The following is a 72,089-nucleotide window of genomic DNA, read 5'->3' on the forward strand; positions in this document are numbered from 1 at the left end:
CAGAACACAAGGAGGCAAAGTACATAGGTGATCCTTCACAATAGTATGATTGTGAGGATCACAAGGAGGGAATGTAGCCATGCTGGCCACGCAAAATGGACACTGAGCCAAACTAAAATGGAAGGCTGCTGAGAAACAGACCGTTCAGCCAGAACAGCAGTCTGCAAAGAGCAGTTTGCATTCTGCAGCAGCAGAAACCAGTTTGGGCTCAGGTGAAGAGACCTTAGCTAGGTGCAAATGGCAAAACGCTTTGCATGCTAATGAGGCCATCAGACTTGAACACCCACACAATAGATACATTTGGTTCTGAATGGACACATTCCAATCAAGACCCAGACATCGAGGCACCAGAAACCTCCGAACAAAAGGACATAAGAAACGCCCCCTCCATCACGGAGACCCCCTCGCATTGGGGAATTAATCCAGTATCGATAAGAAATTGATCCAATAGGTAGAGCCCGCCCGAGAAGAGGGAAGGACAACGGAACCCCTATAAAAGATAGGGACCTCGTGTTGTCCGGTCTGTTAAACCTGTGCTCCGGCCCCGACTGACACCTGGTATCCTGACTCCAGCCGTTGAGCACCAGCCGCCGAAACCGTAAGTTCAACGCTCGCTACGCGATCCAAGCCCGCTAGACTCCCAAGTGCCAGAACGCTTGCTGAAGGCTGCAGACAAAACCAGGACGAAGGCCTCGTTCTCTGACCTTGCCTGTTCCTGTTAGATAAGTATTCTGTTTGCTTATGTTTAGTTGTAGCTTAGTCTCTTAGTGTGTGTGCATGAGTATTTATTATTAACTGTATAATAAATATTGATCGTTTGAACTTGACTAATCGGTGTATCGTCTTTATTACTTTGAATTTGACCTTGGAATACTTGTGACGTTGCCTATACGGCAGCTGGCGACTCCAGAGCTTAAATAATTACATAGAACAGAGCCTAGCAGTGTTAAGCACACGTCGAACTCGGAGGCGTGTTAATACACTCCAATAAACGCGTTTTACGCCCATAGTAAAACGTGCAACACCGGTTAATCCCAGCTCGCTGCCACCTCCGAAACCTCCCATGCAGCCCCCCCTAGTGCAAACCAGTGATTGCCACAAATAGGTGTCCATACCGACGCCCCCTTCACTCCCATGTGCTTCTGCCACAGTCCCCACACCCTCAAGGCCACCACTACCACCAGGCTTGTGGAGTACTGAGCCAGCGCGAACAGCAGAGGTGCCATTGCCAGTGCCCTAAATTTGTGCCCCTACGCGAGGCCACCTCCACCCGCTCCCACAACGACCCCTCCTTCACTACCCACTTCCTGACCTTTGCTATGTTCGCCATCCAGTAGTAGTTCCAAAAATTTGATGTGGGCCAGCAGCCCCCTCCCCTCGACCCCATTCCAGCAGCACCTTCTTTACCCGCAGGGTCTTACCCGCCCACGCAACCCAGAGATGACCGCATTCACCCCTTAGGAATAAAAATAGGCAGGCACTGAAATAAGAACAAAAATTTCAGTAGAACTGTCATCTTTACCATCTGCACCCTCTCCGCCATTGACAACGAGAGCATATCGCACCTTCTGAAGTGTCCTTCATTTGCTCCACTAACCGAACCAAATTCATCTTAGTGTAGCTGCCCCCACTCCGTGCCACCTGGATTCCCAAGTACCAAAAGCTCCCTCCCATACCTTAAATGGCATCTCCTCCAATCTCCTCTCTTGCCCTCTCGCCTGAATCGCAAAGACCTCACTTTTGCACATATTCAATTTGTACCGTACCCCGAAAACTATCCGAATTCCCCTAGGATCTCCATAATCTCTCCAATCCCTCCCAGCGGGTCAGAAATATACAAGAGTAGGCAGTCCGTATATAGTCAGACCCTGTGCTGCACTCCTCCCCCGTACTATCCGCTGCCAGTCCTTTGAGGATCTCAGCACCATCGCCAGTGGAAAAGCAAACAGCAGTGGGGAGAGTGGATATTCCTGCCTCGTCCCCCGGTGCAGCCTAAAATAATCCAAGCTCACTCGGTTCATCAGCACGCTCGTCACCGATGACTGGTACAGTGACCGGACTCAGTCCACAAACCTTGCCCAAACTGCCCCAGGACCTCCCGCAAATACTTCCATTCCACCCGATCAAAGGCCTTCTCCGCATCCATGGCGACCACCAGCTCCAACTCCCTTCCCTTGGAGGACATCATAATCACATTTAGCAGCCTTCTAATGTTCGCCGCTAAATGCCGCCCCTTCACAAACCCCGCCTGGTCCTCTCCTATCACCTCTGGCATGCAATTCTCTATTCCCGAGATCAAGATCTTGGCCAACAGCTTAGTGTCTACATTTGGAAGGGAGATTGCCTTGTACGACCTGCATTGTTCCGGTTCCTTATCCCGCTTCAGGATGAAAGAAATCGAAGCCTGTGACATTGTCGGGGGCGTATCCCACGCTCCCTAGCCTCATTAAACGCCCTTACCAGTAGGGCCCCCAGCACTCCTGAAAACCTTTTTATAAAACTCCATTGGCTACCCATCTGGCCCCGGGGCCTTGCCCAACTACATTGCCTCCAGCCCCTCCACCACTTCAAACAGCCCAATTGGGGCCCCGCGGCCCTCCACCAGCTCTTCCTCCACCCTCGGAAGCTCAAGTGCCTCCATAAACTGCCTCATCCCCTCCACCCCGGCTGTGGGTTCCGACTCGTATAACCTGTTGGAAAAATCCCTAAACACCCTGTTCACCCCCACTGGGTCCAAGATCGTATTCCCCGCTCTGTCTTTCATTTTCCCAATCTCCCTCGCCGCCTCCCGTTTTCTTAGCTGGTGTGCTAGCATCCTGCTAGCCTTCTCCCCATATTCATACACCGCGCCTCTCGCCTTTCTCAACTGTCCCACCGCCTTCCCAGTAGCTAACAACCCAAACTCCATCTGCAGCTTCTGCCGCTCCATCAACAACCCCGCCTCTGGGGCCCCGCATACCTCCTGCCTACCTGGAGAATCTCCCTCACTAATCTATCCATCTTCCTTCTCCCTGTGTGCCCGTATCGAGATAAACTTCCCTCTCACCACTGCCTTCAGTGCCTCCCATACTGTAGCTGCCAAGACCTCCCCCATATTGTTTATCTCCACATACCTCCGAATGGCCTCCCTCACCCGTGCGCATACCTCCTCCTCCGCTAAAAGCCCTCCATCTAACCTCCAGTGCGGGCATTGGCCTCCTTCCTTACTCACCCGTAAGTCCACCGAGTGCGGGGCATGATCCAACACTACTGTCAGCGAGTACTTAACATCCAGCACCCCTGGAAACAACGATCTATCCATAAAGAAAAAGTCAATTTGGGAGTACACTTTGTGTACATGGGAAAAGAAAGAGTACTCTTTCGCTCTCGGCCACCCAAACCTCCACCGATCTACCTCCCCATCTGTTCCATAAACCCCTTTAGTTCCTTCGCAGCCGCAACACCCTCCCTGTCCTCAAGCCCGACCGATCCAGGTTGGGTCCATAACCGTATTAAAGTCCCCCCCAGTCCCATAATCAGCCGATACGAGTCCAGATATACTTCCCACTTTGAACGTCACCCGCTTATTAATCAGAATTGCCACTCCCCTTGTTTTGGAATTTAGCCCCAAATGGAATACCTGCCCTATCCACCCCTTCCTCAGCCTAGTCTGATCCACCACCCTCAAGTGTGTCTCCTGTAGCATTGCCATGTCCGCCTTTAACCTTTTTGAACACACGGGCCTGCTTGACTGGTCCATTCAGCCCTCTCACATACCATGTGATCAGCCTGATCGGAGGGACCCCGCCCTCCTCCCTGCCGATCAACCATAGCCCTTCCTGGGCCAGCCTTCAGCCTGCACCTCCTCAGGCCCGCCCCGGTGCCCACCCTCATCGACCCTCACCATGTCACCCTTCAACAACAAATTCCGTTGCCTCGTCTGACGGCCCAAAGTAGAGATCCCGGCCTTCTCCATTACACACAAACAGGCTGGGTATAACATGCTGAACGTCACCTCCTTCTTAAAGAGGGCCATCTTCACCTTGTTGAAGCTTGCCCTCCTTTTGGCCAGCTCTGCACCCAGATCCTGATAGTCACGCAGCTTGCTGCCTTCCCAAGTACAGCGTCTCCTCTGCCTGGCCCATATCAAAATCCGTTCCTTTTCCAGGAACAGGTGCAGTTGCACCACCATCACCCTTGGCAGCTTGTTTCCTTGTGACTTTCTCATAAGGGTCGAGGAAAGGCTCCTCCCCCACCGCCTCTTCCACCTTCTGGATCGCTTGGCCCTGGGCTTCTAACCTCATCTCCATGGGGTCGATCCCCTCCTTTATCAGATCCACCACCCTGGCCAGGTCCTCCAAGTTCTCCTTCCTCTGCTGGGCAAACTTCTCGTGGAGGAAACTCACTAGCTGATCCATCGACCACTGGGCCGGCAAGCGCGGACCCTGACCCTCCGCCATCTTCCCGTGTTGCATGCTCCACACCAGCTTTCAACAATTGTTCCCTCCTTTTTCGACCACTTCTGGTTGACAGATCCATACACCGGTGGGATACTCTCTTCTTCCACCCTTCCTGCATCTCTTACAATCACTCAGCTCCGCCGTTAGCTAGGGAAAAGTCCAAAAGGTCCACCATGAATGGGAGCCAACAAATGTGCGACCTCTCACACAATGGCCGCCACTGGAAGTCACACTGCAGTGTATCTTGGAGATTGTAGACACTGCTTACACTGTGAGATGGAGGGAATGAATGTTTAAGGTGATGGATGGGGTGCGAATCAAACCAGCTTCCGTTGTCTTGGATGGTGTCAAACTTCGAGTGTTGTTGGAACTATACAAGTGGGCAGTATTCCATCATAGTTCTGACCTGTCCCTTATGGTTAGTGAACAAGCTTTGGGGAGTCAGAAAGTGATTTACTTGCTGCCGAATTCCCAGCTTCTGATCTGATCTTGCAACCACAGTATTTTTTTATTGGATTTTTAAAAATATTTTTATTGGTGTTACAATTATTCATTATAACATTTGCCAGGGCTATCACACAACAATAGAGAGCGGGGGGGGGGGGGGGGGGGGGGGGGTGATGGATACAAAAATAAAGGAAAGAATAGAAGACAGACAAACAGGTATACATCGAAAATTAATATATGTACAGGTATGGGACTCCTATTTATGGGCTCCCAGTGATCGGTTGCCACAACTGTACTGTTTTAATTATGTACATGCTGCCTCCTGGCATTAGAACATACTCTGGGGGAGGGGGGGGGGGGGTGGTGTTATTGTGTGTGAGCTGGTCGGAAGAGGGCCACAGCTTTCTGGATGTTTGGCAAAAGGTCCATTTTTTCATCTGCTTTGGACAGGAATCAACAATGACCTGAAGCTCAATTGCCGAGTGAGCGAACACAAATGTCACCTGCATACTGGAGCTCAATGACTGGCATTGGAGCTATTTTGGTTTTGGATTGAAGGTGATGTGGGCTGAACAGTTTCAAACACACAGAAGACCTAAGAGCAGGAGTAGGCCACTTAGCCCTTTGAGCCTGCTCCACCATTCAATAAGGTTGTAGCTGATCTGGTTGGGGTCTCAACTCCATTTTCCTCTCTGGCGATGTGGAGCAATATTGCAGCGAGGAAGATGGAGAAAAGGGTTAGTGCAATCAGACAGCCTTGTTTGACCCTAGTCTTTTCTGAGAAAGTGTCTATGGTGGTTCTGTTGGTGAGGATCATGGCTTGCATGTCATCGTAGAGAAGGTGGAAAATAGCAATAAATTTGAGGGCAATCAAATGAAAGGATACACCATAAGCCTATAGACAGAGTCAAAGCCGTTAGTGAGGTTGGGAAAGGTCACGTGCAGCGACTTTTTGGGATTTGCAGCGCAATGTCGATAGTGGATGTGATGTTTCTTGATGTGCAAACGCCATACTGATTCTGGAAGGTTCTCTTCGACCACTGAGCGGAGGCAACTGAGGAGGAACCTTACATGATCTTCCTTGTGGCAGACAGCAGGGAGACTCCGCTGTAGTGACCACAATCAGACTTCCCTTCCTTCTTGAATATAGCCATGATCAGTGGTGTCCTCAATATCCCTCAGCCTGCACTCCTTTTCCCAGCATTTTTTCTTTATTTTCTCATGGGATGTTGGTAAGGCCAGCATTTGTTGCCCAACCCCAAATTATCTTTAAACTGAGTGGCATGCTGGGCCATTTCAGTTAAGAATCAACCAAATAGTTGCGGGTCTGGAGCCACACATAGGCCAGATCAGGTAAGGATGCCAGATTTTCTTCCCTAACAGACATTAGCGAACCTGATGGATTTTTACAATAATCACCGACAATTTCATGGTCACAGATACTGAGACTAACTTTCAATTCCGGATTTATTAATTGAATTTAAATCCCACCAGCTGCCATGGTGGGCTTTAGCCTGGGTTTCTGGATTACTAGCCCAGTAACATTTTATGCCACATCTCCTCACCAGATGAAAGATATGAGCTAGTGCAGCCAAGCCAGCAGCGTATCTCTGCTGTGCTGCTGAATATCGTTGGGATTCCATCTGCTCCAGAGGCTTTGTTGTTTTTGAGCTGTTGAATGGCTTTCCCAACTTCACTCCAGGGTGCCGCCGTGACTGAATTCAATGCGATATTGAGGAATAGAGCTGATGCTTAAATTGGAAAAAAAACATCTAGAATGAGAAGTTCTTCAGTGAGTACTGACTGCTTCCCTGTCCCTAATGAACTCCCCTCCATGTTTGGTTCTTAGCGGGATCAGCCCTGGAGTGCTTGGTCCATAGATTGTCCAGATGGTGCTGAAGAAACCGTGCATGTTGTTTGTGTGGGTGAGTTTCTAGATCGTGCACACTCTTTCTACATACCATTTGTTCTTTATATCACAGGTTATATGTTGTAACATTGCCTTCAGATGCCTGTATGACTGCTACTTTTTTCTTGAAGAGTGGTGAAGTTTCCAGTCTGTGAAAGCTTTCTGTTTGCACTTGATTAGGTCCTGTGTCTCTTGATCATTTTCATCAAGCCAGTCACTATGTTTCCTGGTAGAGAGACCAAGGAGATTGGCACAGCTGTTTGGTATGGTGGACTTTGGGGTTGTTCTGCCACAATAGGCATTCCACAGCTCCTAGTGGCTGGAGGTTGCAAGGTTTAGTGAGATACTGACCGATATGGCTACGTTGGTATGATCTTTGAGGCCTTTGAAGTTAATTTTCTTGTGGCATTGCTTCTGTTGCCTCCGTGATTTGGGGTCCTGGCTGATGGAGATGGTAGATGGGATAAGGCAATACTCCATCCACCAGTCATCAATACCTGCCATGGCACAGGAGATGTGATGTGGCCATTTCTGCAATCCCTTACTCAAACAATGATTAGTTACGCAAGTGTTAGTGTTTGGACAATGGGTGTTGTCATGAGGTCTGGTGCTTGTCTATCTGACAGAACAGGGTGTTGGTTTTGCTCTAGATATTTCATCAGGGGAGGACATCTTTGGAATTTGCTTTCTCTACTCCTCCTGCCAATCATACTCTTCCAGAGATTTTTGTCCTTCATGACTCTGAAATCTACAAAGATGATCTGTTTGTTGCCTGCTGGGACTCAAGATAGAGATTGCTCAAGATTGGTGGAGAACCCCTCTTTGATCTCATCTGTTACCTCAGATAGAGAAGCATATGTACTGATAACTCTGGTGTGCTGATTCTTCATGAAAGTGAGCTGGTAGTCACAGAGCATTTGTTTATCCCACACAGGGAGTCAACTGAGGTGCTAGATGGCAAAGCCCACCCCATGAGGTGTCATTCGTCTTCTAAAAGACTCTTCTGGAGAAAGGTGTAACCACCACCTTGCTGCTTCAGTTGACCTTGTCTTGCATATTGTCTCTTACTCAGGGTGGCAATGTCAAGGTGCCTGCGATATTGTCCATGTCTTGCTGCATTAGGACATGGACTGCTTCTTATGTGAGGACTAGTGAATGATACTGAACACTGTGCAATCATCAACGAACATCCCCATTTCTGACCTTATGATGGAAGAAAGATAATTGACGAAGCAGCTGAAGATGGTTGGGCCTTGGACAGGACCCTGAGGAACTCCTGCAGTGATGTCCTGGAGATGAGATGATTGGCCTACAACCACCACAACTATCTTCCTTTGTGCCAGGTGTGACTCCAACCAGCAGAGGGGTTTCTCCGATTCCAGTTTTTCTATTGCTCTTTGATGTCATATGGGGTCAAAAGCTGCCTTGATGTCAAGTGCAGTAACTTTCATCTCTGTTCAGCTCTTTTGTGCATGTTTGAGCCAAGACTAGTTCTCCACAGCCCACAACATGCCTCTGGCCCAGGTTACTGGTCTCCTGTCTCTGCTCCACACTACCACTCAGTTCATGCACTACCTTCCGTTCTCCACCAGCTGAAACTTCTTTTTTCACTCTTTCACAGTATGTTGGCACCATGGCTAGGCCAGCATTTGTTTGCCATCTCCAATTATTTTTGAGAAGGTGTCAGCAAGTCTCTTTCACCTATGTGCTGGGAAAGATTATCAGTAATAAAACATTGCACAAGAGAAGATTTAAAACATTAAATTTAATGTTCAAAGTAAAAGTTATGAATATATCCATTAATATTCAGGACTGTTGAAATGACAAAGACATTATTACATTTCATTACATGTGATCAGAGTGGTATTCAGCAATGATGGTGGAGGTATTTAGATTTTGGTCATCACCACAATGGATCGTAAATTCAGAATGTCGAAATTCAATGGCAAATGTCCCTATGAACAATAGGAAGATCATGATCAACGCCCATTGGGTTCTTGCTCCATGTAAAAGTTTATTATGAGCAGCCAGAAAAAGATCTATTTACAATTTAGTTAAGGAATTCAACAAATAATTTTCAAGCATTACCTTTAGCGTAAATTTAAATTAAAAACTGACACACCAATAGTGTTAATTTGTGAACGTGTAACATCACAAAATATAAGAGGACAGTAAGAAGTCTTACAACACCAGGTTAAGTCCAACATGTTTGTTTCAAACACTAGCTTTCGGAGCACTGCTCCTTCCTCAGGTGAATGAAGAGGTATTTTCCAGAAACATATATGTAGACAAATTCAAAGATGCAAGACAATGCTTAGAATGCGAGCATTTGCAGGTAATTGAATCTTTACAGATCCAGAGATAGGGGTAACCCCAGGTTAAAGAGGTGTGAATTGTCTCAAGCCAGGACAGTTGGTAGGATTTTGCAAGCCCAGGCCAGATGGTGGGGGATGAATGTAATGCGACATGAATCCCAGGTCCCGGTTGAGGCCGTACTCATGTGTGCGGAACTTGGCAATTCTGCGTTGTCGCGCGTCCTGAAGGCCGCCTTGGAAAACGCTTACCCGGAGATCAGAGGCTGAATGCCCTTGATTGCTGAAGTGTTCCCCAACTGGAAGGGAACATTCCTGCCTGGTGATTGTCGCGCGATATCCGTTCATTCATTGTCGCAGCGTCTGCATGGTCTCGCCAATGTACCACGCTTCGGGACATCCTCTCCTGCAGCATATGAGGTAGACAACGTTGGCCGAGTCGCACAAGTATGTACCGCGTACCTGGTGGGGTAGTGTTCTAACATGTAATGGTGGTATCCATGTCGATGATCTGGCATGTCTTGCAGAGATTGCCATGGCAGGTTTGTGGTGTTGTGGTCGCTGTTCTGAAAGCTGGTAGGTTACTGCAAACAATGGTTTGTTTGAGGTTGCGCAGTTGTTTGAGGACAAGTAGTGGGGGTTTGGGGATGACCTTGGCAAGACATTCACCTTCATCGATGACGTGTTGGAGGCTGTGAAGAAGATGTCGTAGTTTCTCCGCTCCGGGAAAGTACTGGACGACAAAGGGTACTCTGTCGGTTGTGTCCTGTGTTTCTCTTCTGAGGAGGTCGGTGCGGTTCTTTGCTGTGGCGCATTGGAACTGTCGATCGATGAGTCGAACGCCATATCCCGTTCGTACGAGGGCATCTTTCAGCGCCTGTAGATGTCTGTTGTGCTCCTCCTCGTCTGAGCAGATCCTGTGTATCCAGAGGGCTTGTCCATAGGGGATGGCTTCTTTAATGTGTTTAGGGTGGAAGCTGGAGAAGTGGAGCATTGTGAGGTTATCTGTGGGCTTGCGGTAAAGCAAAGTGCTGAGGTGACCGTCCTTGATGGAGACAAGTGTGTCCAAGAATGCAACTGATTTTGGAGAGTAGTCCATGGTGAGTCTGATGGTGGGGTGGAACTTATTGATGTTATCGTGTAGTCGTTTCAGTGATTCTTCGCCGTGGGACAAAGGAAAAAAATGTCATCGATGTATCTGGTGTATAACGTCGGTTGAAGGTCCTGTGCGGTGAGGAGGTCTTGTTCAAACTTGTGCATGAAGATGTTGGTGTATTGAGGTGCAAATTTGGTCCCCATGGCTGTTCCGTGCGTCTGGATGAAGAACTTGTTAACCTGGGGTTACCTCTATCTCTGGATCTGTAAAGATTCAATACCTGCAAATGCTCGCATTCTAAGCATTGTCTGGCATCTTTGAATTTGTCTCTATATATGTTTCTGGAACATACCTCAACATTCACCTGAGGAAGGAGCAGTGCTCCGAAAGCTAGTGTTTGAAACAAACATGTTGGACTTTAACCTGGTGTTGTAAGATTTCTTACTGTGCTCACCCCAGTCCAACGCCAGCATCTCCACATCAAAATATAAGAGGATTTCAAACTTATCATGGCGTTCGTATCGGGGGGTAAAAATGCTAGGATCCCAAAGAAGGTCCTACAAAAAACAAAATCCAGGGGGGGGGCTAGCCCTCCCAAATCTACAATTCTACCACTGGGCGGCAACAGCCGAGCGAGTAAGGGGATGGATGCAGGAGCCAGAAGCCGAGTGGGTGCGTGCGGAGGAGGCCTCCTGCATGGGGACCTCCCTCCGGGCCCTTGCCACGGCAGCACTCCCATCCCCACCCAAAAAACACTCCAGCAGCCCAGTGGTGACAGCCACCCTCCAATCCTGGAACCAACTGCGGCAGCAATTTGGCCTGACCAAAATGTCGGACAAGGCTCCCATCTGCAACAACCATAGGTTCACACCAGCACTGACTGACGCCACCTTCAAAAGGTGGAGGCAGGACGGGGGGGACACTGACAGTCAGGGACCTATACAAGGACGACAGGATCGCAACACTGGACGAACTGACAGAGAAATTTCAGCTAGCTGGGGGGAACGAGCTACGGTACCTGCAGCTCAAAAACTTCCTACGAAAGGAGACAAGGACGTACCCACAACCGCCACGACAGACACTACTGGAAGACCTACTGGACGCAAGTATCCTAGAGAAAGGGAACTGTAGCGACATGTATGACCGACTGGTAGAAAGGGACGACACCGTACTGGACGCAACAAGAAGGAAATGGGAGGACGACCTGGGGATGGAGATAGGGTGGGGACTCTGGAGCGAAGCACTGCATAGGGTCAACTCCACCTCCACGTGCGCAAGGCTCAGCCTGACGCAACTAAAAGTGGTACATAGAGCCCACTTAATGAGAAACCGTATGAGTAGGTTCTTCACAGAGGTGGAGGAAAGATGTGAACGGTGCCAAAGAGGCCCGGCCAACCACGCCCACATGTTCTGGTCTTGTGGATTACTGGACAGCCTTCTTCGAGGCTATGTCCAAAGTGGTGGGGGTGAGGGTGGAGCCATGCCCGATAGTGGCGGTCTTCGGGGTTTCAGACCAGCCAGATCTATTCCTGGGGAGGAGGGCGGACGCCCTTGCCTTTGCCTCCCTGATCGCCCGCCGTAGAATCCTGTTTGGCTGGCGGTCAGCAGCACCGCCCAGAGCTGCAGACTGGCTGTCCGACCTCTCGGAATCTCTCCAAATGGAGAAAATCAAATTCGCCATCCGAGGGTCAGACGACGGCTTCCATAGAACGTGGGAGCCATTCATGCAATTGTTCCGGGACCTGTTTGTGGCCAACGTACAAGAGGAAGAATAGTCGGGTGGCCAAGAATCAGGGGAAAATGGACGGGAATCGGGGGAAGGTAGCCGGGGGGGGGGGTTACGGGTTTGTTATGGGGGTTTGATGGCAAGCTAAGGCCCAAAACCAAACTATAAATAAATGCCTATAAACATGTGCCTCGGCCATATTGGGGAATGTAAAATATGTATGCCGGCTAAAGGGGGCGGCCACAATTGTTGTTATAAAGGTGCTTACCTGTAAATATACATGTTAAATTCTTGTGTTTTCTTTTTTTCGCTCTAATAATTTGTAATTTGTCATATATAAAATATGAAAACTCCATAAAAAACATTTATAAAAAAAAAAATATAAGAGGATTTGAGTACAGGAGCAAGGATGTCTTACTGCAGCTGCACAGGGCCTTGGTAAGAGCACACCTGAAGCATTGTGTGTGTTTTGGTGTCCTTACCTAAGCAAGGATATATTTGCAATAGAAGTGTTATATTACTTGGAGTAATATATGTTACTCATTCATTTATGCTGAATTGAACTTAACTTTGATGCTGATGAATACTCTAAGTCGTCCAGTGATAACAAATAATTTACTGAGTATCTAATCAATTTACTTGCGTGTTTGATTCTTCAATACTTTTTACTAGTATTCAAATTAAACAAGATAGAATTAGATTAACTATGAATAGTATACTTTACACTCTGAGCTTACTATACTTCTGTTCTCTAGCCACAACACACCCGAAGAGAGCGGGAAATTTACATATACAGAGATCAATCATTACAAGAAGGAGTGCAGGGAAGGTTCACCAGACTGATTCCGGGGGTGACAGGATTGCCGTAGGAGGGAAGATTGGGTCGACTGGGCCTGTATTCAATGGCATTTAGTAGAATGAGAGGTGACCTATAAAATTCTGACAGACTGGACACACTGGATGCAAAGATGTTGTTTCCTTGGCTAGAAAGTCTAGAACAATGGGTCACTGTCTCAGGATATGTGGTAGGCCATTTCGGACTGAGGAGAAGAAATGTCTTCACTCGGTGAACATGTGGAACTCTTTACCACAGAAGGCTGTGGAGGCAAAGTCACTGAACATATTTAAGAATGAAATAGAAATAGATTTCTAGACAGTAAAGACGTCAAGGGATATGGGGAGAGTGCAGAAGCATGGCGTTGAGATAGAGGATCAGCCATGATAATATTGAATGGTGCAGCATGATTGAGGGACTGAATTTCTATGTTTCTAAAATGGTGGACTATCATCCCTAATAATCAGGTTCAAATCTAACCACATACAATTTTTAAAATGTGCATTAATTTACAAATTGCATACAGACAAGGTTGGCAATGTCCTGTATAGAAGTACAAATTACATCTGAATTTGAAAGAGTGTGAAAGAAAAATTGAAAGATCTTTACATTTAAAACAAATGCCGATCAGTCAGCATGTGCAAAAATACTGAAGCCAACTGTGACACTCATATTCCTCTCTTGGGCATCGCTGACTGACGCAGGACCAAAACTTGGATCTCCCTGCTCTGTATGATTATAGATGGCCACAACATTTATCTATTGAGCGATCTCTCTGGCATCTAATCAAACTCACTCAGAAAAAGATTCAGAGTAACAGGCTGCCAGGGGACCTCCAACAATAGATAGTTTGATTGTTCTGATTCAATATTCCAATGTTTACTCAATATTCACACGGATCAAAAGATACACAAGATGATGCTTATAGAGATTGCTACTGCAAGCAAACAACGGAATATTCCAACTTTACGTCCTTCTTGGTTTATATTTGTCTGGAAAGTCAGAACAACCTGGATCCAGCAGACCAGAGTTCCAAAACCAAAGAATAAAACTGTGCCAGTATTATGCACACGTAGATCATTAGACAGCTGGGAACATCAAAAATCAGGTTATTATTAGGTACAAAACACATTTCAATTGCTGCAAGTACAATGTCATCAGTTCAGGGACTCATAAAGTCTATGGTAAGATTAAAGATATTGTTTAATGATAATGGTCATGTAAACCTCCCCACTTGCGAGTGAAAAGCATTGATACTTTTTCTCCATTCAATATTCTCATGTTAAATGCACAATTTATTGCAGAAGTTTAACCTTAAAAGTTCTAAGCCCACAGCTTCTTCCTCTGCACAACTGTTCCTAAAAATAGTGTTTCCTGATCAACATCAGTCAGAGTTTGGTAACACTGTTCTTAACCTTTGCAAGCAAACCTACTTGCGGCCACTGTAGAAATCTTCAAAACATTTGTAGTCAGGATGAAGTCAATATTTAATTAGTGTGATGAATGTAGGAAATTGTTACATATCATAGTTTATATATTGTTGTAGTAATGTTATTAAAAACCCTGGGTTCAAATACATTCAGGGAATATGTCTGCTAAAGCTGTGATTCAGGGATCATAAAAATAAGTAATCATTGATTTTAACCATTTCCTTGTTTACAGAAAGAATGCTAATGAAACATTGTTTTGATTTTGGAAGATCCCTGTGGGGTAAATAATTTATGAGGGATTATGTTTAGTCCTAGCTAAGCAGGTAATGGGACATCTTAGTGGGAGTAGACTGGAGAGTGCCTTCTGCTTGGGATATAGATGATATAATTAATGGAAGAAGCCAGGTCTGTTTGTAGTTTTGCAGTTTGCCACAGGATTTTAGTCTGACAATACAGAAGGATTTTCAATTTTTCCTGAAAGGGTCTCTCCCCAAATATCTGCACAGAGATACAAGTAACCGTGATTGATAACTTTATTATAAGTTGTACTTAACTGTATTGGGTTATTTAACTGGAATATATCGTGGCAGCTTAGATAGGGTGCTAAGGTTTTTCCCCCTTTTATTTGAGAACTATTCGAACTGTTAATTGTAAAGCTATTTATTTACTGTTCTTATGGTCAATTCTGTTTAATTTATTGTTTTACCATAAAAGATACCTATTGGTCAGTGTTATCACTCCTGTGGTTTAGTACTCTTCCCTCAGTCTTACAAATTACAAATGGTTGAGATTCTCGTATGGGAGTTCGACCAATAGATGTCCTAATTAGGGAGACAAAGCAAAAAAAAAAAACAAGGAACCATTTAAGATTCCTTTGAAGAGACTCATTTGGGGTTCGCTTATTTTTAGATAGAGTAGCTATAATGGGAGGAATGGTGGACTTCATCTCATATGTGAGTCAAAGAAATAGAAATGAAAAACAAAACTGTCTTTTTGAAATGCCGAGAAAAAGAACTTGGATTTCATGGGACTACTGAAAATTGCTGTTTTTTACTGATCAGTTTGATAATCTAAAGACAGCAGGATGCAATTTCTATTGGACCTCCTCTGATCAGTCAAAGTAATGTTGGAGGAAGGTCAGCAGAAATCCCAGAGGAATAGCTTTCCCACTACTGCTCCAGGATTTCTACCAATCTCCCACCAAAGGTACAACAGAACACTGAACACTGAAGGAGTGAAATTTCAAGCATGACACTTTGCCTTTTGAAGGGCATTATTCCTCCTTTTTTGATTTTAACCACTCCCTTCACCCAACATGTCAGGGACCACAATATGGGCAACACTTGCATCTGCCCACTAGATGACATAAAAGCATGGTCTCACATAGTCTACCTCAGTTGCAGGGCATGATCACACTACATTTCTTTGTAAATTTCTAGAACTTACCGACGACTTGGGGTAATCGTGTGCCTTACACACGCACATACACACACAAGATGATGGTATCAAAAGCTGGTATGTACATGCAATAGTATGTATTTACTGCAACAGGCAGTGGTATTCAGTGAAAGACAGTGTATTAATGATCATAAAATTTGACATAATACCTGAAAATTGGCCACTAGGGTCATTCCAATAGATGTTGCGCTTTGTGCTAGCAGCCCTAGAATATTCAGCCATGGTTTACTCACTTTCGATTTCAGCTGCGAATAACGGAGCATAGCAATAAAAAACACTGTTGGTGGAAGGAAAGAGCAACAAACAGAAATGTGATAAAGTGACAATAACGAACATCTACTCATTTCCGTGTTACCTGTTAGCAAAGAGACAGTGGCCGCAATGTACCGGCCTCGTCGCACCTGACTCGGGATACGATGAGGCTTTAGATCTCGTGAGACTTAACAAACTCATTATGCCTTGTGAGATCTAACGAGATCGAGCGAAACGTCACAATCCCGCCCACAATGGAGTTACCCAAGGCGCGGGATCTAATGTCTGCGCCTCTGAGACCCCGAGGGAGTGCTGTTTAGCACTGGTCGCCACCAACATGGACCAGGTGTACCAGCACCTAGGGGGTCTTCCTGGGTGGTCGGACTTTGGGCAGGGTAGCACCCTGGCACTGCTAATGTCACTCAGACACTGTGGCACTGTCAGCCTGGCACCCTGGCAGTGCCACCCTGGCACTGCCAGGGTTCCCAGGTGGTACTGTCAGGGGCACTGCCAGGCAGGTAGTGCCAAGGTGCCCTGGTCACATCTTGCCCACACCGAAGATCTGATCCAGAGGTGCCTGCCCTTATGTGGGGTGCAGGGAGGGGGGGGGGGGGGGGGGGGGGCTCAACGACCCCTTCATTGGTAAGTTGGGGCACTGGAGAGGGGCCATGGTGGGGAGTTCAGGGATCAGGGTGAAATAGCGTCTCAATTTCTTCATGCACTGGAAAGAGGAGCTCGTTAGTGCTGGAAATGGGATGAAGTGCAGCTTTAGTGGGGTTTTCCTCGCTGAGGCCCAGAAAGGGAGCAGGGTCCCATTTAAAAGCGGGGTCGTTCTTGGCGCTGCCATTGCTGGGAAACACTCGGCTAGACATGTCCGACACGGGACTCTTTCATTTATGTTAAATTGCTCCCAGTAAGATATCCTGAACTCATGAAACTTTTTGAATAAAACGTCGTTGAAGAATTATGTATAAAAATTAGGAAACTGTTCATTAATATATACAATGTGATAGACCAGTCCACTAATTGTCACACAAAATTAATTCTTTATACAGAGCTGCAGTTATCAACTAATAGTTACAGTATAGAAATGAGCAGTTTCGAAGCAATGACTATAACTCCTGGGCTATTTAAAACAAAGTGACCTGCCATCCATCACCGGAAGCAGCGGTAATGATAGATTTTAAGGTTGGGACTTTCTAATTTTGCTGATAAACAAAAAGAAAATGCATAAGCTGGAAATTGGAGCTCGAAACAAAAATGCTAGAAACACAGCAAATCAGAGGGGCAATATTTTGGTTTGAGATTGGATACACATCTCAATTTTACTCTCTGCCTTCTACAAAAACTGCCAAGCTTACTCAATGCTTCCAACATTTTCTGTTTCTTCCAATTGTGCGCCTTCCAGCCAAAATCTTAGCCCTATTCACTTTCATTCTCAGGAAACCACAAGTTGGCTACCACAGGTGCAGAACGCTCTTGCTCAAAGTTTTTCCTTTGCCATCAGCTATTTGGTCACATGCATATCCAATGCTTTTTGTCCACAGGATTCCATATTTTAAAAATGTAGAAAATTCATAACACAGGAAGAGAAAATAAACCGGGTGGGAGGGGTCTTTAATTATGCTGCCCGCTTTCCCAAGGCAGCGTGAGGTGTAGACAGGTGTAGGTGTAGTTAATGGATGTTTTCTTTTGGATTGAGAAAGGTGTATAGTTCAGTTCTCTGGGACCAAAAAGAGAAAATGCTGGACAATCTGAGCAGGTCTGGCAGCATCTGTAGGGAGGGAAAAGAGCTAACGTTTTGAGTCCAGATGACCCTTTAAAAAATATATATTTTTATTCTCCTCCTTTTTCACAATTTTTCTCCCAAATTTATACCCAACAACAATCAATAACCAACAACAAATATCTCAAACCCATAACAGTAACAACAATCCCACCCTCCCACCATGCCCAGACATCAGCCCGCATGTTAACATAAACAAATGACCCGCACCTGCGGGAGATGTTCACAGACTCGCTAGCTAGGGGCACACTGCCACCCACGTTAGCACAGGCCTCAATCTCACTGATACCTAAGAAAGACAAAGACCCAACGGAATGTGGGTCATACAGACCCATATCTCTGCTGAACGCAGACGCCAAAATACCGGCCAAAATCCTAGCCAAAAGGCTAGAAGACTGTGTACCTGAGGTGGTCACAGAGGACCAGACGGGCTTCGTCAAAGGTAGACAGCTCACCTCGAACATCAGGCGCCTGTTGAACGTGATAATGACCCCCTCCGGGGAGAGAACACAAGAGGTGATCGTCTCCCTGGACGCAGAAAAGGCCTTCGACAGAGTCGAATGGAAATACCTCATAGAGGTACTGGAGCGGTTCGGGCTTGGAACAGGGTTCACCGCTTGGGTAAAGCTCCTATACAACGCCCCCATGGCGAGTGTACGGACCAACAATACCAACTCCCAATACGTCCAGCTGCACAGGGGCACCAGACAAGGATGCCCACTGTCCCCGCTGCTGTTCGCACTAGCAATCGAACCGCTAGCAATCGCGCTCAGGGCAGCAAAAAATTGGAGGGGGATCCGAAGGGGAAGCAGAGGGCACAGAGTCTCACTCTATGCAGATGATCTGCTCTTCTACATCTCGGACCCACAAAGCAGCATGGACGGAATCATCGCGCTCCTGAAAGAGTTTGGAGCCTTCTCGGGCTACAAACTCAACACGAGCAAAAGCGTGATCTTCCCAGTACACCAGCAAGAGGGGGGGTGGGGGCAGCACTAGAGGGGCTGCCGTTCAAACAAGCCCGAAATAAATTCCGCTACCTGGGGATCCAAATAGCCCATGACTGGAAAGGGATCCACAAATGGAACCTCACCAGCCTGGCGGAGGAAGTAAAAAAGGACCTGCAAAGATGGAACACACTCCCACTCTCCCTCGCGGGGAGAGTCCAGACGTTCAAAATGAACGTATTGCCCAGGTTCCTCTTCCTGTTTAGATCCATTCCGATCTACATCCCCAAGGCCTTCTTCAAAGCGCTGGACAAACTTATCATGGCGTTCGTATGGGGGGGGTAAAAATGTTAGGATCCCAAAGAAGGTCCTACAAAAAACAAAATCCAGGGGGGGGCTAGCCCTCCCGAATCTACAATTCTACCACTGGGCGGCAACAGCCGAGCGAGTAAGGGGATGGATCCAGGAGCCAGACGCCGAGTGGGTGCGTGCGGAGGAGGTCTCCTGCATGGGGACCTCCCTCCGGGCCCTCGCCACGGCAGCACTCCCATCCCCACCCAAAAAACACTCCAGCAGCCCAGTGGTGACAGCCACCCTCCAATCCTGGAACCAACTGCGGCAGCAATTTGGCCTGAACAAAATGTCGGACAAGGCTCCCATCTGCAACAACCATAGGTTCAAACCAGCACTGACTGACGCCACCTTCAAAAGGTGGAGGCAGGACGGGGGGACACTGACAGTCAGGGACCTATACGTGGACGACAGGATCGCAACACTGGACGAACTGACAGAGAAATTTCGGCTAGCTGGGGGGAACGAGCTACGGTACCTACAGCTCAAAAACTTCCTACGAAAGGAGACAAGGACGTACCCACAACCGCCACGACAGACACTACTGGAAGACCAACTGGACGCAAGTATCCTAGAGAAAGGGAACTGTAGCGACATGTATGACCGACTGGTAGAAAGGGACGACACCGTACTGGACGCAACAAGAAGGAAATGGGAGGACGACCTGGGGATGGAGATAGGGTGGGGACTCTGGAGCGAAGCACTGCATAGGGTCAGCTCCACCTCCACGTGCGCAAGGCTCAGCCTGACGCAACTAAAAGTGGTACATAGAGCCCACTTAACGAGAAACCGTATGAGTAGGTTCTTCCCGGAGGTGGAGGACAGATGTGAACGGTGCCAAAGAGGCCCGGCCAACCACGCCCACATGTTCTGGTCTTGCCCCAGACTTGTGGAGTACGGGACAGCCTTCTTCGAGGCTATGTCCAAAGTGGTGGGGGTGAGGGTGGAGCCATGCCCTGTTTGTGGCCAACGTACAAGAGGAAGAATAGTCGGGTGGCCAAGAATCAGGGGAAAATGGACGGGAATCGGGGGAAGGTAGCCAGGGGGGGGGGTGGCTACGGGTTCGTTACGGGGGTTTGATGGCTAGCTAAGGTCCAAAACCAAACTAAATAAATGCCAATAAACATGTGCCTCGGCCATATTGGGGAATGTAAAATATGTATGCCGGCTAAAGGGGGGAGGCCACAGTTATTATTACGAAGATGCTTACCTGTAAATATATATGTTAATTTTTGCGTGTTCCTTTTTTTTCCTCTCTCTCTAACAATTTGTAATTTGTTCAATATAAAACATGAAAACTGAATAAAAAACATTTATAAAAAAAAACATAAACAAATGACAAAGAAAAAAAAGGAATCATGGATTACCCATAGCCATCTTTAACATACATAGCCCCCCTCCCCCCTCCCCCACCCCACCCACCCACCCCCCCCCCCAACTAATGTTCGATGTTACCCAGTTCTTGAAAGTGCATAATAAATAGTGCCCATGACTTGTAGAACCCCTCCAAGCTTCCCCTCAGTTCGAACTTAACCTGCTCAAGGGTCAAGTATTCCAACAGGTCCCCTCGCCATGCCAGGGCGCAGGGTGGAGAGGCCGCTCTCCATCCCAGCAGGATCCGCCTTCGGGCGATCAACGAGGTGAAGGCTATGATATCTGCCTCCTCACCCGTTTCCAATCCTGGCTGGTCCGACACCCCGAATATGGCCTCCCGGGGACCCGTGGTCCAGCTTCACATGCACCACCTTGGAAATTACCCTAAACATCTCCTTCCAGTACTCCCCAAGCTTTGGACAGGACCAAAACATATGAATATGATTAGCGGGCCATCCCCCACAACGCTCACACACATCTTCTACCCCTTCAAAGAATCGGCTCATCCTCGCCCTCGTGAGGTGCGCCCTGTACACCACCTTCAGCTGTATCAGCTCCAACCTCGCACACGAGGTGGAGGCATTCACTCTCCGGAGCACCTCACACCAGACCCCCTCCTCTATAACCTCTCCCAACTCTTCCTCCCACTTCGTATTAATCCCCTCCAGTGGTGCCTTATCCTTTTCCAACATAGCTCCGTATACCACTGACACTGTCCCCTTCTCCAGTCCACTTGCCGCCAGCACCTCCTCCAACAACATGGAGGCCGGTTCCTCCGGGAAGCTCTGTATCTCCTTCCTGGCAAAGTCCCGAACCTGCATATACCTAAACACTTCTCCCTGCTCCAGCCCAAACTTCGCTTCCAGCTCCCTCAATCCTGTAAATCGACCCCGAAGAAACAAATCTTTTAGAGTCTTAATCCCCTTCTCTTCCCATTTCTGAAAGCTTCCGTCCCACCTTCCTGGCTCAAATAGGTGGTTCTCCTGGATCGGCATTTCCCTCGACCCTGCCCCCAACCCGAAGTGTTGGCGAAACTGCCTCCAGATTTTCAATGAAGCTATTACTACCGGACTCCCTGAGTATTTCCCCGGAGCTATCGGGAGCGGGGCCGTTGCTAGTGCCTTCAGCCCCGACCCCCTGCACGAACCCTCCTCCATTCTGACCCACTGGAAATCAACCCCCCTGACCCAGCTCCGCACCTTCTCCACATTCGCCGCCCAGTAGTAGTACATCAGGTTCGGGAGACCCAAACCCCCTGCCTGCCTTCCCCTCTGTAGCAGCACCTTCCTCACTCTGGCCACCTTCCCTCCCCATATAAACAAGGTAATCCTTCCCTCAATCTCCCTGAAAAAAGACTTTGGCAGGAAAATCGGTAGGCATTGAAAAATAAACAGAAATCGCGGCAACACATTCATTTTAACCGCCTGCACCCGACCCGCCAGTGACAGAGGGAGACCATCCCACCTCGCCAGGTCGGCTTTCACTCTCCCACCAAACTATTGATGTTGTATCTGCGAAGCCTTCCCCACTCCCGGGCAACCTGCACCCCCAAATACCTAAAGTGAGTCGCTGCCCTACGGAATGGCAGCCCCCCCACCCCTGCCCCCACCCCCGGCTGAGACACCACAAAATACTCACTCTTGTCCAAGTTCAGCTTGTACCCCGAGAAAGACCCAAATACCTGCATCAACTCCAATATTCCTCCTATCGATGCACTCGGCTCCGACACATACAGCAGCAAGTTGTCAGCATTCAAGGACACCCTGTGCTCTATCCCCCCCTCACTTTTCCTTTCCATGCTCCCGAACTTTTTAATGCGATGGCCACCTACCTTGCAACATTCTGGGTGGTATGGACATGCAATCCAAGGCTCTTCTTTCCCAGTCTACAGCTCTCTGAATCCTACCATTTATTTTTATTCCCTTGTCTGGTTTGCCCTCCCCAGATCAATTGTCTCATACTTCTCGAGATTAAATGCCATTGCCACTGTTTCACGTACCTGACCATCTATTGATATTGTCCTGCTTTCATCAGTTTCCTTTCTCAATATCAACCACACAATCATTTAAAAAACATATAAATTTAGAGTATCCAATTCATTTTTCCCAATTAAGGGGCAATTTAGCGTTGCCAATCCAACTACCCTGCACGTCTTTGGAGGCGAAACACACTGTCATGTGAGTGTAGCTTTAAGAAAAGTGAGTTGATCAAATAGCTGCGGTGATGTCATTGTGTGGGTGGAGCTGAGCTGAGTTTCTGGCTTTTACTTTCATTTTGAACTGGAAACTTTTGTAACTGATCGAACCCAGGTCCTCGGTGCCATAGGCCGCAGTGCTGCCCTCTGACACTACACTTACCATTTTTATGGCAGCTAGTGCTGTAAAAAAGGAGGCATGTCCTCTTTCGCTCCGCTTCTTTTAAACTTCAACGCTGGAGCCCAGGGACTCTTGACAGACGTTTAAGAATTATAGCGCAGTTAAGTCAGTACAGAATGGCAATACCCCACTCCGAGGAAGTTATGGCACATTAAGCACAGAAAATGCACTAAATAACTCACTGCCGACATTTAAGAAGCTTCAGTCTATTTACTAACTTTTGCCTCTAAAATTACTTAAAAGGTTATGGTGCTGCCCATTTATAAATACAGCTTTAGAAATGAGTGAGATAGTTAGCACAGAATAAACTTTAGACATCGTTAGAACACTTTACAATAAATTTAACCAAAGCCAGCTTTCTGTCACTCTTCTTTACTTCTAAAGAAAAATGGTAAGGAAACTGATAGATGCGCACTCTATTTACATGTGAAACATCTCATATGGATTCCTTCCTACCTAGAGAGGCTGCTAAATTCACAACTTGGCCGAAAACACAGCTTGCTGGTGGCTTGTCAGCTGCAACACTTCAAAAGAAAAATGTTACTTAATTTACATCCCAGCAGCTAATAGTATATATAAACGAAACAGGTGTGCATGGGATAGAGGAAGATTTACTGTACCTTATAAAAGGAGGGAGGAGCTTACAGGTTGTTTTCCTAGATTCAGCACAAAACAAGTCAGAAAAAAGATTTTAAAATAATTATGCACATTTTGTTGTGTTTTTTCATTAAAAATTTACATTTCACACTATTGGTGTCACAATAGCTTAATTAAAGGCCATCAATATTAGATAGTCAGCAAGAAATCAAATGGGGAACTCAGAAGGAACTTCCTTACCCAAAGAAGTATCAAACCTTAGAAATGTTACAGGACAGAAAGAGACCATTCAGCCCATTGTGTCTGCACTAGCCAGCCAAAAAAGATAAAATAAAAAGACTAGCTGCCTATTCTAATCCCACCTTCCTGCACCCCACCAGTAGTCTTGCAGGTTACTGCACTTCAGGTGCAGATCCAGGTACCTTTAAATGAGTGGAGGTTTCTGCCTCCACCACCAAACCAGGCAGCCAATTCCAGACACCCAACACATGAAGATGATTTTCCTTTTTTAAAAACGTGTTTCTATTGATTTTCAGTTTTATGGTACATAATTCCGTCATCACGGACAAAATCAAAGTTTGCATATTTACATAGTTACTTCCACATTATATGGATGTGAGGTTGGAGACAGGCAATACCCAACGTCCCATATGGAGGTTGGACACCACCCTACTGGCCGACAAGGCCTTCAGCGAGAGGGTATCACAGGCCACAGCGGAGTACACGACAAACAACCAAAACCGGGAGGTCTCACCCTCCATGAAAAAATGAAAAATGAAAATCGCTTATTGTCACGTGTAGGCTTCAATGAAGTTACTGTGAAAAGCCCCTAGTCGCCACATTCCGGCGCCTGTCCGGGGAGGCTGGTACCCATGTTCTGGGAGGCGCTAAAGGCCATGATTAGAGGGGAAATTATTGCCTTTAAAGTGCAAAAGGCTAAAGAGGAGAGAGCGGCTAGGCAGCAGCTGGTCGACTCCATAAACACACCGAGGCCCTGACTGTAGAGCTCTTGGCAGAGAGGAAAAAGCTACAAAGGAACTTTGACCTGCCCTCCCCGAGGAAAGCAGTGCACCAACTCCGCCAGGCACGGGGACCCTATACGAACATGGGAACAAAGCCAGCCGCCTGTTGGTGCATCAACTGAGATGGCAGGCAGCCACCAGAGAGATTGCACAAATTAGGGTTGAGGCCCGCTAGAAACGGGCCCAGACAAGGTTAACAAGACCTTCGAGGACTTTCACCAGGGGACTCGGGGATGAAACGGTTACTCGATGGACTGGACATGCCAATCATGGGGGAGGACAGTAAACGGTGTCTGGGAGCTTCGCTAGAACTGGGAGAGATCATGGAGAGTATTAGCTCCATGCAGGCGGGAAGGTGCCGGGACTAGACGGGTTCCCGGCGGACTTCTATAAATCATTCGCGACTACACTGGCCCCGCACCTGCGGGAGATGTTCACAGACTGCCACCTACGCTAGCACAGGCCTCAATCTCGCTAATACCCAAGAAAGACAAAGACCCGACTGAATGTGGTTCATACAGACCCATCTCGCTACTGAACATAGACGCCAAAATATTGGCCAAGATCCTAGCCAAAAGGCTAGAAGACTGTGTACCAGAGTGGTCGCAAATGATCAAACGGGCTTTGTCAAAGGTAGACAGCTAACATCGAACATCAGGCGCCTGCTGAAAATGATCATGACCCCACCCGGGGACAGACCACCTGAGGTGATCATCTCCCTGGACGCAAGAAAGGCCTTTGACAGATTCGAGTGGAAGTACCTGATAGATGTGCTGGAGCGGTTCGGGATCGGATGCACCTCATGAGTGAAACTCCTGTAAAATGCTCCCATGGAAAGCATGCGACAAACAACGGCAGCTCCCAGTACTTCCAGCTGCACAGGTGCACCAGGCAGGGATGCCCGCTGTCACTGTTGCTGTTCGCCCTAGCGATCGAACCATTAGCGATCGCTCTCAGAACACGAAGGAACTGGAGGAGGATCCAAAGAGGAGGCAGAGAGCATAGAGTCTCACTCTACACGGATGACCTGCTTCTCTACATCTCAGACCCACAAAGCAGCATGAAAGGAATCATCACGCTTCTGATAGAGTTTGGTGCCTTCTCGGGCTACAAACTCAACGTGAGCAAAAGCGAGATCTTCCCGGTGAACCCGCAAGGGGGAGGGACAGCACCAATGGGATTGCCGTTTAAACAGGCCCAGCACAAATTCCGCTACCTGGGGATCCGAATCGCTCATGACTGGACAGGGATCCATAAATGGAACCTGACGAGTCTGACAGAGGAAGTCAAAAAGGACCTGCAGAGGTGGAACGCACTCCCACTCTCCCTGGCAGGGAGAGTACAGATGATCAAAATGAATGTACTGCCCAGATATCTCTTCCTACTAAGATCTATATCCCCAAGGCCTTTTCAATGCACTGGACAAATTAATCATGTCGTTTGTATGGGGGGGGGAAGAATGTTAGGATCACAAAAAAGGTCCTGCAGAAAACAAAATCCAGGGGAGGGCTAGCCCTCCCAAACCTACTGGGCAGCAACAGCGGAGAGAGTGATGGGGTGGATAAAGGAGCCAGAGGCCGAGTGGGTGCGTGTGGAGGAGGCCTCCTGCAGGGGGATCTCTCTTCAGGCCCTCATCACGGCGGCACTCCCATCACCGCCCAAGAAACACTCCAGCAGCCCAGTGGTGATAGCCACCCTCCAGACGTGGAACCAACAACGACAGCAATTCGGACTGACCGAAATGTCCAACAAAGTCCCCATCTGCAATAACCACAGATTCACACCAGCACTTCACCTTCAAAAGGTGGAGACAGGACGGGGAGACATTGACAGTCATGGATCTATACACCACGGCAGGGTCACAACACTTGAAGAACTGATGCAGAGAGTCCAACTAGCTAAAGGCAATAAACTCCGATACCTGCATCTTAAAAACTTCCGACAGAAGGAGACAAGGACATACCTGCGACCACCAAGACAGACACTATTAGAAGAGCTACTGGACACAGACATCCTAGGCAGAGGGAACTGTAGTGACATGTACAAACGACTGCGAGAGAGGGCCGACACCGAACTGGACATGACAAGGAGGAAATGGGAGAAAGACTTGGGGTTCGAGATAGGGTGGGGATTCTGAAACGAAGCACTGCACAGGATCAACTCTCCCTCCACATGTGCGAGGCTCAACCTAACGCAGCTAAAAGTGGTACATAGAGCCCACTTGACCAGAACCCAAGTGAGCAGGTTCTTCCCAGAGCTGGAGGATAGATGTGAATGGTGCCAAGGAGGCCCGGCCAACCACGCTCACATGTTCTGGTCTTGCCCCAGACTTGCTGGGTACTGGACAGCCTTCTTCGAGGCAATGTCCAAAGTGGTGGGGATGAGGGTGGAGCCACGCCCGAAAGTGGTGGTCTTCGGGGTATCAGACCAGCCAGATCTCTTAATGGGGAGGAGGGGGACGCCCTTGCCTTTGCCTTCTTGATCGCCGACTGTAGAATTCTGCTCAGTTGGCGTTCAGCAGCACCACCTGAAGTTGCAGACTGGCTGTCAGACGTATCAGTATTTCTCCAAATGGAGAAAATCAAATTCACCATCCGTGGGTTGGAAGAGGGCTTCCACAAAACATAGGAGCCATTCACCCAACTGTTCTGAGACCTGTTTGTGTCCAACACATAAATCAATAAATAGCCAGTAGCCAGGGGGAAATAGCCAGGACAAGATAGAAAGAGGAAAGCGAGGGAGGACTGTGGAGTGGGGAGGTGGGTTGGGGGGGAGCATGATGAGGGGGACGCAAGGTGAGGTCGTAAAACCCATGTGGAAAAAATGGAGAGCATCAGTGAAAAAGGGGGGAAGGGATAGGCGGGTCAAGGAGAGAGGAGCTGGAGGAAGGGGGGATAGGGAGGAGTGTATGCTGAGCCAGACGGCGACAGACTGTCAATAGAGAAACCTAAGAAGGAAACTTTGTAACTGTATAATAAATGAAAACAAACGGCAATGCATATAATTTTGAAGATGCCAATAAAAATATTTTTTTTAAAAAGTGAGGCAATGTTAAACGAGGGCTAATTATTTTTAAAATAACTGCATATTTCATCAGTGGCTGCAAATCACTAATGGGCTAGGTACATGCTGGGTGTGGAGCTAACTTGATATGCTTCTGTTACCTGCACAGTATCAGTTCAAACGTTCATCACTTTTAAATGAATTCTCTACAATAAGATGCCACAAAGCTAGGATTCACCAGCAACGGTATCAAAATTATGAATAAAAGTCAAGTCAGAATACAATAAATAAACAGGGGACCACAATTTCAGAATAAACTATAAGAATACTGGCAGCCCTCTTAGACGTTCTTACCGGTTATATGCTTGTTCACCAATTGGGCAACTTGCCTTACTTGAGGTACAAATACCATTTCAAGTCTATGTTTAGGCATAAATATTAAACTTTCATGAAATGAAAATAAAAAGTTTCTCACCCTTTTGGGAAAACAAGCCGACAGATTACTTTGTCCTCAACTGCAATTATGTACCTGTGTAAAATAAAACAATTATTTAGCAGGCATCTGGAAAGAAAATCCAAAATAACATTTCAAAACACAAAGATAATAGCTACCCAAGAAATAACTTACTGTTTTAGGAACTGGGTTGTGCAACATGTTAAAGATTAGCCTTCGTATTTGGGCTGCAGCTTTGAAGCCAGCTCAGATTGATGGGATGGACATCTCCTCCCTGACCACGACAAGAGTTCTTTATGAACTACGTTTGTGTAGTCTCAGTTTAACTCACTGAGGCCATCAACACAAAACTTCCCTTAAGTAAATGCCATTGCAATCCCCATGGCGAAAATAGCATGTGAAAGAACCAAATTTCCAAAACGACTCCAAAAGGAAGAGACTGATAGTCAGGATTTCACTTTTACTGTAACAATCGAATCAGAACCAACATAATTTTTTAAAAAAATTTAGTGGATTCTCCGACCCCACGTTGGGTCAGAGAATCGCTGGCGGGCCGCGCGAATCGCGCCACACTGCCCCAACGGCGGCACGCGATACTCCACAGACCAGCGTAGTTGACGCACCGCCGGTCACGGGCCGCTCTACATGGCCGGCCCGCCGATTCAAGAAAAGAGCTGAGTCCCACTGCCGTCGTTCTAACCTGCTCTGGGCCGGCGGGACGTCGGCGTGTAAGGGTCGGGTGGCGGCCTTTGGGGGGAAAAGGGGGATCCGACCTCGGGGGGGGGGGGGGCGCTTCCGATGCGGCCTGACCTGCGATCGGTGCCCACCGATCGGCGGGCCAGCCCCTGTGGCTGGGGCCCTCCTTTCATACGCGCTGGCCCCTGTAGTCCTGCGCCTTGTTGCGTCGGGGCCGGCACGTTGAAGGAGGCCACTGCACATGCGTGCGTTGGCGCCGGTGCCACTGCGCATGTCCTCGTTGGCACTGGCGCAACTGCGCATGTGCAGATGCCGTGGCACAGTTCGCGCTGGGATCTGCAGCTGGAGCGGCGCGAACCGCTCCAATGCCGTGCTGGCCCCTGTAGGGGCCAGAATTAGTCATGGGAGCGGCCCGTTTACGACGATGTGGACACTGCGCTCCAGAGTGTGACCCAGACAAGCAGACTATGGCTGGGAACATTGGCGGCATTGCCCAGGCACTGTGTCACAGACACAGAGGGAGGTGACCCAGTCCTAGAGGGAGATGCTGCAGTCACTGGCTGATATGACACAAACCCAGAAGGTGGTGGCACAGTCAATGGGTGATGTGGCGCAGTCCGAGACAGAAATGGTCCACTCCCTGTGCTCCATGACCACGAGCATGCGGACCCTGGTCAAACGGCAGTGGGCCTCCAGGACTGGCAGCGCCAGGTGGTGGAGGAGTCTCAGGGGATTGCTCCGCTCGCACCCCCATCCCATGAAGTAGCCCGGGGACCATCGGGCACTCCGGGGGTGGAAGAGGTGATGGGCTCCACCCGGTGACTCCAACAGGGGAGGTGCCGGAACACCGCAGCATCTCAGACTCCCCCCACCTGTCCCTGCTGCATATGGTGGACAGCGGGCAGAACAGAGCTGCACCATGCCACCTGGACACCCAAGCAGCAGCCAAGCTCATCCAGGCCCGGTCACCCAAGAAGACATCCGCTATCGGGGACCCAGGTGCAAGGCAGGAATCACAGCAGGTTGCCTCCACTCCTGCTGTACCCTCTGGGGAACCACCTAGACCAAGCATTAGGGCTCATAAGGCCAGAAAGTTAGAAACCAGTTACCATTTAAATAGGCACCGGTGTAGGGCAAAGTTTAGTTTTAGGCATCCCCCCACCCCAACCCCTGACCGCCCCCACCACCGTCACCCCGGGATTCGATGGGACCATGTGATGGAATGGCCAGCTCGCTTGCAGGGATCACCCAGGTGGACGGTGGAATGTGCTACCGTGGTCAGGAGTAAGACATTTTCAGACGATGTGGAGCACCAGAGCTCATCGCAGAGCGGACTGTCATCATCCTCCATCCCTTGGACCAGACCCGGTGTTACTGCCAACCCAGGGGCCCCACCCCGTTGTGCGTCAAGTATGTATCACGGAGAGAGTTGCAGGCAGGGGGTGGCCGGGGAGAGAGAGGGGGTGTGGGGTTGGGATGCGGTGTCCGTGCCCCTGGCCAGTCACCCCCCCCCCCCCCCCCCCCCCCCCCACCATAATTGGTGAACCTGAAGGTGATCAGAGCATTCCCTTGCACATTGGACCTGGCGCACACATCGTGCGGCCTCCTGTGCCTGCCCGGGCCCAATGTCCTGCCCATCCTCCCTCTCCCCCCATCCGCCTCGATGGCCTGGCGTTCCTCCTCCTCCAGCACATCGCTCCTCTGCTGTGTGATGCTGTCGAGGATGCAGCAGGCCACCACGATTCGGGCAACCCTCTCATCATCATACTGGAGGGCCCCTCCAGAGCGGTCCAGGCACCTGAGCCACATCTTCAAGAGGCTGAAGCACCAGTCGATCATGCTCCTGGTCGCTGCATGGGCGTCGTTATACCGGGTCTCCATGTCGGTCTGTAGCCTCCGAATTGGTGTCAATCAGCCTCGACCGAAGTGGATAACCCCTGTCTTCCAGAAGCCCCCCCCCCCCCCCCCCCCAGCTGGGGGGCAATGTCTCGAACACGTCAGCAACCGTTGAGTGTTTCAGGATGAAGGCGTTGTGAATGATGCGCAGCTGATGGTCACATATCAGTTGCATATTCATCGAGTGGAACCCCTTTCGGTTTGTGTAGAGCGGCCTGTCATCAGCAGGTGCTCGTAGGGTGACATGCATCCCGTCGATCACCCCCTGGACCCAGGGTATCCTGGAAATGGCGGCGAACCCCGCTGCCCGGACAGCCTGGCGGGGTCGATCCAAATTGAAATGGATGTATTGAGCTACCTGGGCATATAAGGCCCCTGTGACAGCGCAGATGCAACTGTGCACAGAGGTCTGTGAGATCCTGAAGAGGTCCTCACTCAGCGCCTGGAAGAATCTGTGGCGTAAAAGCTCAGGGAAGGGGTGGCATGTTGCGCAGTGGATAGCACTGGGACTGCAGCGCTGAGGACCCGGGTTCGCATCCCGGCCCTGGGTCACTGTCCGTGTAGAGTTTGCACATTCTCACCATGTCTGCGGTGAGCAGGTGTCCTCCCCCATACCCCCATGGTGCTAGGTGTGCCATGATCTGGCAGATATATCGCACTGTCTCCTTGTTCAGCCTGAGTTTTTGGCAGCATGCCCAGTCTGGCTGATCCTCGAATGATAGTTGGTGCCAGTACATACAAGGCCTCCTGCGGCGCTATCTTAGCACCTCCTCCTCCTTGGCCTCTTCGGTGGCTGTCATCTGTCCCTCTATGGCATGCTCCTCTGCTGTAGCTTCCTCTTCCACGAGCAGCTCCAGCTCGTACAGCCACAGGGCATCCCCCAGGGCTGCGGCGACGAGCAGGAAGGCCACCATTGCTGTTGAATTCCAATGTCCATTGTCTGCAGGGGGTGAAAGGCCAACATGTTAGCATGGGTGCGTACCCCCGTGCCCAACCAGGTCCAACGGGCTACATGGTGGCCCAGGTTGGCACTCCGGGCTCTGCCCCTGCATGTACCCCCGATCCCCTGGCCCTGTCAGTTGCCGGCACTGCGGGGCAGGGACCACTGGCCCTGGTGCCTCTCCCTGATACCAGGAGTACCGTTGGCTGGCACAGCCCTCACCAGGGGTATGCACAATGGCTCCCAAAGGGGCTGCTTTGGGCTTTGCCCTGGGTGGGCCACTGGCGGGTGGCAGTCGGGTGGGGGTGGCAGAGGGTGAGGTACGGGTTGGGGCACCCATACCGCCCGTATCACTCTGCAGACCAGGGGCCAAGGTGGGTGGTCAGTGGGGTGTGCAGCAAGATGGCTGCCTTGCAGGCTGCAGTAATGGCGGTCCATGACTGGGCACCGCCCCAGCTCCGTGGGGGGTCACCTGGCCACTCGGCCTGTTCCCCTCATCACCCCCCTCCTCCCTGGTGCTTGCAGGGCCCTCCCTGTCACCCCAACCACCCCAACCAGCCGGGCTAGTGTCCGGCCCAGCAACTTGCAGTCGCTCCTTTCTGTGTCCTACCTCCTACAGAGAGAAAGATGTTTTTGTGTTAACTCCAAACAGAATGCTGATTAGAAAAGTTTCCGTTAAAGTTTGAAATTATTCTTCCTCATCCAGTGCAGTTGTGTGTATGCACAATGCAAATTCGGAAGTTGCATTTAAAACTTTGCGATGCATTTGCTTTCTAGTGGAGGTAGGATATGTTATAAAGGAAGTAAACAAAATTTACACCAAGAATTTTTTCTATAATTAATCCAGTCCCTTCATTTAATAAGATGGAAAAGGGGGCAGGCTAGGCTGCTTTATGTGCTAAGATCAAATTGTTCAAGCGCCTCTCTCCCACTGCTGTTCCTTCAGCGAAGTGCTGCACACTGGTGGGCTCTGACTTTGGGTGAGAGATCTAGCTGCTTTGTGTCCTTGCATGATAAACCTTTTGCACGTAGATTGAAATGGTCCTCTTGTTTATATAAATTGCAATGTTCATATAAAAATTGCCAAATGTTGGTAAATGTTGAAAAAGAACTCCATTAACTACTCTCTCTTCCTCTGGATCAGTGCATGGCTTGTAACTACAGCCAATAGTATCTGTTCCAGTGTCAACTGCCATGTGCTGTGTTTCAAGGGGAATCTGGTATTTTATGAATTTATTTGTATATAAGTATTCGTTAGTCATGTAAGGAATGCTCTTTCCCTTTGCTTGTGCATAATCTGATTGCAGTCATACATCTTCTCCTTACTACATGGGAATGTTTTTAGTTTGTGTAGAGGGTAAAACAGTTCATGTTGAATGTTGAGTTTTCTTCGCTGCATGTTGCATCATAAGCTGTGGTATTATTGGAATCTTCATATTGCAAATACATTGAAAATATTTGAAACTTAAAAAAGAACAGATTCCCTGTTTGAATATATGGGACCCGTAGAGATTTAAAGACCAAAGAGTTGCAGAAGATGCCTCACCACTGGGAAGTTTATTTGATGGTACTCAGGAGATTGAGTGAAGGGACTTTTAAATGGGCACTGGAAGACTTGCCCTGGTGCGACATGGAGAAGGGATCCTGTTGCAAAGTAAGGAAGAGTTTGTGACTTTATCCACTGATATACCTTCAATTCACAGTGAGGCAGAGAGAGCGAGTCATAGCCAGAGTCAGTAGTACAGATGAATGCCATCCACAAGAGGCCGGCCTATATATGGCCCCGGTGTGGGCAGAGCCAGAGGCGGAGCCATACCGGGGTTCCAGAGCAGTACCTGGAAGTAGTTCATATCACCACTTCCAGGTCACTGGTTACAGGTTATGGTATCAGGCAAGCATTATGGTGATTACATTCACCACATTCATTCCCTGTTATACAAAATCAAGTCCAGTGGGGGTGACATAGGGTCATTACATATTCAGTCTATCTGGAGACCAGATCATTCTCTTCGGCCTCCGCAGCTCTGGCGGTGCGGCGGGCACAGTTGTCGCATGTGGTGACTCCAGAGGCGTTGTGTCCGGAGCTTGAGCCTCAGTCCGAGGTGTCGGAGACGGTTGGGTGTAGGGGTAGGGTGGGGGGGGGGGGGGGGGTGATGGCTGGCGGCAGTGTCGGCACAGGACAATACAGGAAACCCAGGCGGGCGTATGGGGTGCTGTGAGTGGTGGTGGGCAGCGGGGAGGGGGGTGGGATGTAGGCGGGGGGGGGGGGGGGCGCATTGACGGGAGATCCAGCTGCCGCCAGGTCCCGTAGGGAGACCATATCTTGCCGTCCATCCTGGTGCGCGATGTAAGCGTACTGGGGGTTAGCATGGCGCAGCTAGACCCTCTGTGGTGAGATAACCACTGTAGTTATGTGTACTGCAGTAGGGGGATGTATGCCTGTACCTGTAATACAGGTTCCTCCGGTAAGCTCCTGCCGGCTAGCTCCGCCCACAGGGAGCTTATGTATAAATGTATGAGAGCTGCTCAGACTCTCAGTCTACAGTTGCGGATGGAGGGACAACATCGTACAACAATAAAGCCTCTATTGTACTAGTCTCTCGGCTTTGAGTATAATTGTTAGCGCTACAATTTATTGTTGTACGATTTCCCGTTCACCATGGACATCAGAATCAAGCCTGACCGTCTGCAGCTGGATCCGCATTCGCCTCACGCCAGAAAAGACTTTGATCACTGGCTCGCAGTCTTCGAGGCCTACATCTCTTCAGCAGACCCTCCCCCGACGGAGGCTCAGAAAAAGCAATTCCTGTACTCGAGACTTAGCTCCAGCGTCTTTCCGCTCATTCGAGATGCGACCGACTACACCGCAGCTATGGAACTGCTCAAGGAGAACTATGCACCATCGGCGAACACCCTGTTTGCGAGGCATCAACTTTCTACTCGCGTCCAGCAGCCGGGTGAGTCGATTGAGGACTTCTGGAGGGCCCTTATACCTCTGGTACGAGACTGCGACTGCCGGGCCCTCACAGCTACGGAACATTCTGATTTACTCATGCGCGATGCCTTCGTTACAGGCATTGCTTCGGACCCCATCCGGCAACGACTGCTGGAAGGGGTCGCCCCCGACCTCGCGGCCGCAAAGGCCCTGGCGCTCTCCATGACGGCCGCCTCCCGTAGTGCGCAAACTTACTCCGCTAGCCACTCGGCCCACCCGTCCTACCCCTCGTGGACCCCGCAAACGGCCCCCCAGGCCCATCCGTCCTACCCCTCGTGGAACCCGCAAACGGCCCCCCAGCAGCCGCCCCCGCGCACTATGCCTGCGCTGCCCGCCGCACCGCACCCCCTGGGGGTCCCCACTGTTACTTCTGCGGCCAGCAGAAGCACCCCCGCCAGCGCTGCCCGGCCCGCACAGCGACCTGCAAAGCTTGTGGCAAGAAAGGCCACTTTGCAGCGCTGTGTCAGTCCCAGACGGTCGCCGCTATCGCGCCGCCGGTCCCCAAGCCTCAGCCGCTCCCTCAATGGGCCCCGCCGTCCGCTTCCCCCGACCCCACGGGCGATCAGTGGGCGCCGCCATCTTTTGCCGCCCCCGCCACGTGCGCCCCATGGGCGCCGCCATCTTCATCCACCACAGCCATGTGCGTTCCATGGGCGCCGCCATTTTGTTCCGACCCCATAACGTGCGCTCCATGGACGCCGCCATTTTACCCACAGGTACTGCGGATGCCGCCATCTCGTCTCCAGGGGCCGCCATCACGGGACACTGGTCGCTACCGCTCCTCGTCGGACTCATCTGACTCAACCGCCGACCAACCACTGCTCGCCTCCGTTACGCTCGAACAGTCCTGTCCTCGCAACCTGGCACCATCTTCCACATCGGTGCTGGTCAACGGCCATGTGACCTCCTGCCTCATCGACTCCGGGAGCACCGAGAGCTTCGTCCACCCAGACACGGTAAGGCGCTATTCCCTTGCGATCCATCCCGCCGACCGGCAGATCTCCCTTGCCTCCGGTTCCCACTCTGTCCCGATCCGGGGTTTCTGCCTGGTTAAACTTACTGTACAGGGCGTGGAATTCGACCGTTTCCGTCTGTACATTCTCCCCGACCTCTGCACTTCGCTCTTACTAGGCCTGGATTTCCAGTGCAATCTCCAGAGCCTCATCCTCAAATTCGGTGGACCCCTACCTCCCCTCACCGTTTGCGGCCTCGTGACCCTCAAGGTCGAGCCTCCCTCCCTCTTTGCCAATCTGACTGTGGATTGCAAGCCCATCGCCACCAGGAGCAGACGGTACAGCACCCAGGACAAGGCCTTCATCAGGTCCGAAGTCCAGCGGCTGCTTCGGGAGGGTATCATCGAGGCCAGCAACAGCCCTTGGAGAGCCCAGGTGGTAGTGGTTAAGACCGGGGAGAAGCACAGGATGGTCGTGGACTACAGCCAGACCATCAACCGGTACACGCAGCTCGACGCGTACCCCCTCCCCCGCATTTCTGATATGGTCAATCAGATTGCACAGTACTGGGTCTTCTCTACTATTGACCTGAAATCCGCCTACCACCAGCTCCCCATCCGTAAATCGGACCGTCCCTACACTGCCTTCGAAACAGACGGTCGTCTGTACCAATTTCTGAGGGTTCCCTTCGGCGTCACGAATGGGGTCTCGGTCTTTCAGCGAGAAATGGACCGAATGGTTGACCAGTACGGACTGCAGGCCACCTTCCCGTACCTCGACAATGTCACCATCTGCGGCCATGACCAGCAGGACCATGATGCCAACCTTTATAAATTCCTCCACACCGCATCTCTCCTTAATCTCACGTACAACAAGGAGAAATGCGCATTCCGCACAGACCGCTTAGCCATCCTTGGCTACGTAGTCCAAAACGGACTACTGGGGCCCGATCCCGACCGCATGCGCCCCCTCATGGAGCTCCCCCTCCCCCACTGCCCCAAGGCCCTCAAACGCTGCCTTGGGTTTTTCTCTTATTACGCTCAGTGGGTCCCGCAATACGCAGACAAGGCCCGGCCACTTATCCAGTCCACACATTTTCCCCTCTCGGCCGAGGCACAACAGGCCTTCGCCCGCATTCGACCTGACATAGCCAGGGCGGGGATGCACGCCGTAGACGAGACTCTGCCTTTCCAAGTAGAGAGCGACGCTTCAGATGTCGCCCTTGCCGCCACGCTGAATCAGGCCGGCAGACCCGTGGCATTCTTTTCACGCACCCTCCACGCCTCTGAAATTCGGCATTCCTCTGTCGAAAAGGAAGCCCAGGCAATCGTTGAAGCGGTGCGGCACTGGAGGCATTACCTGGCCGGCAGGAGATTCACTCTCCTCACTGACCAACGGTCGGTAGCCTTCATGTTCAACAACACGCAGCGGGGCAAGATCAAGAATGACAAAATCTTGCGGTGGAGAATCGAGCTCTCCACCTTTAACTACGAGATCTTGTATCGCCCCGGCAAGCTCAACGAGCCCCCAGACGCCCTCTCCCGAGGTACATGTGCCAGTGCACAAGTGAACCAGCTCCGTGCCTTGCACGACAGCCTTTGCCATCCGGGGGTCACTCGCTTGTACCATCTGATCAAAGCCCGCAATCTGCCCTACTCCGTCGAGGAAGTACGGACAGTCACCAGAGACTGCCAGATCTGTGCGGAGTGCAAGCCGCACTTCTACCGGCCAGATCGCGCGCGCCTGGTGAAAGCATCCCGCCCCTTTGAACGCCTCAGCGTGGACTTCAAAGGGCCCCTTCCCTCCACCGACCGCAACACCTACATCCTTAGTGTGGTCGATGAATTTTCTAGGTTCCCCTTTGCCATCCCATGCCCAGATATGACGTCTGCCACCGTCATCAAGGCCCTGGATTCCATTTTCGCCCTGTTCGGTTTCCCCGACTATATCCACAGTGACAGGGGATCCTCATTCATGAGCGATGAGCTGCGTCAATTCCTGCTCAGCAGGGGTATCGCCTCCAGCAGAACGACCAGCTACAACCCCCGGGGTAACGGGCAGGTAGAGAGGGAGAACGGGACGGTATGGAGGGCCGTCCAGCTGGCCCTACGGTCCAGGAACCTCCCAGCCGCTCGCTGGCAGCAGGTCCTCCCTGACGCGCTCCATTCCATTCGGTCGCTACTGTGCACCGCAACTAACAGTACACCCCATGAACGTGTTTTTGCCTTCCCTAGGAAGTCCACATCCGGAGTGTCGCTCCCGACTTGGCTCACGACTCCGGGCCCAGTCCTTCTCCGTAGGCATGTACGGCACCACAAGGCGGAACCCCTGGTGGACAAAGTACGCCTTCTCCACGCCAACCCTCAGTATGCCTACGTGGAGTTCCCCGACGGCCGCCAGGACACAGTCTCGCTCCGGGACCTGGCTCCCTCAGGTGCCGATCCCATGCCCACACCCCTTCCCGCGCCAACCCCAGCGCCCCCCTATTCGTCTCCATCAGGTCCATCCCTCATCCCCCTGCCCACCCTGGAGGACACGGAAGATTTCGGCTTGCTCTCGGAGTCATCCCGCCAGCAGCCAGCACCAACACCGCCAACACCTGCACCATCGTTGCCATCACCGCCTGTGCCGACATCACCACCACAGCTTCGCCGATCACAGCGGAACGTTCGACCACCGATTCGGCTCAACCTGTAACCTGCTAACCGGATGGACTCTTGATTTTCCTTTTTGGACCCTCTTGTAAATAGCATCCTTTGTATTAGAGTTACATGTCACCCCCGCCGGACTCATTTTTACAGGGGGTGAATGTGGTGAGATAACCACTGTAGTTATGTGTACTGCAGTAGGGGGATGTATGCCTGTACCTGTAATACAGGTTCCTCCGGTAAGCCCCTGCCAGCTAGCTCCGCCCACAGGGAGCTTATGTATAAATGTATGAGAGCTGCTCAGACCCTCAGTCTACAGTTGCGGATGGAGGGACAACATCGTACAACAATAAAGCCTCTATTGTACTAGTCTCTCGGCTTTGAGTATAATTGTTAGCGCTACACCCTCTCAACCAAGGGGTCGGTCTTATGGCTCCTCATGTGCCTCCGGAGAAGGACTGGTCCCAGAGTTTTCAGCCAAGATGGAAGCGAGACCCCGGAGATGGACTTCCTGGGGAAGATAAACAAACGATCGTGAGGGGTCGCGTTCGTGGCCGTGCAGAGGAGCGATCTGATGGAATGGAGGGCATCAGGGAGGACCTCCTGCCAGCGGGGGATTGGGAGACTTCTAGACCTAAGGGCTAGAAGAACGGCCTTCCATACCGTTGCGTTCTCCTTCTCCACCTGCCCGTTTCCCTGCGGGTTATAGCTCGTAGTCCTGCTGGAGGTGATGCCTTTGTTGAGCAGGTACTGACGCAGCTCATCGCTCATGAACGATGTGCCCCGGTCACTGTGGACGTAGGCAGGGAAACCGAACAGCGTGAAGATGCTGTGCAGTGCCTTTATTACGGTGGCTGAGGTCATGTCAGGGCAGGGGACAGCGAAGGGGAAGCGGGAGTACTCATCGGCGATGTTGAGAAAGTATATATTCTGGTTGGTGGAGGGGAGGGGCCCTTTGAAGTCAATACTGAGGCGCTCAAAGGGCCGGAGGCCTTTACCAGGTGGGCCTTGTCTGGCCGGTAGAAGTGCGGTTTGCACTCCACGCAGACTTGGCAGTCCCTGGTCATGACCTTGACCTCCTCGGAGAAGGGCAGATTGTGGGCCTTAATGAAGTGGGTAAGCCGGGTGACCCCAGGGTGGCAGAGGTCATTGTGGATAGCCCGAAGTCGGTCATCTTGCGCGCTGGCACATGTGCCGTGGGACAGGGCATCTGGGGGCTCGTTGAGCTTCCAGGACGATACTTGATATCGTAATTGTAGGTGGAGAGTTCGATCCTCCACCTCAAGAGTTTACCATTTTTTATTTTGCCCCGTTGTGCGTTGTCGAACATGAAGGCGACCGATCGTTGGCCGGTGAAGAGGGTGAACCTCCTACTGGCTAGGTAGTGCCTCCAGTGCCGCACGGCTTCCACTATGGCTTGTGCTTCCTTCTCGACCGAGGGGTGTCGAATTTCGGAAGCGTGGAGGGTGCTCGAGAAAAATGCTACTGGCCTGTCCGCCTGGTTGAGTGTGGTGGCCAGTGCGAAGTCTGACGCGTCGCTCTCTACCTGAAAAGGGATGGACTCATCCACCGCATGCATTGCGGCCTTAGTGATATGGGCCTTGAGGCGCCTTCAGCCGTCAGGGGAAAAGTGGTTGTTTGAATAAGTGGGCGGGCTTTATCCGCATAATTGGGGACCCACTGGGCGTAGTAGGAGAACAGCCCCAGGCATCGTTTTAGGGCCTTGAGGCAGTGGGGAGGGGGGAATTCTGTGAGGGGGCGCATACGGTCGGGTCGGGCCCTAGGACTCCGTTCTCTACGACATAGCCAAGAATGGCTCATCAGGTAGTACGGAAGACGCATTTTCCTTTGTTGTATGTGAGATTGAGGGATTGGGCGGCCTGGAGGAACCTCTGGAGGTTCGCATCATGGTCCTGCTGGTCATGTCCAGATAGTGGCATTGTCCAAGTACAGGTTTGTAGCCCGCAACCCGTACTGGTGCACCATTCGGTACATCGTTCTCTGAAAGACCGAGACCCCGTTAGTGACGCCAAAGAGGACTCTGAAGAATTGGAAGAGCTGGCCGGCTGCCTCGAAAGCAGTGTACTGGCGCTCTTCTGGGCAGATTGGGAGCTGGTGGTAGGCCGACTTCGAATCGACCGTGAAGAACACACGGTACTGCGTGATCTGGTTGACCATCTCCGCTATGCGGGGGAGGTGGTACGCATCGAGTTGCGTGAATTGGGTAATTGTCTGGCTGTAGTCCACAACCATCTGATTCTTTTCCCCGGTCTGGATGACCCCACTTGCGCTCTCCAGGGGCTGTTGCTGGCCTCGATGATCCCTTCACTCAACAGTCACTGGACCTCCGACTTGATAAACGTCATGTCTAGTGAACTGTACCATCTGCTCCTCGTGGCGATGGGCTTTCAGTTAGGAGTGAGGTTCGCAAAGAGTGAAGGGGGGGGCGACCTTGAGGGTCGCGAGGCTGCACACCGTGAGGTGGGGGGCAAGGGTCGCCGAACTTTAGGGTCAGGCTTCGCTGCTTACATTGAAAGGCCAATCCAAGCAGTAGAGGCGCGCAGAGGTGGGGGAGGACGTTGAGCTTAAAACTCTGCGCCCTGCATCGCGAGATTGGCGATACAGTACCCCCGGATCTGAACAGAATGGGACCTGGAGGCAAGGGAGATTGTTTGGGAGGCTGGGTAGGTGTGGAGGGAGCAGCGCCTTCCCGTGTCGGAGTGGACAAAGCTCTCTGTGCTCCCGGAGTCGAAACGGCAGGAGGTCTCATGCCCGAAATACATATCTACTGAGAGTGCGATAAAAGTACAAATGCGGCGTACGGTTTTCAGTTATGTTTATAGTTAATGGGGGAAGTACCTTTTCTATATTTAGTGCATTAGGAGCCTAACGTTTAATCAATGTTGATCTTTGTTTGTTACAGTAAAAGTCTTAAAATGTGAAATCTTATTATGCGATTACTTCGATTCATTGCTAAGAAATTCAAATCCTCCTTGACAGGGACCGGAGGCTGTCTGGCAAGCCAGCCAGTATGCCCAGAATCTCAGTGTGCAGGCCCATCAGCATTGATCTGTATGCCAGCCCATCAGTTTTCTGCAGTAAAGCCTGTCTGTAATTTTGCAATCCTGAGAGGTGACAAATTACCTAATCTTAATCCCTGGCCTGACTGCAGCCTATTCATACCCAGGGGATTCACCATTTGTTGATTCCATCCCCAGAGAAGCCTCTAAGATGTGTGCAGGGTCAGTATCTGAGCTGGTGGCTGCAAGTGCCAGATCAAGAGACAGGATGTCTTCATCGGTGCTGTGCTGTTGTTTTCTCTCTGCCCATGGGCTGCCGTGACAATGTAGGCGCAGTTCTTGGGGGCCTGAAAGCAGAAAATCAGAAGCAGGTTGGTGTGAGGGAAACAGGGATAAGGTGGGGGACGAGAGGTTCATGGTCAGGCCATGAGATAGAGCACAAGATAGGAACCTACAGTTTTTCATCCTCAATGTTCTCAGTGATGCTGGATGATAGAAGCTCTATCGCAGCCAGTCTAATGATGCAGGAGAGCCAACTCCCAGAGCATAAGGAGCCATACTGCTCCACTGTTCCTGATCCAATTCCAGTCTATTGTGTGTCATTTTGTTCTGGAAGAGGAAAAAATGCGACTGATTGTGTTGCATGTTGTGACTGTATAGCTGGAGGAATGTGGAGGCAGTGACAGGTGGGTGAGAGGCCGAGGGCATCAGTAGGTGTGCGAAAGGTGGTGTATCTGAATGTTAGATACGAGTCTAGAATGCCATTTAGTGCTGCGAGGTGACTGATGCAGGTATGGTGTATTGAGCAATGACAGAGGTTGCTGATGTGGTGGGTAGGAAATGCCATCTGAAGATGCGTGCTCCTCCTGGCTGCCTCCACTAGTAATACCTCCAGTGCTACATCTGTCAGCATGAAACCCTCCCTTTGCCCTGGTGTTCAATTTTCCATGTGTTACATTGCAAAAATATTATGCATTATAGCTTCCCTTTCAAAGGGACAGAATGGCTGCACCATGCACCAGTAAGCACAATGCTGCACAGTCCCTGTGGAATACAATGGCAGCCAGCAGAGGAACAGACTCTCGGCCCCAACACCACAATCATAATAATGAAAAGTAGTGGCACCATATTTATTTGCTGCCCACCACAATAGTCCTCAATACCGGGTCCCGGTAAGGCTCCCTACTTAGCCCCCTACTATACTCCCGATACACACGACTGTGTGGCAAAACTTTGTTCCAACTCCATCTACACGTTTGCTGACGACACGACCATAATGGGTCGGATCAAATAACGACGAGTCCGAATACAGGGAGGAGATAGAGAACCTAGCGGAGTGGTGTAACAACAATAATCTATCCCTCAATTGCAGCAAACCTAAGGAGCTGGTCATTGACTTCAGGAAGCAAAGTACTGTACACCCCTGTCAGCATCAACGAGGCTGAGGTGGAGATGGTTGACAGCTTCAAACATCTGTCCTAGTCCACCCACGTCGACGCTGCCACCAAGAAAGCGCCTATACTTCCTCAGGAAACTGAGGAAATTCGGCATGTCCACACTGATTCTTACCAACTTCTACAGATGCACCATAGAAAGCATCCTATCTGGCTGCATCACAGCCTGGTATGGCAATTGCTCGGCCCAAGACCGCAAATAACTTCAGAGAGTCGTGATCATCACACAAACCTGCCTCCCATCCATTGATTCCATCTACACCTCCCGCTGCCTGGGGAAAGCGGGCAGCAGAATCAAAGACCCCTCCCACCTGGCTTACTCACTCTTCCAACTTCTTCCATCAGGCAGGAGATACAGAAGTCTGAGAACACGCACGAACCGACTCAAAAACAGCTTCTTCCCTGCTGTTACCAGATTCCTAAATGACCCACTTATGGACTGATCGGACTATACTCCTGTATGCTTCACCTGATGTCGGTGTCTATGTATTTACATTGTGTACCTTGTGTTGCCCTATTACGTATTTTCTTTTTATTTTATTTTCATGTACTAAATTATCTGTTTGAGCTGCTCGCAGAAAAATACTTTTCACTGTACCTCGGTACACGTGACAATAAACAATCCAATCCAATTCAATGGAACCAACCTGGGTAGATCACAAATCATGATCCCTACTGCGCTGAAAAATCAGGGTAAGCCAATTTTTATCCCGGGCAGCACAGTTGTCAGCACGGCTGCTTCACAGCGCCGGGGACTCGGATTCAAAGAACAAAGAAAATTACAGCAAAGGAACAGGCCCTTCGGCCCTCCCAGCCTGCGCCGATCCAGATCCTTTATCTAAACCTGTCTCCTATTTTCCAAGGTCTACTTCCCTCTGTTGCCGCCCGTTCATATACCTGTCTAGATGTCTCTTAAATGATGCTATTGTGCCCGCCTCTACCACCTCCGCTGGCAAAGCGTTCCAGGCACCCACCACCTTCTGCGTAAAAAACTTTCCACGCACATCTCCCTTAAACTTTCCCCCTCTCACCTTGAAATCGTGACCCCTCGTAACTGACACCCCCACTCTTGGAAAAAGCTTGTTGCTATCCACCCTGTCCATACCTCTCATAATTTTGTATGCCTCAATCAGGTCCCCCCTCAACATCCGTCTTTCCAACGAAAACAATCCTAATCTACTCAACCTTTCTTCATAGCTAGCACCCTCCATACCAGGCAACATCCTGGTGAACCTCCTCTGCACCCTCTCCAAAGCATCCACATCCTTCTGGTAATGTGGCGACCAGAACTGCACGCAGTATTCCAAATGTGGCCTAACCAAAGTCCTATACAACTGTAACATGACCTGCCTACTCTTGTACTCAATACCCCGTCCGATGAAGGCAAGCATGCTGTATGCCTTCTTGACCACTCTATCAACCTGCGTTGCCACCTTCAGGGTACAATGGACCTGAACTCCCAGATCTCTCTGTACATTAATTTTCCCCAGGACCCTTCCATTGACCATATAGTCCGCTCTTGAATTTGATCTTCCAAAATGCATCACCTCGCATTTGCCTGGATTGAACTCCATCTGCCATTTCTCTGCCCAACTCTCCAATCTATCTATATTTTGTTGTATTCTCTGACAGTCCTCCTCGCTATCTGCAACTCCACCAATCTTAGTATCATCTGCAAACTTGCTAATCAGACCACCTATACCTTCCTCCAGGTCATTTATGTAGATCACAAACAACAGTGGTCCGAGCACGGATCCCTGTGGAACACCACTAGTCACCCTTCTCCATTTTGAGACATTCCCTTCCACCACTACTCTCTGTCTCCTGTTGCCCAGCCAGTTCTTTATCCATCTAGCTAGTACACCCTGAACCCCATACGACTTCACTTTTGCCATCAACTTGCCATGGGAAACCTTATCAAACGCCTTACTAAAGTCCATGTATATGACATCTACAGCCCTTCCCTCATCAATTAACTTTGTCACTTCCTCAAAGAATTCTATTAGGTTTGTAAGACATGACCTTCCTTGCACAAAACCATGCTGCCTATCACTGATAAGTCTATTTTCTTCCAGATGTGAATAGATCCTATCCCTCAGTATCTTCTCCAACAGTTTGCCTACCACTGACGTCAAGCTCACAGGTCGATAATTCCCTGGATTATCCCTGCTACCCTTCTTAAACAAAGGGACAACATTAGCAATTCTCCAGTCCTCCGGGACCTCACACGTGCTCAAGGATGCTGCAAAGATATCTGTTAAGGCCCCAGCTATTTCGACCCTCGCTTCCCTCAGTAACCTGATCCCATCCGGTCCTGGGGACTTGTCCACCTTAATGTCTTTTAGAATACCCAAAACTTCCCCTTTCCGTATGACAACTTGACCTAGAGTATTTAAACATCCATCCCTAGCCTCAACATCCGTCTTGTCCCTCTCCTTTGTGAATACCGATGCAAAGTACTCATTAAGAATCTCACCCATTTCCTCCGAGTCCACGCATAAATTCCCTCTCTTGTCTTTTTGAGTGGGCCAATCCTTTCCCTAGTTACCCTCTTGCTCCTTACATACGAATAAAAGGCTTTGGGATTTTCCTTAACCCTGTTAGCCAAAGATATTTCATGACCCCTTTTAGCCCTTTTTATTGCGCGTTTGAGATTCGTCCTACTTTCCCGATATTCCTCCAAAGCTTCATCAGTTTTGAGTCGCCTCGATCTTACATATGCTTCCTTTTTCATTTTAGCTAGTCTCACAATTTCACCCGTCATCCATGGTTCCCTAATCTTGCCATTTCTATCTCTCATTTTCACAGGAACATATCTGTCCTGCACTCTAATCAACCTTTCCTTAAAAGACTCCCACATTTCAAATGTGGATTTACCCTTAAACAGCTGCTCCCAATCCGCATTCCCTAGCTCATGCCGATTTTGTTATACTCTGCCTTTCCCCAATTTACCACTCTTCCTTTCGGACCACTCTTGTCCTTGTCCATGAGTATTCTAAAACTTACGGAATTGTGATCGCTATTCCCAAAGTAATCACCGACTGAAACATCAACCACCTGGCCGGGATCATTCCCCAATACCAGGTCCAGTATGGCCCCTTCCCGAGTTGGACTATTTACATACTGCTCTAAAAAACTCTCCTGGATGCTCCTTACAAACTCTGCTCCATCTATACCTCCAACACTAGACAAATCCCATTCGATGTTGGGGAAGTTAAAATCTCCCATCACAACCACCCTATTGCTCCTACATTTTTCTATAATCTGTCTGCATATTTGTACCTCTACTTCATGCTCACTTTTGGGAGGCCTGTAGTAAAGTCCCAACAATGTTACTGCACCCTTCCTATTTCTTAGCTCCACCCATATTGCCTCAGTGCTTGAATCCTCTATCGTGCCCTCCTTAATCACAGCTGTGATATCATCTCTGACAAGTAATGTAACTCCTCCACCCCTTCTACCTCCCTCTCTATCCCTCCTGAAGCATCTATACCCTGGGATATTCAGTTGCCAGTCCTGCCCTTCCCTCAACCAAGTCTCAGTAATACCAATAACATCATATTCCCAGGTACTGATCCAAGCCCTAAGTTTATCTGCCTTACCTGCTACACTTCTCGCATTAAAACAAATGCACGACAGACCACCTGTCCCTTTGCGTTCATCATCTCTTCCCTGTCGACTCTGCCCCTTAGTCACATGGAGTTTATTATCTCGTACCTTACCGGCTTTAGTTGTTGCTTCTTTACTGACCTCTAACTTCCTAATCTGGTTCCCATCCCCCTGCCACATTAGTTTAAAACCTCCCCAACAGTGTTAGCAAAAGCACCCCCTAGGACATTGGTTCCAGTCCTGCCCAGGTGTAGACCATCCGGTTTGTAATGGTCCCACCGCCTCCACAACCGGTTCCAATGTCTCCAAAAATCTGAACCCCTCCCTCCTGCACCATCTCTCAAGCCACGTATTCATACTGACTATTCTTGAATTTCTACTCTCACTGTCCCGTGGCACTGGTAGCAATCCTGAGATTACTACCTTTGAGGTCCTACTTTTTAACTTATCTCCTAACTCCCTAAATTCTGATTGTAGGACCTCATCCTTTTTTTTACATATATCGTTGGTGCCTATATGCACCACGACAACTGGCTTCGATTCCAACTTTGGCTGACTGTGTGGAGTTTGCACATTCTCACAGTGTCTGCGTGGTTTCAGATTTCCTCCAACAGTCTAAAGATGTCCAGATTAATAATAATAATCTTTATTAGTGTCACAAGTAGGCTTACATTAACGCTGCAATAAAGTTACTGAGAAAATCCTCCAGTCGCCACACTCCGGTACCTGTTAGGGTACACAGAGGGAGATTAGATGGATTGGCCATGCAAAATTATCCCTTAGTGTCCAACGGTTAGGTGGGATTACAGGGATGGAGCAGGAATGGGCCTGGCCTGGATGGGTTGCTCTTTCGGAGAGTCAGTGCAGATTTGATGGGCCAGCTGGCCTCCTTCTGCATTGTAGGGATTCTATGATAGCCATACACTACAACTGTTATTCTATTGCATTCATAGTCTGTTGGCAAGATAAAAGTAGTCAGTTGTTAGAAAGTGGCAATATGCCTAATTATTTTTTATTCTTTCACGGATGTGGGCGTCGCTCGCTAAGCTCGCAATTACTGCCTATCTCTAATTGCCCTAGAGAAGGTAGTGGCAAGCCGCCTTCTTGAATCACTGAAGTCCATGAGGTGTAGGTATATCCCAGTGCTGTTGGGAAGGGAGTTCCAAAATTTTGACCCAATAACAATGAAGAAACGCCGACTTAGTTTAAAATCAGTAGTGTGTGACTTGGAGATGAACTGGCAGGTGGTGGTGTTCCCATGCATTTGTTGCCTTTGTCTCTCCAGGGTGTGGAGGTCGCAAGTTTGGATGATGCTGTCAAATGAGCCTTGGGGAGTTACTGCAGTGCATCCAGTAGATGGTACACACTGCTGCCACTGTGCTTTGGTGACGTAGGCAGTGAATGTTTATGGTGGTGTTCAATTTATATCCTGAAAACGACCCAAATCTTCAGAGAAGTTCCATTATGATCCCCACCGAGACGCACTCGGCTCTGATATAAATAACAATAAATTGTCTGCATACAGAGACACCGTGGGCTGGATTCTCCACCCCCCGACGCCAAAATCACTTTCTCCGACAGGGCGGAGAATCTGTTTTGACACCGAAATCGGGAGCGGCGCCGGTTTTCAGATTCTTCCCCCCCCTGAAAAGCGGAATACTCTAGCAGTGCGCCGCGCCAAGTATCCACGGCCTGAGGCTCACCCCGCGATGCTCCGTCCCCGACCGGCTGAGTTCACGATGGCGTGGGTTACGCGTGCTTATCCCATTCGGGGACCCCACGTGGTGGCTGCGGACTCAGCCCGGCGGCGCCACAGTCGGGGCAGGGCCGATCCGCGGGGAGGGGGGGGGCTTCATTCAGGGCTGGGGGCACTTTGGGCGGGTGGTCCGGGGACGCGAGTGGCCGAAGGGAGGCACTACTTTTGCAGTCCGGGTCCGCCATGAAGCACAGCGCGGACGCTGCAGGCCACCGGCCTAAGCATGCGCGGCCACAAAATCGGAAATGCTCAGGGCCGTATGAAAATGTTTTGCAAAGCTCAACGGGATACCCATCAAGGCCCGGAGTCTTACCCGTCTGCATCACCCAAGCACCCTCAACACCTCCTCCAAGCCTAGCTGGGCTTACTCTCCCCTCTACCTTCAGGAAGGGCAACCTGTCTCGAAGCTCCACCATATCCGATGCCCCTTTCACATGCTGTGACCTAAAAAGATTTGTGTAAAAAGTCTCAAATGCCGCATTGACTTCCCTCGGTGCGGTCACTAAACTGCCCCTTAAGTCCCTTAACTGTACAATTTCCCGGGATCCCGCCTGCTGCCTCAGCTGGTTGGCCAACAGACGGCCTACTTCTCATGTTCATACACTACACCCCTCGGGGAGGGGGGGAGGGGAGGGGAGGAGGGAGGGGGGGGGGAGGAGGGGGAGATGGGAGGGGAGAGGGGAGAGGGGGGAGGGGAGGGGGAGAGGAGGGAGGAGGGGAGGGGGAGGGGAGGGGGAGGGGAGGGGGGAGGGGAGGAGGAGAGGGAAGGGGAGGGGAGGATGGGAGGGGAGAGGGGGAGGGGGAGGGGGAGATGGGAGGGGGAGGGGAGGAGATGGGAGGGGGGAGGGGGGAGGGGAGGGGAGGTAGGAAGGGAGGGGGGCGGGGAGGGGGGAGGGGGAGGGGAGGGGGAAGGGGAGGGAGGAGGGAGGGGAGGGGGGAGGGGAGGAGGAGAGATGGGAGGGGAGAGGGGGGAGGGGAGAGGGGGGAGGGGAGAGGGGGGGGAGGGGAGGGGAGGAGGGGGTGAGGGTGAAGGGGAGGGGGAGGGGTAGGGGAGGGAGGAGGGGAGGGGGGGGAGGAGGGGAGGGGGAAGGGAGGGGAGGGGAGGGGGAGGGGAGGGGGAGGGGAGGGGGGATGGGGAGGGGGGAGGGGAGGGGAGGGGGAGGGTAGGGGGGAGGGGAGGGGAGGGGGGAGGGAGGGAAGGGGAGAGGGGAGGGGAGGGGGAGGGGAGGGGAGGGGGGAGGGGAGGGGAGGGGGGAGGGGAGGGGAGGGGGGAGGGGAGGGGGAGAGGGAGGGGGAGGGGGCGGGGGGGGAGGGGGGGGTCGGAGGACTGGTGGTGTGAGTAGAGATAATCGAGAAGATGTGGGCTGCCCACTGGCTCGTGGCAAAATAAACAATACTAAATACTACATTAGGATGCAAAAAAAAATTACAATAGAGTCCAATAAAGTCCCATGGTTGCGTCAGATGGACACGATTAGCCTGTCGGGTGCCCGTGGTGTTCTGGTGGACCGTCGCAGTGGAGCCGGTGACGTTGGGCCGATGGTCGTCCTTGCCCCCAGGAGCGTCGGTCGTAGATGTGTCTCCGTACCCCGGGCCAGTGGTGGAGACGCTGTAATAGAGGGGATATGTGTGCTGGGTCGTGGGGGCGCGGGGGGCGCTGGGGGGAATTGGGGTTGCAGGGGGGCGTTGATGGAAGAGGAGAAGGCCGCACGCCAGCAGGTGCCAGGCCCCGGAGCGAGACCGTATCCTGCCGACCGTCGGGATACTCCACGTACGCATACTGCGGGTTGGCGTGGAGTAACTGGACTCGCTCAACCAACGGGTCGGACTTGTGCACCCGCACATGCTTCTGGAGCAAGATGGGCCCGGGAGTGGCCAGCCAGGTCGGGAGAGGGGATCCGGAGGACGACTTCCTGGGGAAAACAAGAAGACGCTCATGAGGTGTTTGATTAGTGGTATTACAGAGGAGAGACCGGATTGAGTGAAGGGTGTCTGGGATGACCTCTTGCCAACGGGCAATAGGGAGATCTCCGGACCGTAGGGCCAGCATGATGGTCTTCCAAATGGTGCCATTCTCCCGCTCGACCTGACCGTTACCCCGGGGGTTATAACTGGTCGTCCTGCTAGAGGCAATGACGCTGCTGAGCAGGAATTGACACAGTTCGTCACTCGTAAAGGAGGATCCCCGGTCGCTGTGGATGTACGCGGGGTAACCGAACAGGGAGAAGATAGATAGGAGGGCCTTTGTGACGGTTGTTGTGGTCATGTCGGGACAGGGGATGGCGAAAGGGAAGCGGGAGTACTCATCAATAACACTCAAGAAATACGTGTTACGGTTGTTGGAGGGGAGGGACCCTTGAAGTCTATACTGAGACGTTCAAAGGGGCGGGACTCCTTGATCAGATGCGCTCGTCCGGGGTGGTAGAAGTGCGGTTTGCACTCGGCGCAGACATGGTATTCCCTGGTGACGGTCCTGACTTCCTCAACGGAGTAGGGCAGGTTACGGGTCTTAATAAAGTGGTAAAAACGGGTGACCCCTGGATGGCAGAGGTCTGTATGGAGGGAGCGGAGGCGGTCAATCTGTGCGCTGGCGCAGGTACGCCAGCGCTGGCGCAGATAGGGCATCGGGAGGCTCGTTGAGCTTACCAGGACGATACAAGATATCGTAGTTGTACGTGGACAACTCCATCCGCCACCGCAAGTTCTTGTCGTTCTTGATCTTGCCCCTCTGTGCATTATCGAACATGAAAGCCACTGACCGTTGGTCTGTGAGGAGGGTAAACCTCCTGCTGGCCAGATAGTGCCTCCAATATCGCACAGCTTCAACTATGGCCTGTGCCTCCTTTTCCACCGAGGAGTGGCGGATTTCGGAAGCGTGGAGGGTTCGTGAGAAGAAGGCCACGGGTCTGCCTGCTTGGTTCAGGGTGGCCGCCAGAGCTAAGTCAGATACGTCGCTCTCGACCTGGAATGGGAGGGACTCGTCGATAGCATGCATCGTGGTCTTTGCGATATCCGCTTTGATGCGGCTAAAGGCCTGGCGGGCCTCCATCGACAGGGGACAGGAGGTGGACTGGATGAGGGGGCGGGCTTTGTCGACGTAGTTGGGGACCCACTGGGCGTAATAGGAGAAGAAGCCCAGGCAGCGTTTGAGGGCTTTGAGGGAGTTGGGGAGAGGGAGTACCATCAGGGGGCGCATGCGTTCGGGGTCGGGGCCTATCACTCCGTTACGCACTACGTAGCCAAGGATGGCTAGACGGTCGCTGCTAAACACGCACTTATCCTTGTTGTAGGTTAAATTAAGGAATTTTGCGGTTCGAAGGAATATTTGAAGGTTGATGTCATGGTCCTGCTGGTCATGGCTGCAGATGGTGACGTTATCGAGGTATGGGAAGGTAGCCCGTAAGCCGTGCTTGTCGACCATTCGGTCCATCTCCCGTTGGAAGACCGAGATCCCATTAGTAACACCGAATGGATCCCTGAGGAAGTGGTAGAGGCGGCCATCTGCCTCAAACGCGGTGTACTTGCGGTCACTCGCGCGGATGGGAAGCTGGTGGTAGGCAGACTTAAGATCCACCGTTGAATAAACTTTGTACTTCGCGATCCTCTTAACCAGGTCGGAAATACGGGGGAGAGGATACGCGTCCAGCTGCGTAAACCTGTTGATGGTCTGACTGTAATCAATGACCATCCGGTTTTTCTCTCCAGTCCGAACTACCAGCACTGGGCTCGCCAGGGACTGTTGCTGGCCTCGATGACTCCTTCCTTAATGAGCCTCTGGACCTCGGACCCAATGAAGGTCCGGTCCTGGGCACTGTATCGTCTGCTCCTAGTGGCGACAGGTTTACAATCTGGGGTGAGATTAGCAAACAAGGAAGGGGGGTCCACTTTGAGGGACGCGAGGCTGCAGACAGTAAGGGGGGGAATAGGGCCGCCGAATTGGAAGGTCAAGCTCTGCAGGTTGCACTGGAAATCCAGGCCCAAGAGTGCCGGACGGGGGAGAATGAGGAGTTTGAAGTTTTTGAAAACCCTCCCCTGGACCGTGAGGTCCGCTATGCAGCACCCGGTGATTTGGACGGAGTGCGAACCCGAGGCCAATTCGATCTTATGCTTAACTGGGTGGATGGGGAGCGCGCAGCGTCTTACCATGTCGGGGTGGACGAAACTTTCCGTGCTCCCGGAGTCCAGTAGGCATTTTGTCTTATGTCCGTTGAGCTGGATCGTTGTCGTAGTCTTGGCGAGCGTGCATGGTCGCGACAGGTCGAGCGTGATGGAAGCAAGTCATGGCGAGAGTTCCAGGTCGCCCTCAGTGGCAGAGTAATCGCTGGCAGGGCCTTCCGTGTTGGCCCAAGGTGGCGGCGCCCAGGGCCCGCACGTGGAATTGGGGTCCCAAGATGGCGGCGCCCAAGACCCGCACGTGGCGTCCGGGACCCAAGATGGCGGTGCCCTTGGGAACCTCGTGGCAGCTGGGGGCAGTATCAGCGGTGTCTGCAGGCAGGTCGGGGCAGCCGGGAGCGGGGGTCGGGAGGACCGTGGGCCTGGTGCGGGGGCCGGGAGGTGGGCCCGAGAGGTTGGTGCGCGGCGCGGGGCCCTGGGGGGGCCCGGGGGGGGGGGGGGATTCCGCGCAGCGACCGACTTGGTCTGGCAGACCACCGCGTAGTGGCCCTTCTTCCCGCAGCTCCTACACAGAGCGGGGTCACCGGAGGACGGGGGTGGCGCGTGCCATGAGGTCCAGGGGGTTGCTGCGCGGCCGGGGAAGTAAGCGCGGGCGTTCAGGTCGGCGACCTCCAGGGAGGTTGCAAGGGTCCGTGCCTCAGCTAGGCTGAGGGCGTTATTCTCCAGCAATCGTTGGCAGATAGAGGAGGATTGCATGCCAGCAACGTAAGTGTCTCTAATTAAAAGTTCCATGTGCTCAGTCGCAGAAACTTGGGGACTGGCGCACATTCTCCCTAGAGCCATGAGGGCCTGGTAAAACGCGGCGAGTGACTCACCAGGGAACTGCTGTCTAGTAGTCAGGCGATGCCGTGCGTATACTTTGTTGACTGGCCGGAGAAAGTGTCCTCTCAGAATATCCATGGCCGCGTCATAATCACTTTCGTCCTCAATCATTGAATATAGCGCCGTGCCCACGCACGAGTGGAGGATGTGGAGTTTCTGCTCCTTGGCGGGCTTGCTGGCTGCAGTTGTCAGGTAACTGTTGAAATACGCCTGCCAATGTTTAAAGATTGCAGACGCATTTGAAGCATGTGGGCTGATGCGGAGGCAGTCAGGCTTGATGCGTAGCTCCATTCCAAAATTCCAGCTGATTAAATTGATGTACCATCAATTGGACGCGAGACACGATGAAGATCCAAACTGTGGCTTTAATCAGCTAGTGGTTAGCCCGGTGGTTGACTACAGAGAAAGGCCGACCGCCGGGAATCCTGGGTACTTATACCCCACCTCGGAGGCGCGGTCTACTTGCCTCTCGACCAATTGGTGAGCAGTCACATGACTAGTCCCAGCCAATCAGGCGAGAGACACATGACCAGCCAGAGCCAATGGGAAACCAATGCTCTGCACCAATGGCAGTGCTCCCACTCATATCACCACACCCGCTAATGGGTTGCCTGCGAAATCATTACATCAGCGTTTAAGTCCTTCCGATGAGAAGAAACTCATGATCTCTTCACTGGGCCACTCAATACTCTTACGTCCCAGGTGGCCACCCATCCTCCTTCTGCCGGAATCAGCCATTTTCACCATCATGGACAAACGAACAAGTCTTTAAGGAGGTGTCGGTCAAAGGCCCTCCCAAGATGGCAGCCAACCCCACCCCCAGAGAAACACTAAGGATATTCTAGATCAACCACCAGCCAGATAACCCCTCCCCCCCTTCCCTCCCCCAAATCCCCAAACTGGAACCAGACCCACAACTTCAGGACTCTTGCCCACCTCCCCCCTCCCCCCTCCCCAACCCTGACACTAAGCACGCCAAACCAGATCAAAATGGTTTTATGGCTGCAGCTCCTCCCCCACCTCACTCCCGTTCACTAGCATTATACACTGCACAACGAAAAGGACAACTGCACTGCCCAACACAAGGGTCAGCTATTCCTCAAAACGGGTGGCATGGTGGTGCAGTGGTTACCACTTCTGCCTTATGGTGGCAGGGACCCGGGTGTGATCCCAACCCCGGGTCACTGTCCAAGTGGGGTTTTGGCACATGCTACCCATGTCTGCGTGGGTTTCACCCCACGACCAAAAAGATGTGCAGGGTTGATGGATTGGCCACGCTAAATTGCCCTTGAATTAAAAATAAGAGAATTGGGTACTTTAAATTTCTTTATTTATTTAATAAATTTAGAGAACCCAATTCATTTTTTCCAATTAATGGGCAAGTTAGCTTGGCCAATCCACCTCACCTGCACATCTTTGGGTTGTGGGGGTGAAACCCACGCAGATACGGAGAGAATGTGCAAACTCCACACAGACAGTGACTCAGAGCCGGAATCGAACCCGGGTCCTCAGCGTCGTAGGCAGCGGTGCTAATCACTGCGCCCGCAAGTCCGCTCGGGTACTTTAAATTGATAAAAAATTCCTCAAAAGGAAAAGTGACCCATTAACCATACAACACAGAGAATCTCCTATTATCACCACAAAGAGAAAACCTCAGCGACAGAATATCAGCAACTTCATACAGAGTATCTCCACCACCCACTTCAGCCCTCAACCCTCAAGAAATCACAAATAATTTTCCCATACACAATCTTTTGTTCAATTGGACACCAGTTTATGTTTGTTAATAAAGCCCTCCACCTCCTCAGGCTTGTCAAAATAAAAGAGTCCTTATGTGACCCGCAACCTCGCCGGGTACACAATTCTGAATCGAACGTCTTTCCTGTAGAGAGCGACCTTCATCTTGTTAAAAGCCGCCCACTTCCTCAACCAATCTTGCCCCCATGTTTTGATATCTCCTTATCAGATTTCCTTCCCATTCCGTGTCACGGTGCTCCTTGCCCACTGCAGGACCTCCTCCATCTCCCCAAAACATGGAACCAAATGATCATCACATGAGGCAGCTGATTTAGTCAAGGGTTTTCCCAAAGCCACTATCACCTGCCATCTTCCAAAGCATCGTGCTAGATATTTGGTGGAATTCAGACCCTCCAGTAACCCCACAACTCCGAGGTTCTGTCTCCTTCACCAGTTTTCCTGGTCATCGACTTTCGCCTTCAACTGTCTATTTTCTTCGGCCACCCCTGCTATCTCGGCCTCTAATTACGCAAACTACTGATCATGGGCTGTTTAGCACACTGGGCTAAATTGCTGACTTTGAAAGCAGACCAAAGCAGACCAGCAGCACGGTTCGATTCCCGTAACAGCCTCCCGAACAGGCGCCAGAATGTGGCGACTAGGGGCTTTTCACAGTAACTTCATTGAAGCCTTCTCGTGACAATAAGCAATTTTCATTTCATTTCATGTCTTGGGAGTGCCTCCTTAGCACCTTCCAGAATCTCACCATGTTTTTCATCATCCCGACAGCTTTATCAAGCTCCACTCGGACCGGGCCCAACGCTTCCTAATGATGATAATAATCTTTATTAGTGTCACAAGTAGGTTTACATTAACACTGTAATGAAGTTACTGTGAAAATCCTCCAGTCGCCATACGACAGTGAATGTTTGGATACACAGAGGGAGAATTCAGAATGTCCAATTTACCTAACAAGCATGTCTTTCAGGACTTGTGGGAGGAAACCGGAGCACCCGGAGGAAACCCACGCAGACACGGGGAGAACGTGCAGACTCCGCACAGACAGCAACCCAAACCAGGAATCGAACCAGAGCCCCTGATGCTGCTAACAGAGCTAACCACTGTGCTAACCACATGCCACCATCAATTGACTTGTATAACATCTCTGAGAACAACTTCCACTGCTTCTCAAAGTGAATATTAAATTCCTTAGCCAGCACATCCGAGAGCATGTCCGTTGTAATCGGGACTGCCAATGACTGCCGTTGCCACCTTGGTACCGAGGAGTTCCAGAAGGCTCCTGACTTTGTCGAAGGAATATCTACTTCAGGTTTTCTAGTTTCTTTTCCCTTCCTTTCGGGCATAAATTCGGCACGGGGGAAATTTTCTAACAAAAATCACCCGATTAAACGGGCTTTTCACAGTAACTTAATTTGAAGCCTACTTGTGACAATAAGCAATTTTCTTCTTTCTTTCTTCTTCTTCTAAAATGGCTAAAAAATGCAGATCCCAGCCGAAGCTACCAAAAGTGCAACCTCCCTCTTACATGTCTCCACCAGAAGTCAGTCAAACGTCTTGAGTGTCAGACCTGCACTTATCCAGACGATTCCATCACACTCTTCAGTTATGCCTTGTAGATGTGGACATGTTTTGGGGATCAGGCGGTGAATTACTCGCTGCAGAATTCCCAACTTCTGATCTACTGTTGTTGTCACAGTATTTATATGGCTAGTCCAGTTTCCCTATCAGCCTCACAATTCCTATGTTTATCTAATTCTGGCCTTTTCACAATCCCCAATTTTAACAGTTCCAAGATTAGTAGCCATGCCTTCATCTGTCAAGACCCTAAGTTTTGAACTTCCCTTGCTAAGCCTCACCTCTCTCTTTTTCTTCCTTTAAGACACTCCTTAAAACTTATATTTTTGACCAGCTGTCCAAATATTCCCTTTTGTGGCTCTGTCACATTTTGTTTTATAAAGCTCCTGAGAAGTGCCTTGGGACATTGTAAGGCAGTCGTTCTCAAACCTTTCATCTCCAGACAACTTAAGGGGCAAAAGACCATCTACCTTTCCTAGCCACCCATTTTTGTTTGCCATTCCAAAAAAATGAATCACTGATATGCATCACTGTATATACACAAGGGGTTAACATAGATACACTAAAACTAGAGGGAGCACCAGAGATGTGACAAACAGGCAGTCAGAACACTCTTCACAGGAACGGCAGCTGGTGAGCAGGACACAGACAGGCAGCTCAGATGTAACATAGTATGAGCGCTGGAGAGAGAACAAACTCATACAAATAAAGCATCTACTTCAACTGTAAGACTACGAGCTTTATTCAGACACAAGCAATAATACATAGTACCAGAAGACTTCAGAATGCTTACTAGTAGGTTACACAAGATGCAGACAAAGCAAGATCGAAAACAGAAGAAAACTTGTACATGGGGAGACTTTGCTAAGTCGGTGAAACTCATTGGAACTCCACCGCAGCTGAAAACAACCGGTAATTTAAGTCACAGATGGAAAATTTTTAAACAAACATTCAAACTATACATCAGGGGCTGGTTTAGCACACGGCTAAATAGCTGGCTTTGAAAGCAGACCAAGGCAGGCCAGCAGCACGGTTCAATTCCCGTATCAGCCTCCCCGAACAGGCGCCGGAATGTGGCGACTAGGGGCTTTTCACAGTAACTTCATTTGAAGCCTACTTGTGACAAGCGATTTTCATTTCTGGGGCTGGTTTAGCTCACTCTGGGGCTGGTTTAGCTCACTCGGCTAAATCGCTGGCTTTTAAAGCAGACCAAGCAGGCCAGCAGCACGGTTTGATTCCCGTACCAGCCTCCCCGGACAGGCGCCGGAATGTGGCGACTAGGGGCTTTTCACAGTAACTTAATTGAAGCCTACTCGTGACAATAAGCGATTTTCATTTCATTTCATTTCATAGCTAATGAGTTGAGCACGGCTTCAGAAGAAATGAAAATAGCACTGCTACTTGCAGGACATGAAGCTAGAGAAATCTATAACTGCTTTAATTACTTGAAAGGTGAAGACAACACCAATTAGAAGTAATACTTTAAAAAGTTGAACATCACTGCAACACCAGTAACAATGCTGCTTTAAGACGTTCAATGCTTGGAGACCAAATTGCACAGGGAATGAGTGATGCGAAACTCAAACAATCATTATCAGAACAGAAAGATTTAATGCTGGAAATTGTGATTGACAAGTGCAGATCGCAAGAAACAAATAACCTTAAGTTTTTAATAAGAAAAAACACCAGTAAAGTTCTTTTCCATGGGTCTGAAGAAGTTAAAATGGTGTCTGATCACATTTTAAACTGCCCGGGAAACAAAAGACACAAATCTGGGTATGCGCATGCACAGGAAACTGCAACCGCACATGCGCAATTGAAAAAAAGACGTTTTTGATTCAGATCGTTCTGCGCATGCGCAGATCCCTCTTCAAACTGTGCGCTCTTTTTATTCAACTGCGCATGCGCAGATCCATCGCCGAACGTGTTCGATCTTTTGGCTGCAGACATGCGCATGAGCAGAACGATCTGAATACTACAATCGATTCCTACGCTTTACGTCACGAGCGTCATGATGTCAGATGACTCAGACCACGCCCACTTAAAGCAACACTGCCGGAAAATTAAAAATAAGAGATTTAAAGCTACAAAACCAAAAAATTCAACCTCAAAAAGGTACAACGTTGAACTTCTACCAGCAGTTGAAAATAACTTTTGCAGCACCCTAGAACAAGCAGTTTGCACCACCCAAAGGGAAGAGCACAATGACAAATCCAAAACCAAAGAACACGATATGTTCATTGAACACGAAGAGCACAATAACACATCCGAAACAAAAAAAGATGATTTGTTTATCGAAGAATACTACTCAGACATGGCTGAGTTATTTGGATATGATGATCATAAAAGCATCAGCGCCATGGTTGAAAAGCTCAACACGACTCAACTCCTGGTAGATGAATCCAATACCATGATGCAATGGCAGATCTTCGATACATTGGATGACAGCAACCTGTCACATACCCAAGAAGAAAACAACGCCATACAGCGAATACTGAATGACTCCGTTGAGAGAGCACAGATCAACTCCACAGAGAGAACACTGCACGACTCCACACAGAGAGTGTTGAAATACTTCACACAGAGAGCGACGCAAGCCTCCACAGAGAGCTCGTTGATAGACTCCAAAATGGAAACAACTAAAGACTCCAGAGCGAAATCCAGGGCCATGCTGGCCCCCTGTGGGGGCCAGAATCGGTCGAACCCGCACCAGTGCAAGATGATGGCGCCGGAGCGAGGCGACTCTCTGCAAGCTCTCCCCAACAGATCCACTTTTAACTTTATAACGACGAGTCCGAATACAGGAGGGAGATAGAGAACCTAGTGGAGTGGTGCAGCGACAACAATCTCTCCCTTAATGCCAGCAAAACTAAAGAGCTGGTCATCGACTTCAGGAAGCAAAGTACTGTGCACACCCCTGTCAGCATCAACGGAGCCGAGGTAGAGATGTTGAGCAGTTTCAAATTCCTAGGGGTGCACATCACCAAAAATCTATCCTGGTCCACTCATGTCGAGGCTATCACCAAGAAAGCACAACAGCGCCTTTACTTCCTCAGGAAACTAAGGAAATTCGGCATGTCCACATGAACCCTTACCAACTTTTACAGATGCACTATAGAGAGCATCCTATCGGGCTGCATCACAGCCTGGTATGGCAACTGCTCGGCCCAGGACCGCAAGGAACTTCAGAGAGTCGTGAATACCGCCCAGTCCATCACACGAACCTGCCTCCCATCCATTGATTCCATCTACACCTCCCGCTGCCGGGGGAAAGCAGGCAGCATAATCAAAGATCCCTCCCACCCGGCTTACTCACTTTTCCAACTTCTTCCATCGGGCAGGAGATTCAGAAGTCTGAGAACACGGACGAACAGACTCAAAAACAGCTTCTTCCCCACTGTCACCAGACTCCTAAATGACCCTCTTATGGACTGACCTCATTAACACTACACCCGTGTCTGCTTCATCCGATGCCAATGCTTATGTAGTACATTGTATATATTGTGTTGCCCTATTATGTATTCTCATGTATTTTCTTGAATTCTGTCTAATTCCCTTTTCTTCCCATGTACTGAATGATCTGTTGAGCTGCTTGCAGAAAAATACTTTTCACTGTACCTCGGTACACGTGACAATAAACAAATCCAATCCAATCCAATCCAATCCAATCCATGCATGAACAAGACCATGAAGGTCTATCAACCTTATCCGAGCAACCAGAAGCAGACTATGAAAGTCTACCCAGCACACATAATCAACATGAAGACAATGTAAGTTTACCCACTGTATGTGAAACAAATGACAAAGAAATCACAATTCCCATACAGGATGTGCAAGATCACAGCGAGACTGACAGATCTGAGCTCGTCTGTACAAAAGAACTTGACAATCAAAGCACAACCACTCATGAGTCTAGTGAGACCGCATCAATTGAAACCTCATCTACTCTACACTACCCACAAGAAAATGAAATCTTGAAGATTTTGAGTCCAGAAGAGGAGCACCAAGAAACCAAAGACGGTTCAAATAAATCAGAAATGACTCCAGAAGAGGAGCACCAAGGAACCAAAGAAGAGGAATCAAATCCACCACAAATGACTGATGTCAGCAAGATCATTGCAACATCAAATCATTCTCACAATCCTCAAGAAGAAATGCTCAATGAAACATCAGATACCACAAAGGACACTGACACCATTAAATTTGAGAATGACTCAAATTATCCACACGGAACAGTCATTGAGCGCAACAAGAACAACAAAAACCACAATAAGCACAACAGAAACAACAACAACAAAAAACAACAAGAAGCATAACAAAGACAACAACAGCAACAACAAGCGTGACAAAAACAACAAAGACAGAAACGACAGAAACAACAAATGAAACAACGACCTGTACAACATGGTACAACTCTGCACATGAAGGACAATGCAACAGCACACTCCAAATCAATGACAAAAGTACAAACATACAGTGGTAGTCGTTATTAGGGGTATTACAGTACCCTGGATAATGCTGTAAGACCATTGGTGTGGGAGGTACCTGAGACTGCTATATCATTGATGAAGCCTGCCTGCTGGTTCTGCCCAGTAAGGTGGAGTATAAGAGCCCGTGTCTCCCCAGCAGCTGCATTCTGTACCTGCACTGCTGGGGAGAAACATCTAGTATAATAAAACCTTCAATTGTCGTCCAATCTCGCTTCTGGAGTCATTGATCGAGCATCAATTTATTGTACTAGATTTTAAAGAATGGAGCTCCGAATCAAGCCGGAGTGTCTGCAATTCAGCCCCCACGCGGCAAACGCAGCAGCAACCTTCAAACACTGGCTAGCGACCTTCAACGGGTACCTCAGGACGACCACAGCTACACCCATGGAGGACCAGAAGATGCAAGTTCTTCACTCGAGGGTGAGCCCAGAGATCTACACCCTCATCGAGGATGCGGACAACTACGAGGCCGCGATGGCCCTGTTGAAAGGACACTATATTCGCCCAGTGAACCAGGTCTACGCCCGACATCTGCTAGCGATGAGGCGGCAAATCCCCGAGGAATCACTGGAGGACTTCTACCGTGCACTCCTGGTGTTAGGTAGGAACTGTGACTGCCCACAAGTTTCAGCCAGCAACCACACAGAACTTTTAATCCGGGACGCATTCGTTGCAGGTATGCTGCAGCAGGGTAGCATGGTGTTTAGCATAAATGCTTCACAGCTCCAGAGTCCCAGGTTCGATTCCCGGCTGGGTCACTGTCTGTGTGGAGTCTGCACGTCCTCCCCCTGTTTGCGTGGGTTTCCTCCGGGTGCTCCGGTTTCCTCCCACAGTCCAAAGATGTGCAGGTTAGGTGGATTGGCCATGCTAAATTGCCCGTAGTGTCCTAATAAAGTAAGGTTAAGGGGGGGTTGTTGGGTTACGGGTATAGGGTGGATACGTGGGTTTGAGTAGGGTGATCATGGCTCGGCACAACATTGAGGGCCGAAGGGCCTGTTCTGTGCTGTACTGTTCTATGTTCTATGTTCTATGCTGTCCTCCCAAATCCGCCAGCGGCTGCTAGAAAAAGAGGCACCAGGCCTCAAGGAGGCACGGGCCCTTGCTAGCCCCATTCCCCTGCAAGTTTGTGCGGCACGACTACCAGGCAGCCCCGGGGGGCCCCGCTGCTATTTTTGCGGGCAAGCCAGGCACCCCCGGCGGCTCTGCTCGGCCCGCTCCTCCACCTGCAAAGGGTGTGGCGAAAAGGGCCATTTCGTGGTGGTATGCCAGGCCCGGGCGGTCGCTGCGGTCTCCGGGGGCGAAACGGAACTGCCACCCAACCTTCTCCATGAGCCACGTGCGGGCAGCGGGTGCCGCCATCTTGTTCCCCAGGACCACGTGCGATGCATGGGCGCCGCCATCTTGCCCACCCCCAGCCATGTGCGACCAGTGGGCGCCGCCATCTTGGCTGGAGTCTCAGGATCCCGATGCTGATGACCACATATCGCCTGAAGAAAATTTCCAGCTTTTCCCACGACTTGCCTCGGTGACCCTGGACCAGTCTCAGCCCTAAACGCTCGTGACCGCGACTATGATCGTGCTCATCAATGGGCATAAATCATCCTGCCTGATCGACTCCGGGAGCACAGAGAGCTTCATACACCCCAACATGGTAAGGCGCTGTACTCTTACCATCCACCCAGTTTATCAAAAGATCTCCCTGGCCTCCGGGTCTCACTCTGTAGAGATCAAAGGGTTCTGCGTAGCGAAACTCACGGTCCAGGGAAGGGAATAAAAAAATTTCCGCCTCTACGTCCTCCCTCACCTCTGCACGGCCACGCTCCTAGGGTTAGACTTCCAATGTAACCTCAAAAATTTAACTTTTAAATTCGGCGGCCCTATACCTCCCCTCACTGTCTGCAACCTCGCGACCCTCAGAGTCGAGCCGCCTTATCTTTTTGTGAACCTCACCCCGGATTGCAAACCCGTCGCCACCAGGAGCAGATGGTACAGTGCCCAGGACCGGACCGTCATTAGGTCGGAAGTCCAGCGGTTACTGAAGGAAGGCATTATCGAGGCTAGCAACAGCCCCTGGAGAGTTCAAGTAGTGGTTGTAAAGACTGGGGAGAAGCACAGGATGGTCATCGATTATAGTCAGACCATCAACAGGTATACGCAGGTCGACGCGTACCCTCTCCCCCGCATATCTGATTTGGTCAACCAGATTGCATAATACAAGGTCTTTTCCACGGTGGATCTCAGGTCCGCCTACCACCAGCTCCCCATCCGCCCTGGTGACCGCAAATACACTGCATTCGAAGCAGATGGGCAGCTCTAACACTTCCTAAGAGTTCCCTTCGATGTCACAAATGGAATCTCGGTCTTCCAACAGGAGATGGACCGAATGGTTGACCGGTACGGTTTGCGGGCCACGTTTCCGTACCTCGATAACGTCACCATCTGCGGCCACGAACAGCAGGACCACGACACTAACCTGTAAATTCCTCCATACCGCAAAAATCCTTAACCTAATTTACAACAAGGACAAATGCGTGTTCAGCACCGACCATCTAGCCATCCTCAGCTACGTAGTGCATGATGGAGTTATGGGCCCAGATCCAGAACGCATGTGCCCCCTCATGGAGTTTCCCCTCCCCCACTGCTCCTGAAACACTGCATGGGATTTTTTTCGTATTATGCCCAGTGGTTCCCCAATTATGCGGACAAGGCCCGCCCACTAATCCAATCCACGGTCTTTCCCCTGTCGGCAGAGGCCCGCCCGGCCTTCAGCCGCATCAAAGCGGACATCGCAAAGGCCACGATGCATGCAATCGATGAATCCCTTCCCTTCCAAGTCGAGAGCGACGCGTCCGACGTAGCTCTGGCGGCCACCCTCAACCAAACGGGCAGACCGGTGGCCTTCTTCTCCCGTACCCTCCATGCTTCAGAAATCCGCCATTCCCCAGTTGAAAAGGAGACCCAGGCCATAGTAGAAGCTGTGCAGCACTGGAGGCATTACCTGGCCGGCAGGAGATTCACTCCCCTCACTGACCAACGGTCGGTTGCTTTCCTGTTCGATAATGCAGAGTGGGGCAAGATAAAGAACGATAAGATCTTACGGTGGAAGATCGAGCTCTCCACTTACATCTATGAGATCTTGTATCAACGCACAAGTGGACCGACTCCGGGCCCTCCACGAGGACCTCTGCGACCCAGGGGTTACTCGATTCTTCTATTTCATCAAGACCCGCAACCTGCCCTACTCCATCGAGGAGATCAGGACCACCACCAGGAACTGCGAAATCTGTGCACAGTGCAAGCCGCACTTCTACAGGCCAGCGAAAGCTCACCTGATAAAGGCTTCCCGTCCCTTTGAACGCCTCAGCATGGACTTCAAAGGGCCCCTCCCCTCCACCAACCACAACACGTACTTCCTGAACATGATTGACGAGTACTCCCGGTTCCCATTCGCCATCCCCTGCCCCGACATGACCGCAGCCACCGTCATAAAAGCCCTCCACAGTATCTTTACACTGTTCAGTTTCCCCGCCTACATACACAGCGATAGGGGGTCCTCCTTTATGAGCGATGAACTGCGTCAATTCCTGCTCAGCAAGGGCATTGCCTCGAGCAGGACGACCAGATATAACCCCCGGGGAAATGGACAGGTAGAGAGGGAGAACGGAACAGTCTGGAAGACTGTCCTACTGGCCGTCCGGTCGAGGAATCTCCCAGTCTCCCGCTGGCAGTTGGTCCTTCCTGATGCTCTCCACTCCGTCCGATCACTACTGTGTACCACGACCAACCAAACACCTCATGAACGCCTCCTTGTCTTCCCTAGGAAGTCCTCCTCTGAGACCTCGCTCCCAATCTGGCTGGCAGCTCCTGGACCCATCCTGCTCCGCAAACACGGGCAGGCGCACAAGTAGACCCATTGGTCGAGAGGGCCCACCTCCTTCACGCTAACCCTCAATCGCCTACGTGGCGTAGCCCGACGGCCGACAGGATACGGTCTCCCTTCGGGACCTGGCGCCTGCTGGGTCCCCACCCACACCACCACCACCCCCTCCCTCCCACTGGCGCACCCCACAGCCGCCCCCTTCCCAGGTGGATCGGTCCTCCCACCGGTCCCATCCAGGGGTGATGAAGCTGCCGAAGAAGCCGAAGCCATGTTCCCGGAGCCACGGATGCCCGAGCTGGCACCTGCATCACCGCCAATGCTACGACGATCGCAGAGGACGACCAGGGCCCTCGATCGACTAATTGTTTCATTCTGACTGTAAATAAATACTGTAAATAGTTGCGGCATGTAACGAAGCAAAACACTGTGCTAATGTATACCGGGTACCACCATAACCTCAACCTCTACCACTGTATAACGCGAGACCACCACCCCGCTGGACTCTTTTTTTTAAAACAGGGGGTGAATGTGGTAGTCGGTATTAGAGGTATTACGGTACCCTGGATAATGCTGTAAGACCATTGGTGTGGGAGGTACTTGAGACTGCTATATCATTTGTGAAACATGCCTGCTGGTTCCGCCCAGTAAGGCAGAGTATAAGAGCCCGTGTCTCCCCAGCAGCTGCATTCTGTACCTTCGCTGCTTTCGGAAACATCTAGTACAATAAAGCCTTCAATTGTCGTCCAATCTCGCTTCTGGAGTCATTGATCGAGCATCACATACCATGGCATGACATTGAATTTCACAAATACACATTTGCTCCAGAACAAACCAGCACACCATCTTTCAAGGCAGATGACACACTAAATCGATACCACATGCACATAAAAAAGTCCACGTCAATCAACATCAGTGGTTCAACCATTCAAACACCTTGTGATGATTTGTTGTTAACTTAAAAACAAGAACACTGACGACATTCACAAAGAAATTACAATATCAATATCACCACGTCAACAACAGAAAAACAAAACTCAACCGAACAAATTCATAAAGTTTGGACTCATAAATTATTTTTATTAAGATTGGACTCATAAATATTAATTGGCTTTGTATAATCATCAATATCATCACAACTTATACACATCATCTTGTATCTACCTGTTTTGTACAATTTTCTTCAACAAAGTACAGAAAATATGTAAAAAGAAAAAAGGGGGGATGTAGTGATATGCATCACTGTATATACACAAGGGGTTAATGTAAATACACTACAACTAAGTAACCACTAGAGGGAGCACCAGAACAGGAAGTCAGGACACTCTTCACAGGAACGGTAGCTGGTGAGCAGGACACAGACAGGCAGCTCAGATGTAACATAGTGTAAGTATTGGAGAGAGAACGAACTCATACAAATAAAGCATCTACTTCAACTGTAAGACTATGAGCTTTATTCAGACACAAGGAATACAAGCCTTTTCGCCCATTTTTGAGAGGTATTTTCTCTCACCAAAGCGCTTCTTACTGATTGCAAAGGATCCCTAATCCATCACAATGGAGAAAAAAGAAAACAAGCAACCCAATAAATGACATTCTTCAACGGATTCGTAGGTATTGACCAGTTCCCTCATGAATAAAATGGCAAAGGCTGCGTCGGTGATGGCAGCCTCCACAATTTCTGCAGGCATGCTGACCATCATGCTAAATAAAGAATTTGAAGGGCAGCACGGTGGCCTAGTGGTTAGCACAGCTGCCTCACGCCGCTGAGGTCCGAGGTTCGATCCCGGCTCTGGGTCACTGTCCGTGTGGAGTTTGCACATTCTCCCTGTGTCTGCGTGGGTTTCGCCCCCACAACCCAAAAGATGTGCAGGGTAAGTGGATTGGCCATGCTAAATTGCCCCTTAATTGGAAAAAATAATTGGGTAATCTAAATTTATTTTTTAAAAATAAAAAAATAAAGAATTTGATGCCCACTTTGAGAAGCAGTGAATGTGGATGTGAGAAAAATGATGCAAGTCCTTTTAGGAATACCTGGGCCCTGCCCAGGAGAAACTTGAAAAAACTGCGGAGTCGGTTAAAAAACATGGCAATGTGATTGAGAGTATGGAAAAGGCACTGACGAACCACAATGAACAGCTTGCCTCGCTGGAAGCTGAAATAGTGGTGGTGGCTGCTGAAAATAAGAGGCTGAAGGCCAAATAATAGTAATAATCTTTATTATTGGCACAAGTAGGCTTATATTAACACTGCAATTAAGTTACTGTGAAAATACCCCAGTCGCCACACTCCGGCACCTGTTCGGGTACACTGAGGGAGAATTCAGAATGTTCAATTCACCTAACAAGTACGTCTTTCGGGACTTGTGGGAGGAAACTGGAGCTCCCAGAGGAAACCCACACAGACACGGGGAGAATGTGCAGAGTCTGCACAGACAGTGACCCAAGCCGGGAATCAAACCTGGGACAGTTCCAAAGCCGACGGTCTCAAAAACTGAGCTAGAAGGCAGAGCTTAGAGTCGTGGGGTTGCCGGAGGGAGTTGAAGGTTTGAACCCAACTGCATACCTTGCTTGAATATTCAGGAAAATGATGGAGGAGAGTGAATCCGTGGCCCCTTCAAAATTGGATAGAGCCCACCGGACCCTTCGGCAAAAACCCCGACTGAATGAGCTGCCACGTGGGATAATAGAACACTCACACACCATTTTCAGGAGAAAGAGCGGGTCCTGAAATGGGCCAAGGATCATCAGGATTGGAGGTGCAAAGGCAATTCCGTGCAAATATATCAGGACATGGGAGTTGAGTTGGTGAGGGAGTGGGCGGCCTTCAACAAGGTTAACGCCGTCTTGTACAGGAAAGGAACTTATTTCGAGGGAGTGTGCCTGGCGAGGTTGCGGGTCATGTACGAGTCAAGGGACTTCTGCTTCCACACACCAGAGGAGGAAGATGCTTTCATCTAGAAGCATGGACTCAGTTCAAATTGATGCTGTTTTGTTTGGCCTTTACCCACTGAGTTGGGAGGAATATTTAGGTATCCATGGGGCTGTTTAGCACAGGGCTAATTCGCTGGCTTTGAAAGCAAACCTAAGGCAAGCCAGCAGCACGGTTCAATTCCCGTAACAGCCTCCCCGAACAGGCGCCGGAATGTGGCGACTAGGGGCTTTTCACAGTAACTTTGTTTGAAGTCTACTTGTGACAATAAGCGAATTTCATTTTATTTTCATTTCATAAACAATTGTCATTATTTGAGGGTGAAATTCTTTTTATTCCTCTCTTGCGGGATTTTTGCCTAATTACTGGGGGGGTGGTGATGTGGACTCCTATGAAAAGGGTTGTTCTTTCTTGTCTTTTGTAACATAGTTGGTGTTACTCTTTCCCAGTTGGGAACTTAATCTTGTGGGGGTATTGGTATTGAGAGACCTATCGTATCGTAAGAGCGGGCAATAACATTTTGGTTTTTCTTCTCTATCCTGGAGGGGGACTGCATTAACAGGAGCGAGATGGGGGGAGGTGAAGGAGAGTTGCAGCAGTCGAGCCAGTCTCATGTGGTTCAGCAAGCTTAGTGTCTGTAAATAGTTAGGGGTTGAAGGGGGCGGGTCTTGGTCTTTTATTGGGTATCAATATGAATATTGAGAGAAGTGTTAAATGGGGGGGGGGGGGGGAGCAGGAAGTGCTAATTTGCTGATGGTGATTATGAGATTCACTTTGTCTTACTTTGCGGGTGGATTTGGAGGCCATTTTGGGTGGGCCGTTTTTCTTGAGTAGGTAATGAATAACTCAGAAATGCGGGAGTGGATGGTGGGCCCCCAATTCAGTTGCTCACCTGGAACGTAAGGGGGTTGGGTGGTCCAGTAAAAAGGACGAGCAATTTTGCTCACCTAAAGAAGTGTGGATGTGGTGTTTTTGCAGGAGACCCATCTGCGGGTAAGGAATCAGACTAGATTGTGAAAGGGGTGGGTGAGCAAGTGTTTCATTCAGGCTTTGATGGACGGGCCCGAGGTACGGTGATGTTAGTCAGTAAAGTAACCCTTTCCTCAGCCACTGACACCATAGCGGATCCCAATGGCAGATTCTCAATGGTTAGTGGATCTCTGGAGGACACGTTGGTGGTTCTTGCAAATATTTATGCACCAAACTGGGACGAAGTGTGAGCTCATGACCAAGACCATTGAGGAGTACATTAGAGGGGAACTGATCTGGGGATATTACCTTTTTGTCTTGCCAGAGGTAGTTTTTAATATGTGGGTATCCAGGTTCCCGTGAACTGGCCACCGCTCCATAAATCTGGTCTGGTGAGCAGGGCGAGGTCCGACTGGCAAAAGTGGGATAGCCTCCCTCTGTCCTTGACAGGCAGGATCCAGACTATAAAAATAAATATTCTCCCGAGGTTTTTATTTCATTTTCAGTGCCTCCCGATCTTTCTCCCCAAATCCTTTTTGCTAAGGTTAATAAGTTTGTGGCCTCTTTTATTTGGGCAAGTAAGACCCCAAGAGTCCGTAGGGCTTTCCTTCAGACGTATCGGCAGTCGGGGGTCTGGCGTTACCCCAACGTACTCGTTTCCTATTGGGCTGCCAACATCGAGAAGGTATTGGGATGGTTTGGGGAGCCAGGCCTCATGTTGGGACAGATGGAGGCAAGCTCCTGTAGGGGTTTTAATCAAAGTACTTTGGAAATGACCCCACTTCCCTTCTCTCCGATGTGGTTCTCCTTGAATCCGGTGGTGTCCATTCTTATAGACTGAACTGATCTCTCTACACATTTTCTCTACAGTTGTAGCACTATATTCCATATGCTTCACCCCCATGCCTATGTATTTACATCATGTATTTATCGTTTATCCTATATTTTTTATGTATGGAGGGATCTGCCTGGACTGCAAGCAGATACTTTTCACTGTACCTCGGTACACATGACAATAAATCTAAATCTTAATATATGGCGGCAATTGAGACAGCATTACAGATTTTGATCCATGTCATTGCTGGCCCCTCTCTGTGGCAACTACCTATTTGCTCTGTCAGACTGAGATAGCAACGTTTAGGTCATGGGAGAGAAAGGGCCTTGGGATTTTTCGGGATCTTTTTGTGGAAGGACGGTTTGCTAGTTTTGGGGTTTTATCGACAAGGTTTCAACTCCTGGGAACGAACTTGTTCTGTTACCTCCATGTACGTGATTTTATTCGAAAGGCTTTTCCTACATTCTGCTCGGCTCTACAACCCTCCTTGTTGAGTAGGATCCTGTTGTTTGCAGGGACTGGTATAGGGAGCATTTCCAACATCTATGGGCAAACCCTAGCAACGGAGGTGGCCCTGCTCGACGAGGTACAGGTAAAATGGGAGGGAGAACTGGGACCGATTATAGACGAAGACATAAGGGCGACATGTGGTTAGAACTGGGACTGCTGAGGATCCGGGTTCAAATCCCGGCCCTGGGTCACTGTCTGTCTGGAGTTTGCACATTCTCCCCATTTCAGCGTGGGTTTCACCCCCACAACCCAAAGATGTGCAGATTAGGTGGATTGGCCACACTAAATTGCCCCTTAATTGGTAAAAATAATAATTGGGTACTCTAAATTAAAGAAAAAGACAAGACGTGTAGTGTGAGGCCCTTCGTAGGATGAACGCCACGTTGTCCTGTGCACGACTTAATCTAATCCAGCTCAAGGTAATACAGAAGGCTCACCTAACTAAAGCTGGGCTGAGAAGTTTCTTTGCAGGGGTGGAAGATAGCAGTGTTCTTTGGAACCTGCTAACCACACCCATGTGTTTTGGTCATGTTCTAAGGTGGTAATTCTTTGGTCTCCTTCTTTAACACCATGTCAGCGATTCTTAACATTGATCTGGTGCCTTGCCTTTTGGTGGCCATTTTCAGGATATCGGACTCGCCGGGGTTGTGGAAAGGTGTGAAGATGGATGTTCTCGTTGATGACCCGTAGGGGGGTTCTTCTGGGATGGAGATTGGCTGCTCCACCCAATGCCATGGTCTGGTTAGGTGACCTTATGGAATTTTTACAACTAGAGAAGGCCAAGTACACTGTCAGGGTTCAGGCCAAGAATTCGACCTGAGTTGGTGGCCATTTGTTTCCTACTTGAAATAATGAATCACCGTTACTTGTTAGGATTGGGGGTGAGGTTAGTTGTTTGTTTTTTTCTGATATAATATTGTACTTTCTGTATTGTCCATTTTTCCATCTTGTTATTGTGTATTTTGTATGTTTGTTATCAATGAAAACTCTTTTATAGAATTTCAATTCAATCTCATCCAGATTTGTTTGCCCTGAATGCAGCTAGTGTCAATGTTAACTGCCTTAGGGTAAGTGAATCTCACAGGTGACCTCAAACACTTGTTAGAACCTATACTTGAAAGGGTGAACGTGGGTTGAGGTGAGCCTTTGATGTCAATTTTGTCCCCTACACCAGAGTAACATTGATAGATAGAAAATTGGAGCAGGAGGCGGCCATTCAGTTCTTGGAGCCTGCTCCACCATTCATTACCTTGGCTGATCATCCAACTCGATAGCCTGATCCTACCTTCCCCTCATCTCCTTTGATCCCCTTCGACCCAAGTGCCATATCTAACTGCTTCTTGAATGCTTGTGTCCTTGATTGAATGTGTGTTTCCTGATTGCTATGTTGAATGTTTAAGTGGCTGTCCACTGCCTGAAAAGTGACTGTTATAAGGTCAAATATAGAGACAAAATGAAGAGAGCCAATAGCATCTTCTACCAACCCCCACAAAGAAAGTGAAACATCAGAAAAGTCAAAATCCACTTCAACTGTAATCATTACCTATTTTTTCAAAAATATGCTGCTTATATAATAAAAATGTTAAAAACTTTGAGCAGTGAACTTACACAATCCAGAGTCCAATTGCTGTAAGAAGACTGACTACAATGGGGATAAACATCCCGGAGTGAATTTTCGACATACTTAGCTTATGTTTTTGTTCTTCCTTCTGAAAGAAAGGTGATAATATGATTATCAAAAAAGATAATTTTTAAAAATCTATTCATCTCACCATATTTGACTACTGACTAGTCACAAGTTTCTATGATGGATGGTGCAAAGTTCTTGGACATTTATCTTTTAGAGAACAAAGGTTTAAATCCATCCCAGAATGGATTAGTACAAGGATGCCAAGGAAGGAAAACCAGTTAGAAGCTTACTGCACCAGGGAGTGATGTTGAAAACACTGCTCAATGCCTCCAGATTTTTATTTCAATATCCTTCATGACCACCCGAATCATAAACTCCAATTCTCTATAACTCAGCTGCCTGTACACCATCCTGCACTTTGTCCTCCTACCTATCCTCATCCAAGTCAGTGGCTCCCAGTCTCTCAATATTTTAAACTAAAATCTCCAACTTCAGATTCCATCATTTGCCTCACCACAATCGATCTTTTCAACCTCTTACAGCCCACATCCTTCCAACTCTTGACCTGTTGGGCAACTCTTAGTTCTCTCTAATCAAATGGTCAAACATAAAGTGAGAGGAAATCTTCTTAAAATAATCTAATTTGCCCGTAAAACGGTGCAGGGGCCGGTTTAGCTCCGTTGGCTGGCTTGTGGTGCAGAGTGAGGACTACAGCGCGGGTTCAATTTCCATAATGGGTGAG

The 72,089-nt window shown here is 49.9% G+C and overlaps 1 protein-coding gene across 1 annotated transcript; it reads right to left on the minus strand.

The window, feature by feature from the left end:
* Positions 1 to 8,596: 8,596 nt before the first annotated feature.
* On the minus strand, positions 8,597 to 55,873 carry tmem150c (transmembrane protein 150C). The gene is made up of 9 exons (XM_038792972.1): positions 55,641 to 55,873; positions 48,091 to 48,221; positions 41,122 to 41,305; positions 27,832 to 27,885; positions 23,355 to 23,390; positions 23,191 to 23,258; positions 15,802 to 15,929; positions 13,675 to 13,852; positions 8,597 to 8,834 (listed from the first exon to the last, which is right to left on the minus strand). The coding sequence occupies exons 1-9, from the start codon at positions 55,871 to 55,873 to the stop codon at positions 8,641 to 8,643; spliced, it is 1,206 nt and encodes a 401-aa protein (XP_038648900.1). The 3' UTR covers positions 8,597 to 8,640.
* Between the last annotated feature and the right edge of the window lie 16,216 nt (positions 55,874 to 72,089).

The sequence above is a fragment of the Scyliorhinus canicula genome, chromosome 3 (genome assembly GCF_902713615.1).
Source record: "Scyliorhinus canicula chromosome 3, sScyCan1.1, whole genome shotgun sequence".
Lineage (NCBI taxonomy): Eukaryota > Metazoa > Chordata > Chondrichthyes > Carcharhiniformes > Scyliorhinidae > Scyliorhinus > Scyliorhinus canicula.

Bases quoted from the DNA above. Each gene is read 5' to 3' on its own strand.
- tmem150c (XM_038792972.1), bottom strand. From the start codon at position 55,873: ATGCCCGAAAGGAAGGGAAAAGAAACTAGAAAACCTGAAGTAGATATT. The intron at 23,259-23,354 runs GTACAGTAAATC...TTTCTTTTGAAG, and splicing joins CTCCTCCCTCCTTTTATAAG to TGTTGCAGCTGACAAGCCAC. The intron at 8,835-13,674 runs GTATCTTTTGAT...AATTGTAAATAG, and splicing joins CTCTATAAGCATCATCTTGT to ATCTTTTTCTGGCTGCTCAT.